The sequence below is a fragment of the Coregonus lavaretus genome (assembly GCF_964263955.1).
Source record: "Coregonus lavaretus genome assembly, chromosome: 4".
Taxonomy (NCBI): Eukaryota; Metazoa; Chordata; class Actinopteri; order Salmoniformes; family Salmonidae; genus Coregonus; species Coregonus lavaretus.
Window position 1 is genome coordinate 25,655,328 of NC_139991.1, and position 72,089 is coordinate 25,727,416.

The 72,089-nt window shown below is 41.3% G+C and overlaps 3 protein-coding genes and 1 long non-coding RNA gene across 4 annotated transcripts; all 4 read right to left on the reverse strand.

Moving 5' to 3' along the window:
* Nucleotides 1-16,030: 16,030 nt before the first annotated feature.
* On the reverse strand, nt 16,031-22,291 carry LOC311127807 (uncharacterized protein). Its single transcript, XM_084159688.1, has 6 exons — nt 21,133-22,291; nt 20,791-21,007; nt 20,319-20,563; nt 19,828-20,097; nt 17,706-17,812; nt 16,031-17,599 (listed from the first exon to the last, which is right to left on the reverse strand). Exons 1-6 carry the CDS (start codon nt 22,227-22,229, stop codon nt 17,367-17,369), a joined length of 2,169 nt encoding a protein of 722 aa, XP_084015814.1. The 5' UTR covers nt 22,230-22,291; the 3' UTR covers nt 16,031-17,366.
* A 113-nt stretch (nt 22,292-22,404) lies between these two features.
* On the reverse strand, nt 22,405-27,503 carry LOC311128601 (uncharacterized protein; the record flags this gene model as incomplete). Its single annotated transcript, XM_084160782.1, has 4 exons — nt 22,405-22,420; nt 22,486-26,531; nt 26,804-27,161; nt 27,490-27,503. 4 exons carry the CDS (start codon nt 27,501-27,503, stop codon nt 22,405-22,407), a joined length of 4,434 nt encoding a protein of 1,477 aa, XP_084016908.1.
* Nucleotides 27,504-27,517: 14 nt separating this feature from the next.
* LOC311127767 lies at nt 27,518-29,044 on the reverse strand. The gene is made up of 3 exons (XR_014613142.1): nt 28,974-29,044; nt 28,324-28,399; nt 27,518-27,730 (listed from the first exon to the last, which is right to left on the reverse strand). It is a non-coding gene; the product is annotated as an uncharacterized lncRNA (long non-coding RNA).
* A 15,390-nt stretch (nt 29,045-44,434) lies between these two features.
* LOC311128486 (uncharacterized protein) lies at nt 44,435-56,817 on the reverse strand. The gene is made up of 8 exons (XM_084160657.1): nt 56,583-56,817; nt 55,927-56,222; nt 48,698-54,096; nt 48,356-48,572; nt 47,884-48,128; nt 47,392-47,661; nt 45,397-45,497; nt 44,435-45,294 (listed from the first exon to the last, which is right to left on the reverse strand). The coding sequence occupies exons 2-8, from the start codon at nt 56,179-56,181 to the stop codon at nt 45,077-45,079; spliced, it is 6,705 nt and encodes a 2,234-aa protein (XP_084016783.1). The 5' UTR covers nt 56,182-56,222; nt 56,583-56,817; the 3' UTR covers nt 44,435-45,076.
* Between the last annotated feature and the right edge of the window lie 15,272 nt (nt 56,818-72,089).

Here is a 72,089-nt window from a genome sequence, read left to right on the forward strand (position 1 = left end):
GGGAATACCAGGTGCTGCAAGCTTTTTGTCCCAGTAGAGCGTGCTCTTGTGTCATGGAGCAACTGCCTTTTATTTATCACCATAATAATCTCATGTATTTTTATTGGACTAATTGCAGTTTGTATGTGCTGCCCTGCCCTGCCCTGATCAATTTAAATAATAGACAGTGCGTTTCTCTCAAAATATATGTGTCATGGAGCAACTGCCTTTTATTTATCACCCTAATAATATCCTGTATTTTTATTGGACTAAATGCAGTTTGCATGTGCTGCTGTAGTGTATTAAGATTATGACTTTGTTAATGTTTTCAGTGGAACCTGAGGGGATGTTTATTTAGTGTCAAAGGGAATGGTTTTGTGGGTGACGCCCCAGGGAAGACAGGGGATTGGACAGTAGAGGGAGCCACCCATATTTTGGGGAAGATTATATATACTGGGTAAAAACGAAGAAGAGGTTAGAGCGGCCATTGCAATCTGGGACGCCGCTCTCCGGGTGGTCATGACATCCGTAAACTTATGCTGGAATCTTGTGATATGAATAAAACGTATAATCAAAGGTTCAGTATGAGCGGACTCCTTTGTTTATCAGCAATAACTAGCGACATTGACTCGACACTACAAATGGCGTCACGAAAAGGGAGGGTCTGCATCTCTCCTTTGTTCCATTCAAGCGCCAAGCTGACTCGTTCCGAAGTCATGGCCAGATAAGGGTGAGTTTTTTTCTCACCGCTTTGGTGAGGTTGGAGGCTATTTGAGTGTGCGCTGGAGAGATGTACCGTTGGGGACCGATGTGTGCTTTGTATTGCTTTGTTGCTGAGAACTAAGGGTCTGGCCTAATCATTATAAATTTGTTTGCACTGGTAAACAGCGCAAAAGGGGGTAGAGCCTATATAGTGTCTTTAGAGATAGGAATTCTAGAACAATCGATGGAAGTGAATAAGGCCAAGATATGTATACAATTTAGAACATTGCGGATTTGGTAAGACCACGAAACAAGGCGACCCCTACGGTGGGCCATAAATCCTGATAACGCATTCGGTGTTTTAGGTGAGTTCTGGGAACTGGAGAGTGGAATATACATTCTATTGCATGTTACCGCTCAGTTGGTGTTTGACGAATCATTTGTCTGATGTGACCTCTCATAGAATATCCATAACTCACGGCAGCCTAAAGTTAGGAACAAAGAAAAATAAATTTAAGGCGCAATGTAGGGTACATGCTACATGTTACATGCCACATGTTACATACATGCTAATGCTAAATGCTAATGCTAAATGCTAATTATGCTGCATGCTACATGCTACCATGTGACCTTAGAGGGATGGAATAAAGCCTCTTAAATTATGTTTGTGTGTGTAGAATTTAGGTTCTATGCTTTGTGAGCTCTGTTAAATGTTGTTTGACTATGAGGAGAAAACGGAGTTACAGCGGGACTGTTAACTTTCTGTTTGGGTTGGGGAGAGAGCTGAGAAGCTCCCTTCCACGGTGAAATCGTATGGATGAATGTACTGCGCATGCGTGTGATTTTACGACACTAGAGTGACGTAGGGGTAGGTCAATCCTCTGCTACATGGTGCAAGGGGGGACACAGACGAAGGAACAAAGAGGAGAGATTTGAACACGAATGGAATATTCTAGTTGTTACATCGGCTGTTGTTTGACGATGAAACTGTTTTCTTGAGACATATTGAATTGATAAATGAGAGAGATATGTTGACGGATTAAAAATAAAAGTAATTAAATAAGTAAATAAAAATGTTATTGAGCTGTTTATGCGATTCCTGAGTTAATTCTTAGAGCGAATGTGAATGGAGGAATATTGAATGGTTGAAGTGACTCGGTGACTGCATAAACTGCTAAATTCTTGTATGTTTCTCTGTTCTTTTGTCATATGAGAGGCGATGGGACGAGAGGAGAAAGAGAGAAAGAGAGGAGGTGCTGACGTGTACATCACGTGACAAGGTGTGACGCAACAGAGGATCGAGTCAAATATCAGGCTAGTGCTGTTCTGTTTACAAAATCTTCCCCTACAGGATATTTGATGTTATGACAATTTCACAGAGACTTGGCAAAATACTGATTGAATAAAATTTGCATTTTTGGAGTTTCTGTGCATGAGTTGGTTTGATTACAGTTCTGTTGGAAATCGAGTACTGACATTATTCTGTAAAATTAAGATAATTGGATGCTTATTAAGCAATGGGGTTTATGGGTATTGTAGTGTTGTAGGATTAGAAGTCTTTATTTTTTGGATTGCTCTGAAGTTGACTACAAGGCTGTAACGCAACAAAATGTGGAAAAAGTCAAAGGGTCTGACTACTTTCTGAATGCACTGTATAATAATAGATAATTCACCTGCAGATGACAGATGCCTTACTGGCTCCAGTGGTTAGAGCATTCCTGTGATGCTGTTTGAGAACCCGCATTGTGGGCATTCATAAAGCATTGACATACAAATTGTATAAATAGATGTGCTTACTTGAATTGTACTTTCATAGTACAACCTTTTCTCTTCTATCCCCTCATCAGAGTCAAAAACACCAGACTTATCTCTGAATACATGGGGGAAAGAGGCGTTGTGGAGGCAGACCATATCCCACCAAAGAGTTCCCTGAAGCTGGCCAGAGACCAACAATCTCAGATGGAAGATCTTCAACAGAAGAATCCAAAGCTTTACGATTCTTCTGTGAGGATATAAATGTCCAGGGCCGAGGCTGGTCTATTAACATCACCAATCTTCTCTGCATAGTCCAGGAGTTCTTTTGTTTCAGTCTCTGACAGAGCTTTCCCAGTCTTCTGACTGGCTGACTTCATATCATGTTTATGCTGCCGGTCCTGGAAAAAGCCCTCCGTTTTGTGTCTGCCAAGTACATTGTCAACAACTTTTCCAGTGACTGCATTGACCTTCTTCTTGAATAGTCGCGTCACAAAGTCGGACATATGACCAGCACAAGCATCTACGAATGCTTGGGAGACACTTTCCGAAATGGAGCTTAGGAACTCATCCTTCAGGCGAATCACATCTGGTAAGTCATGTCTGCCATCTTGGTCATACTGCTCCAGATTTCTTTGCTGCTCTTCAATTTCTTTTTTTAATTTGTGGACAAATATGTCATTGATAACATGTTCTGTAGGAATGGATTGAATCATTTGGACCAAGGTTGTGGTGTGTTTAGCTATTTCTACACTTATTTTGACTCCTTTTGCAATGCAATGTGTCCCACTTTTTTCCACAAGGTCAGTTGCATTATTGCACACCTCAGAGAGTCTGCTGATAACATCACTGACTTGGGATGTGGTGGCATCAGTCATGAGGCCAGGAATAAGATTGTTTGTCATAACTTGAACTAAATCTTTCATTTGTTGTTCAAGCTTTGAGTCAATTTTATAATTGCTGCGGTTCTGCAAAGCTCCTTTAGGTACTGCAGAGCCAATGTACTTAGTGAGACTAAGACCTAGTTCGGCATTCTGTTTGACTGTTGAAGTGACCATGTCTTTGAAAGCTTTTTCTAAAATCATTTTAAAGATGGCCCCAATTCCAGCATCAATGCCGTAGTTAATTCCTGCGATTACACTCTGCTTCCCTACCTCCTGAAATGCATACTTGGTTGCGTGTTTTAGAGCCACCTTCATGTTTGTAGGGGATACCAGTTTCTTTGTTGCAGTCTTAATTGTTTCTTTGGAGCTAGATTTTACCGCTCCCTGTGCGGACTTGAAAACATATTTTCCTGTGCCAATGATTTCCTTTGCGACAGATGAGAGTTTCTTAGTACCATTGAGGACTTTATATGCTGTGATGGCAACTTTTTTAATGGCGCTGAACCCTGCGGAGAGCAGAGACATCCCAATGCTGATGCTTTTGGAGATGGCCCATTGCACCCAATTGAACGTGCCCGATATCATGCCAGTTATCCCTTCAATCATGTCGGAGACTCCTTCAGAGATGAGACTAAAGCCAATCTGGGTTCCAGCGCCAAACGACAGGGCACAAACCAGAACTCCAAGGATGACCTGACACACACCGATGAAGAAACAAATCAAAGCGTCAAAGCTGAACTCGGGCTTCTTTTTCACCTCAAACACAATGCACAGGCCATTGTCATACAAGGCCGTGAGTTAATTTGCTGTGATGTAGTCTTGATTTTCTGAGAGGCTGTACACTGAGGATACCTCTGTTATGGCCGTGCCTTCACCCTCAAGCTCTTTAAGTTTATTTACCACAAGGTCAATGTTAAGTATCCAAGCTTTGTGAATGCTCATCCTGGAATCTATTTGCTTTAGAAAGTTGCGTTCTCCTTCATGATGTGGTTCAAAGTTGCCTCTTGTGGCAATCTGAAAAGAAACCATGGTATTTGTTGTTTCTGACAAGTAAACATCCACAGATGTCTTTGCCCTTTCCAGTAATTCCCTTGCCTCTGTTTTGTAGCCATCTTTGCCCATGTTGATGGTGATGAAGGCTTGGTTGTACAGTGCCACGGCACTGTAAAAAGGGTCACACTCTTCAACATCTTTCCAATAGGACTTTGCTTCATAGTCACACTTACTTTTGTTGCAGAGGTGCAAGTCAGTTCTGCCGGTAGCCTGCTTTATGTGGTCATAGAAGTTTTGACTTTTTCCATTCAGCAGCATGTTGCCCCTATTTGTGATATGCTCAAGAAGGTCTGCTTTAAGAACACTGATATCTTCGTGCCGACAGATGTGCTCCTCGTGAAGGGTAAGCCACAATGCCCATGTTTCTTTCAAAGCATTGAGTGCCGGCTGGTAATCAAACTTAGGGCCTTTATCTTTAAAACACTCAGGGACATCTTTCGGCCCCATTCCCGACAGGTCATCTCTCTCCTGTTTTGTGAAGTTGCCGTCAAACTTGTCAAGAAATTCGCAAAACGTGCCAAAAAGGTCCTCTTTTATATTGATTTCGAGAAGCTCATGTGTCTCCATATCTTTGATGCGCTGGACTTCGTACTCCTCTCTCAGTTTTCTCATGATCTCCACAGGCTGGCCCTGGTATGCTGGGGCAAGGTTATCCCCACGGAGGATCATCTGGACCACGCCCGGGTTTCCCTTCCGACCAGTTCTTCCGAACACCTGTTTCTCCACTCTGCGACTGCCAGAGTAATGTGTCAGGAGGACGAAGAGGCCACCACATAGGTTGACATCCTGATCAACCTTGATATCTGTTCCACGACCTCCTAGATTTTTGGATATGATTATATGTCCCCCTCTGAATTTGGTACTCTCAATGTTGTGTTTCTCACTGATTGTGTATAATGTGATGGGGGGATGTGGATTCTCGCCCCCTATTTTCTTTAGGAAGCTCTTTTGCGGTCTTGACATCCTCACATATGACCTAGACAACCTGACCAATGTCTGCCACTCTCATTGCTGTCTTACAGAGGATCTCCATCCACTGGGCTTGCCCACTGACCTGAATTGCTGGAAGCTCAACAACCTTCTTATGGCGGTGAGCTGGTATTGTGTAGCTGTCTGTTTCGTAATGCCTTGCAAGGAAATCTTTGTCGGCATCGCCCCCTAATGTCCCAGACACACCAAATATCCCATTCCCTTTGAGGTACTTTTGAAAGTAATGGAAGTTTGACAGGTAATTTGTCACATTCGACAAAGGAGTGGTTGCCAGCTGGTGTTTCATCTCCAGAAACTGCTGCAGGCCATCCCCCCAGCGTTTGTTCTTCTCCAACACTCCACTGGCCTGGAAGTCCACTGGGATGATGGCATGGTAGAGATGCTCGTCTCCGACCGCTTCCAATGTCTGATCAATCATGTACTCTCTGCCTTGTGTCATCATGATGGCTTTCAGGGCGTTTTCCACAAAGACTGGTAACCGATTCTCAAGGTATTTCTCAAGGAGAGAGGGGATCACAAGAAACTCTGAGTTTGACTGAGAGTTGCCAGAATATTTGATTTTAGACTTCAGCTCAGAGACAGTTGCCTTAATGAGTTTGTCTTCTGGTATGATCTCACTGGCTCGTCCATTCTCGAGGAGAAGCATTTTGATTTCCAGGATATCAGGGTTGTTGGACCTCTCTACTGTCTGTGTCTACTGCCAGCACGACTTTGTTTGTCACAGAGTAACAGTCAATGGCCACATCATTCTCCAGTGCTTTCTCCATGATGGTGAGCAGATCACACTGTTGAGTAATTCCAACTTTGGCCATGAATGTATCAACAGTTTTCCTGTTCTCAGTTGTATCGTGTTTCTCTGCGTTCTCTAGAGCTTGCATGAACATGTCAAAATCTTCATCTGAATAGATACCCAACTCCACTCCGGCTTCCAAAATGTGAAATTTGGTGCTGTACAGCTGTTCAAGAAGACGGATGAGAAAGTCATACTTCTGGTCCCAGTCAGGTAGTTGGACCTCTCTACTGTCTGTGTCCGAGTCGTTGGTCAACGTTAGCTCTGCCACAGCCGTGAGGATGCTAAACCTCTCGGTGAGTGATTGCTCTCCTTGGCTGATAGCACGATCTATGGTCAACTGACACCAGATGGACAGTTGAGGCTCTCCAAAGTATTGAAGGCTTAGCTCATTCTGAAGATTTTTCATTCGGTTTTCAAGTTTGTCCTCTTGCATGCTTTTGTCTTCAGTGATCTTGTACTTCTTCAGAAGCTCTTCAAACTTATTTTTCAAGTGCCCTGGCTAGAATAAAATGGTTCCAACACAAAAAAGTGTAAAGAAAAGGAATGTTTTAGTACAGATGCAATAAAATATGTATGTGTCATACTAGAAACACTTTTTCTATTAGTGGTGGTCCCATGTAAATTGGCAACTCTATGTAAATATGAGAAACTGTATTTTCAGAAAAATATAATAATATGTTTATCATTAAGTTAACGCAACATTAATGCTAAACACAAAATCATTAATGCAAAATAAAACAAATTCTACAACCCTTTTAAATATCTCATACCTCATCCCTTACGATTGCTGCAGCATCATCTTCTATCATCTGGTGTAGTACTTGTGTACGCTGGTGATGGTGCTGTTGTCCTTTAAGACTCAGCTTCTGTCTCAGCTTTTCTCGTCCCTTTGACACCTTCTTACCCGAAAGTTCGCACTCTCTTTCGATTTCTTGCTGGATTCTCCTCTCCCTCTCCAGTTGCTCCTGGCGCCTCCTCTCCTCCTGCTGTCGTCTTCGTTGCTCCTCCATCTCCTCCTGCTGTTGTCTTCGTTGCTCCTGTCTTCGCCGCTCCTTCTCCTCCTGCTGCTGACGGATACGGTCTTCCTCTTGCTTCCCTGATGGATGAATACAAATGACATACTTTTATACAGGTAACAAGCTGAGATTAGGAGCACTCCCTTTAAGAGTGTGCTCCTAATCTCAGCTCGTTACCTGTATAAAAGACACCTGGGAGCCAGAAATCTTTCTGATTGATAGGGGTTCAAATACTTATTTCCCTCATTAAAATGCAAATCAATTTATAACATGCGTTTTTCTGGATTGTTTTGTTGTTATTCTGTCTCTCACTGTTCAAATAAACCTACCATTAAAATTATAGACTGATCGTTTCTTTGCCAGTGGGCAAACGTTCAAAATCAGCAGGGGATCATATACTTTTTGGTGAAATAGAAGCAATTATTGGTACCATGATTGTGTAAGTTGGGCGGTCGGCCTTCAACTTAAAATCATCAATGTGAGGGGGCAGTCATTCTCCCCTGACCTTAACCATAACCATAACCCTTACCTAACCTTACCTATTTTACATTTCAACTTCAATGTGGTATGGACGTCCCAAGGGACCACCTGGGCAGTGGGCAAGGTAGAGTTAGATGCTGACAGACCTGGTGCCAGAACGAATCAGTTGGATGGCATTTGATTTCCATGGACGGGCCCGTTTAAATTTTTTCAGGGAGGTGCAAACAGCCTTTATTATTGATGTGTAAAAATACAATTTATACAACGGGTGCGGTTGGAATTCGAATTGCCATTGTCTTTCATGCTTTCATGCTTTAGAACAGCCCACTGCGTTTCTCTGTCATGCTTTTGAATGCATCATGATCTCCTCTTAGAGGGAGTTGATTAACAGAAAAAAATGCAATCATGTCAACAAAAGAGCCCAGGTAATATCGATGACGAACAAGCTGATCCATGTTAACCAGTGTGGATATTTTCTGCATTAGGCATTTCTCTCTCCCTCCACATAGCCTTACATGTTGTGTTCTTTCGAGGTGGCATGTTTGTTCAGTCCTTTATCTGTCTTTAATGCATGCTTCCAATCACAGAACCCTTTAATGGTAAAGGTTGAATCTGATGACGCAGACGTGCTGGACCGGAATTTTCGGCAGGGGAAACAAAAGATCTGTTGGTGCTGTCATCTTCAGGACAGGAATACCGGCTTACTTAACGGAGGAATAAACACACATGTTCATCGTTGGTGTTTCAACCAGAACGCGGGAAAATGCCCTTTCTTTATTTTCGCACATGCGCAGTTGTACATCGCTCATAGGGCATAACTGTACCCGTGTAAGAACACAATTTATAACATATTAGTCTATACGTTAACACCCCCACTTGCTCTTATACTGTAAAAGTCGTATTCAACCTAACTATCAACACATTTAGCTTACAGTTATACATCTCACAAATGTCAGTTTACATTCCAAACATATAACCCAAGAATTTTTCATTTTTGAACTTCGTTACAGGTTTAGTCAAAACATCTGCAACCATGTCTGCCGTTGGACAATATTCAATACTTATTTTGTCATCACTGAGCGCAGATCGAATGAAATGATATCTGATGTCAACATGTTTACATCTCTGACGACATACTGGGTTCTTTGACAGAGCAATTGCACCTTGGTTATCCTCAAAGATTGTTACTGGTGCATATTGGCACTCACTATCCATCTGGCCCAATAACTGTACAAGGTACAAACTTTCTTGTGTAGTAGCAGCCATTGCCATGTACTCTGCTTCACATTTAGATAAAGCTACTGTTGGCTGCTTCTTAGACCTCCATGAAATAACAGGTCCACATTTAGTTAAACTAAAACAATACCCTGTTATGCTTCGTCTGTCACTTTGATCTGCTGCCCAATCAGCATCACTATATGCTACGAGGTTGAGTTTTTCCACCCCCTTTTTGTAACACAACTCCTGATTCATTGTCCCCTTCAAGTACCTCAACACATGTTTAGCTGTTATCCAGTGTTGCTCTTTTGGTTCTGATAGGTATTGTGACAGCTTGCTGACAATCCAGCTGATATCCGGTCTTGTACATGTCATAACATATATCAAGCTGCCTATCACTTCACGATACCTTTTTGAATCAATAGGTTCACCATCACCATCAAAGTTTGTTTTTAGTTCACATGGTGTTGACCTTGTTTTACAGTCGGACATACCAAACCTTTCCAGTATCTTGGTTATGTACCTTGTTTGGCTCATCTTTATTTTCCCTTCACTTTGTGTAAAATCAATGCCTAGGAAATGTCTAAGCCTCCCAAGATCTTTCATCTTAAATTTTTCACTTAACATTTCTTTTACACTTGTGAGTGAGTCACTATCACTAGCAGCGATAATTAGATCATCGACCCAAATTATCAAAATGATCCTTTCTGTTGCAGTTTGTTTGTTGTAAACACAGTGATCAGCTGGGTTCTGTGTAAAACCATTTTCACTAAGGTGATCATGCAACATTTTGTTCCAGTTCCTTCCTGACTGTTTCAGGCCGTACAGTGACTTGTTCAGTTTGCAGACTAGTTGCTCACCTGTATCTGACCTGACTTCAAAACCCTCTGGTTGCTCCATGTACACTTCACAGTCAATAGGAGCATGTAGATATGCTGTTTTGACATCCATCTGATGTAACTCTAAGTCATACTGAGCTGCTAGCTGCATCAAACAACGTACTGATGTCATATTTGCAGTTGGAGAAAAAGTCTCCTTATAGTCTATTCCTGCCACTTGACTAAATCCCTTTGCAACATATCTTGCCTTGTATGTCTCAGTCTCATCTGAATTGTTTTTGACCGCATAGACCCACCTGCCCCCCACTGCATTTTTACCCTCTGGCAGTGTGGTCAATGTGAATGTATCATTTTCCCTAAGGGAATCCATCTCCTCCTTCATAGCAGTAGCCCAAATCTCTGATTTTGGTGAAATCATTGCTTCTTTGAAGGTTTGTGGTGCATTGCACATTACTCTGTAGCAGTAGTCAACACTAGGTGGTATCTGGTCATCACACTTCACTTTACACTCATAGTCTTTTAAGTACTGGGGCTTCTTCCTCTCTCTGTCTGGATAGCGTGGACTCTGACTATCTGAAGTCTCCATTTGCACATCTTGTGTCTCTTCGGAATTTTGATCTGCCATCTTGGCTTTTGGCATGGGGGATTGAAATCTCTCCCCATGAAGATCATCACTCATTTCCAAATCTGTCTGAGTTTGGCGTTCGACTACACCTTTTGTAACGAACTTGACTAATCTGTTTTTAAGAACTTTTCCAGTGTCTGGGTAGTAGACTAGGTATGCTGGACTATTTTTATCATACCCGACAAAAATACCCTTTTCACATCTTGAGTCCAACTTTTTCTTGTTCTGTCTGTATGCATAGCAAACAGATCCAAATTCTTTCATCTTTGAAAGATCAAGCTTTCTCCCAGTAAACATGTAGTGTGGAGTCTGTCCTACACGCTTATTGTAACACCTATTGCGAATTACTGCAGCAGTCATTACAGCATATGTCCACAATTTCTTTGGTAGGTTGCTCTCAAGTAGCATGCATCTTGCCATTTCAAACAGTGTTCTCCAATTTCTCTCAGCGGTCCCATTTTGATGGGGTGAGTAAGGGGCTGAAGTTTCATGTCTTATGGCATTCTTACTGAGCAGTGACTGGAACTCTTTGGCTGTGTACTCTGTGCCATTATCTGACCTGACACACTTTATTTTTCCATAAGGGGCCACATCAGCAATAAACTTCTCAGTAGCTTTTACAGTATCACTTTTTGCTTTTAGGAAATACACAAAAACTGCCCCTGAATAATCATCCGTAAATGCTAGAGTATATCTGAACCCATCTTTCGCCTCTGGCTCAATAGGACCAGCCAAATCAGTGTGCACAAGCTCAAGAGCTGCTTTTGCCTTTTCATCAGGCTCTCTGTTTCTGCTCTGAACAAATTTTCCCTGTGTGCAGATTTCACAGTTGAGGGTAGATTTGTCAATCTTACCTGTGATTTTCATTCCCTCTGTCACATTTTCTAACTTTGACACATCCTCAAAATTACAGTGGCCAAGAATGTTGTGCCATGTGTGAATATCATAGCACCCATGACATCCATCATCATTTTCATCACTTACAGTGTTAAGATAGTAAAGTCTATCGTACTCCTCGATGTCAAAAGTGGTACCGTTCTTGTGGATGAGCTTGTTACACCCCTGTCGAAAGTTGACTGAAGCTCCGTTGGCTGTCGCTGCTTTAACAAAGAAAATGTCCTGTGGAAACGACGGCACGTACAGCGCCTTCGTCAGCGTTGTTTTCACCCGACGACCCGTGTTGTCTCTCAGGTAAACCTCCGCTGCACCTCTCCTCTCCGCGACACCATTCGTTCTTGTTCCGTCAGCCAGCTCCACGGAATGTTTTTCCGGTTTGAAAGTCTCGTCAAACTCCTTAAACTTCCCGATGTCCGTGACTATATGTGACGTTGCTCCCGTGTCAACCATCAGCCCTTTATGTTTCAGTCCACGAACCTGACAGTCACTTATTTTGAATGCAACTGTGTGGCCTTCAGCATCTGTTGCTTGTTTCACATTGTCTCTTCTTTTTCGTCTGCAATTTGCGTCAGTATGAGTGGAGCGCTTGCAAAAACTACACCACTGTCTCCGTTCTCTGTGCTCTCCAGTAACAGTACATTCCCGGGCCTTGTGCCCTTTCTGGCCACAGTTGAAGCAGGTTATCTCGGTCCCTTTATCTCTTCCTCTTGGCCAGCTAACTTTAATGTTACTTGCCTTCATCACGTTGTCGTCAGTGGAAATGGCGCTAAACTTCTCGGTGCTTTCATAGCTCCTCAACTTGGTTTTGAACTTGCCATAAGTTGTCGGCTCGTCACTCTGCGTTATGTGGATGGCAAACGGCTCAAATGATTCGGGCAAACCTGCATAATGTTCCCTCAATATCTTCAACGCTTTTCTCCCATCATCTGCTGCTTCTCTCATTATCAGGGAAAGACTTTTATCATCCAAAACCTGTATCAATTCGGCGTAGGCTTCTTCATTTTTCTCTCCGTCTTCTTCATCTTCATCCACGCTCAATATGGTGGCCTTTAGCCCTAGCAAACGCAAGTGTCCCAAAAACTTCGTCTCCCATAACTCGTAGTTTTTTTCATCTCCGTCGAAACATAATCTATTCCATCGGCTTCCATGTTCCCTCCTGGGCCCATAACCTGTTGGTGCTGTCATCTTCAGGACAGGAATACCGGCTTACTTAACGGAGGAATAAACACACATGTTCATCGTTGGTGTTTCAACCAGAACGCGGGAAAATGCCCTTTCTTTATTTTCGCACATGCGCAGTTGTACATCGCTCATAGGGCATAACTGTACCAGTGTAAGAACACAATTTATAACATATTAGTCTATATGTTAACAAGAACACATCACCTTGTACTGAATACTCTTGCCAATCTCCATTATGGTACCATGTATTAGCAAAAGGCCGCTTCCTCCCTGAATACAATCTTACTGGAAACGTATATAATGTCACGTGATTGGGCTTCTCAACCCCAAGGTTAACTGAGGCTGCTCCTCTGGATGCGGGTGGTTCTGGCCCTTGTGCTTTAGCATGGCTAGAAGCTGCTGCTGAGCTGGGTGGCGGCAAGGAGGCTGGTGGTGCGACTGGGAGGGGGACTCTGCTATCTTCACCGTTGACAGAGACTAGGCTAGCCGAACTCTGTGGGCTAGCCACATTGCAATGATCGCCAGCAACTGTAGCAGTGGTTTCAACGAGTAGAGTTTCAGCAGGCCTTGTTGCAGCAGATGATGCATTCTTTTAAAACCAATTTCTACTATCCATTTTGAAGGTAGCCAGGCCTACTGATCACTGAGGCACACTGTTGTGTTTAACAAACGCTCCACCCACTACTAATTCGAAATGGCAGTAAAGAGTGACATCATGATGCATGTGATAGGTGTCAGTCATAATTACTTGAGCCTTATTTAATTTTATTTAACAATACAATAATTTATTTAGGTAATTTAAACTTTAAATGGCAGTCGTGGAAATTACCACCAGGGACACCTGAAGTCAATATTAAATGAATCATTTTTTATTATCAGCAAGCTGGAGAGGTTCCAACAAACTTAATGCACCATAGTACACATTTACATTTACATTTTAGTCATTTAGCAGACGCTCTTATCCAGAGCGACTTACAGTTAGTGAATACATATTTATTTATTTTAGTTGTTTTTACTTTTTTTTTTTAGTATAATTTTGTATTCTTTTTTTTGTAAAATTTATTTATTGTATTTTTATTATTATTACTTTTTTTATACTGGCCACCCGTGGGAATCGAACCCACAACCCTGGCGTTGCAAACGCCATGCTCTATCAACTGAGCTACATCCCTGCCTGCCATTCCCTCCCCTACCCTGGACGACGCTGGGCCAATTGTGCGCCGCCCATCGGGAGCTCTACTGGGCCAATTGTACACGTCAGTCGGGAGCTCTACTGGGGCAGTCCCAATAGTTCTCTTATATACTGCTTACACAGACAAGTTATATTTTTCATTATTCATCATTAATTCATCATTAACGTTTGGTTCTTTCATGTGACCGACCAATACCTCACGAGGCATCTTCTCTCCAAACTGAGACCTTGAAACTGAGATACCCCTTTTGGTCCTCAAAGCAATGTCCTGGGCGTACTGCCAAATTGCTTATATTGATAGTGAGGATTCCTCCCAGGCACGATCAATCAGTCACTTCAGTCGAATTGGTTATTAGAAAAGCACAAACATAAAATGTTCCTTCACATAGCCTAAATATCATACAGTTTCATTCAACCATGTATTTTATTTGGAGGGGCCAGGAGGTATGGTAGGGCGGGCCAGGCCCCCTAAGGCCCGCCCATAATGCCGACCCTGGATGCTGATTGCAAGTATGTAGCCTACACATAATTAAACAACTATATAAACATGGTGACACAAAACATCCGAACAGCAATAGCCTGTCATTTTATCCATCACGTCACGTTTTGTATTACTTTAGGCTATCCTCCATATTTCCAACAATCACAAAACGTGTCAGGCCAAGTAAACAGTCTTGGGTTCAATCACAAATCACCCGCTTCCCCTCTGCCCTCCATTTGCACATTCATGTTCGCCTCTGCCATATGCACAAGTGTCCGGTAGCTGAGGGAGTGAAAATGATGGAGGGTGTAGGGGCTAATTTGAGCCTCCGATAGCCACTTCGACTGAGTCCGCAACGCTGCCGGCTTCAGAGAAAAGTGGTAGTTAGTTTTGAGTTTAAGAAATTTCACACAAAATAATGGAGAGGCATGCTAATTATGAGCCACCTGTATATGTTTGTGTCTGATTTTGAGCCTTGACACATGAAACATTTTAAATACCGCCGAAATAAAATGTTTAACTGTTACTGAGGTTTATATCTTGTAGAATGACAGGGGGAATTTTCTCATTTGAATTTTATGCTTGTTTTATTATTTCAGTGTGGAACTGGAACATGAACTGCATCATTCAAGTCACGAGTGTGTCCCGAAGTTGATGGGTTTATTTGATCCCCTCACCACTATTGAAGTTACACTCGAGTTTCGTCAGTAACACGTGACAATAGAGGGCCCTCCGAGCAGGTTGGTAGGGGCGGGGGGCTGGTTTGGGATTCACAAATGGGATTCATCAATTGGGTGTGTTCAATTGTGTGTGTTCGAGCAGTAAAGGCATCAGCATGCTTCAGTTCGGCTGGCGCCTAGCTGAACTCGGTTGCGCCTATGCGAACCTCCCTTAAAAAAACATTTTCTTGAAAAACAAGAAAGAAAACGGCAATAGTACGGCAATAGTACTATTTGTCCATTTTGATACGCCGTGGCCACATTACACTTCCTCAATATAGTCAGAATTAATCTAAGATAACTCAAGAAATCTGTCATTTTACATTTAGTCATTTAGCAGACGCTCTTATCCAGAGCGACTTAGTTATTTTGACGTTTTTGCCAAGGAGATTTCAATTTTACATCTAAGACGTTTGGTGAAGTATTTCTCATAGAAATTACAACAAATACCTTTCTGAAGAATCCCTACTGTTGACCAATCACTGACGAAGGGGCTTAGACTTCGGCTATCGACTTCGGCTTGCCTCAAGAAAATATGCTGTGTTCCTTGAACAGCCGAAAAAAACGTTACCAGTCCAAAACATCACAAAATCTCATCATATTATATGCACAAACTCTTCCGAACTGTTTAGTCTGGGAAGCATGTGGACGCCTTTAGTCTAACGAAGCTGACTGTAGTAGTAGTGCATCTGTGACAGACTAAAGTCGGACACTGTAGTGGTTTTCCAACAGCAAGGCTCAGATCAACATGGCAGTGTCAACATAGCAGCTATTGTTTATAAAAGTTTGTCTTTATAATGTATAAATAAACTTCTATACCCCCATATCACACACTCACAAACTGAAAACATAACGTGTGCACAATTAATTGGTTAGAGAGAGGTCTCATATCACTTTCATATCCCCTGTAGCTTTAGAATCGTGGTAAAGTTGGTTCCTGTTTCAGTCACATCTTTGGTTACGTTCGAGTGGGTCAAGCAAAATCACCCTAATGATTGGTTGACAACTAGTGCCTCCCACTAACCAGGCGATGGCTGCATGGTGCAGTTGGTGAGAAGCAACTGTAGCAACTTGAAGGCGACTTCATAAAAAATTGCATGACCTTTGATCACATGGTTTTTGTAAAGTTCATGAAATCGATATGTAGGCGCAAGTCGGACACTTTTTATCCCCATAATGCAACATACTTTGAAAGACAAAATGTATCCGCTCGAACGAGCCCATTGCTAATAGTCTTGCAAATTAAATCAGTTTATTGTCAAAAGTTTCAAATGCAGATAATATTTTTGAGAATGCACAAATGTATTAACATTTATTAAAACGCCATCTTGGATTGAGTAAATATAAAATCATCCATAATCCAATAGTAAAGAAATCAAGAACATGATAAACACTGCCAATGAGACCATGATTTGATTGTGAAAGCACTGATGACAAGAATAAAAGGTTACCATGATCATTACACAAAAATTGAGAGTAGGTTATATAATTCAATACTAAGACAATAAAAACATGAAATATTATGACATCAGTAAATATTATGACATTGAGAAATGAAATTTGACACCCAGTATAGTATACAGTACTGAATGAAACAAACTGAAAAGTCAATTTAATGCTTACTGTAAAGAACCTACTGTTCTTTTAGCAAGCTTATATCTCATGCAACTTGCACATAAGTTACTGTATCTATTTTAAAAAGCCATAGGCTACCTAATGAATAATCAATTGTAAGCAAAAACAACAAAGTAAAAATGTTGAATTGTCACTCACCTAAGGTTCAACAATAAATGATTAACAGAATGATTATACTGAATTCATGATATTCATATGCTGAATATAAAAGTATGATTTTAGCCCTTTACCAACATTTCCCCAGGGGAGGTTTTGTTACAATTTTGTTTCTGGTGTCCTTTGACAGCTCTTTGGTCTTGGCCATAGTGGAGTTTGGAGTGTGACGGTTTGAGGTTGTGGACAGGTGTCTTTTATACTGATAGCAAGTTCAAACAGGTGCCATTAATACAGGTAACGAGTGGAGGACAGATGAGTCTCTTAAAGAAGTTGTTACAGGTCTGTGAGAGCCAGAAGTCTTGCTTGTTTGAAGGTGACCAAATACTTATTTTCCACCATAATTTGCAAATAAATTCATAAAAAATCCTACAATGTGATTTTCTGGAAAGAAATTTCTCAATTTGTCTGTCATAGTTGACGTGTACCTATGATTAAAATTACAGGCCTCTCTCATCTTTTTAAGTGGGAGAACTTGCACAATTGGTGGCTGACTAAATACTTTTTTCCCCCACTGTATTGTTCTTTTAGCAAGCTTATATCTCATGCGATTGCACATAAGTTACTGTATCTATTTTGAAAAGCCATAGGCTACCTTATGAATAATCAATTGTAAGCAAAAATAACAAAGTAAAATAATTTTGAAGCAGTAGAAATGTTGAATTGTCACTCACCTAAGGTTCAACAATAAATGATTAACAGAATGATTATACTGAATTCATGATATTCATATGCTGAATATAAAAGTATGATTTTAGCCCTTTACCAACATTTCCTCAGGGGAGGTTTTGTTCTTGGATGGCTGTACAGATGTCTTTATACTCTGGGGTGTTCTGGTCCAGGTACTTTTCGTCGGCCACCCAGGACTTCAGCCTCTTCCGCTGATTCTGGTCGATGATCCCCTCTTTACTGTGGTGATTCAGCATCTGATTGAAGCCAGCTTTGTAGTATAACACTGTTCCTTCAGGAGAAATAACAGTGGGGCCCGGGGTAAGTCGATTGGGGTTTCCTAGAATAAAAACATAAACAAATTAAGGGGTTAATATTCAAACTGAAATGAGAAAAATCTAGTCAAGAATGTCCTATATAAGAAGGACAGACAGGACAATAATCACCTGCTTTGTCTCTGAGCTGGTCAGAAGCAATCGGATGAGCCATGATGAAAGAGAACTTCAGTGATTTCTCCACATCTCCGCTTGCAAGTGTGTCTGCCAGCAGCTTCCTATGAGTTGGAAGGGCATGTACAGTGTTGTTAAGAGATTGAGAACATTCCGAATAGGGAAGCAGCATAGATAGTAAGTATTCAATTCCTAATACACCACAAGAATGGAACTTTTCACACTGTAGCAAAATTAAAGGTATCTAAGAAGAGGACCAGGCAGGAACCCTGCTTGAATTAAATCAAAGTAGGTTTGTTTCTGTGTTTTTATTTCAGCCTCGGTTGTGTATCACAGGCGGAAGGGTAGGGATGGATTACACCTACAGTGCATTCGGAAAGTATTCAGACACCTTTACTTTTTCCATATTTTGTTACGTTACATTCTAAAAATGGATTAAATCTTTTTTCCCCATCAATCTACACACAATACCCCATGATGACAAAGCAAAAACAGGTTTTTAGAAATTGTAGCAAATTTATTATAAATAAAAAACGGAAATATCACATTTACATAAGTATTCAAACACTTTACTCAGTACTTTGTTGAAGCACCTTTGGCAATGATTACAGCCTCAAGTCTTCTTGGGTATGACACTATAAGCTTGGCACACCTGTATTTGGTGAGTTTCTCCCATTCTTCTCTGCAGATCCTCTCAAGCTCTGTCAGGTTGGATGGGAGCGTCGCTGCACAGCTATTTTCAGGTCTCTCCAGAGATGTTAGATCGGGATCAAGTCGGCCAGACATTCAGAGACTTGTCCCGAAGCCACTCCTGCATTGTCTTGGCTGTGTGCTTAGGGCTGTTGTCCTGTTGGAAGGTGAACCTTCGCCCCAGTCTGAGGTCCTGAGCGCTCTGGAGCAGGTTTTCATCAAGGATCTGTCTGTACATTGCTCCGTTCATCTTTCCCTCGATCCTGACTAGTCTCCCAGTCCCAGCCCCCGAAAAACATCCCCAGAGCATGATGCTGCCACCACCATGCTTCACCGTAGGGATGGTGCCAGGTTTCCTCCAAACGTGACGCTTGACATTCAGGCCAAAGAGTTCAATCTTGGTTTCATCAGACCAGAGAATCTTGTTTCTCATGGTCTGAGAGTCCTTTAGGTTTCTTTTGGCAAACTCCAAGTGGGCTGTCATGTGCCTTTTACTGGGGAGTGGCTTCCGTCTGGCCACTCTACCATAAAGGCGTAATTGTTGGAGTGCTGCAGAGATGGTTGTCCTTCTGGAAGTTTCTCCCTTCTCCACAGAGGAACTCGGGAGCTCTGTCAGAGTGACCATCGGGTTCTTGGTGCTCCTCTGTAGCTCAATTGGTACAACATGGCGCATGTAACGCCAGGGTAGTGGGTTCGATCCCCCGGGACCACCCATACGTAAAAATGTATGCGCACATGACTGTAAGTCGCTTTGGATGAAAGCGTCTGCTAAATGGCATATTATTATTGGTCACCTCCCTGACCAAGGCCTACCCGATTGCTCAGTTTGGCCGGGCGGCCAGCTCTAGGAAGAGTCTTGGTGTTTCCAAACGTCTTCCATTTAAGAATGATGGAGGCCATTGTGTTCTTGGGGACCTTCAATGCTGCAGAAATTTTTTGGTACCCTTCCCCAGATCTGTGCCTCGACACAATCCTGTCTCGGAGCTCTAAAGACAATTCCTTCGACCTCATGACTTGGTTTTTGCTCTGACATGCACTGTCAACTGTGGGACCTTATAGACAGGTGTGTGCCTTTCCAAATCATGTCCAATCAATTGAATTTACCACAGGTGGACTCCAATCAAGTTGTAGAAACATCTCAAGGATGATCAATGGAAACAGGATGCACCTGAGCTCAATTTCGAGTCTCATAGCAAAGGCTCTGAATACTTATGTAAATAGGGTATTTCCGTTTTTTATATGTAATACATTTGCAAATATTTCTAAAAACCTGTTTTCACTTTGTCGTTATGGGGTATTGTGTGTAGATTGATGAGGGAAAACAATTATTCAATCAATTTTAGAACAAGGCTGTAACGTAACAAAATGTGGAAAAAGTCAAAGGGTCTGACTACTTTCCGAATGCACTGTATAATAATAGATAATTCACCTGCAGATGAAAGATGCGTTACTGGCTCCAGTGGTTAGAGCATTCCTGTGATGCTGTTTGAGAACCCGCATTGTGGGCAGGTTCTCTCCATTTGAATCTGATCCAATGCTGTTTATCATATCGTAAAGCTTTGGATTCTTCTGTTGAAGATCTTTCATCTGATATTGTTGGTCTCTGGCCTGCTTCAGGGAACTCTTTGGTGGGATATGGTCTGCCTCCACAACGCCTCTTTCCCCCATGCATTCAGAGATAAGTCTGGTGTTTTTGACTCTGATGAGGGGATAGACGAGAAAAGGTTGTACTATGAAAGTACAATTCATGTAAACACATCTATTTATACAATTTGTATGTCAATGCTTTATTAATTATTATATACATTTCTGGTCTTAATAATGTATTCAAGTGTAAAAACAATGCAGGGTCATTATAATTACATTGGTAGATTTGAACAATGCCCATATAAAAATAAAACAAATATTATGCTAAATTACCTTTTGTAAGGACCAACTAATCCAAGTTGGTACACATAGGCTATGTCCTCCTCATTTATCCCTGAGGAACTATAAGGAATATACTTCATGGGACTGATATCGTGACCATATTCCTCATCATCACTTGTCGTTGCTGTCAGCCCTACCCCTCCAACTATAGCATATTTTCCAGGATTTTTCTTGAGTGCATCATAGGCCTTCTGGGTTTTTACCATTTCACTATGAGCATGAAGGTTCCCTTTGATCTTTGGGAAGACATAACAGGTATCAATAACTCCAATTACTCCACAACAAAGGTTAAAGGTGCAATCTGTTATATTCATTTATTTTATTTAGGGACAGTTGGTATCTACCAATCATCTTAATTTCCTAGAGTTCCTTCGTTGGATTTGATTATAATTACATATTTCAGGAAGTTACTTAGTTTAAGAATTATTTAAACTATACGTAGACATGCGTAGGCCTACAGTACCTGGTCTTTAACGTTGTTTCGTAGATTCACAGCTTGACTCTTGATCTTATCCTCTGACCTGTTAGATATTGCCTGTGCTAGGGCATGGTACAGGCAGTTCTGGTTCTCTGAGCGCACAGGGATTACTTTGCCATCTTGGATGATGTCAAAGTGACCACTGTATGGATTTTCCACTCCTTCGATTCTGTCTTTTGCTTTAGAGAGGATTCCTTTCTCACTGAAAGAGCAGAAATAAAGAGCACCATTGGTTCTCATTAATGTAGTTCTAATTGGAGAGATCCTAATTTGGGGAGATTTGCAGTATTGTTGATGAAGGTCTACCAAACAGTTTAGGACAAATACCTGTGTGTTTCCTCAGGCTCTTTGGTCAGCCGTAGAGTGATTTGGCCGGCTGAGCTGTTCGTTCCCGGGTAGGACTCCTCTGAGAGTGTTTTCCCATGTTGATCCACCACTTTGAACTGGATGCCTTTACCATGGAGCAGGTCACTGTTTGTGAGGATATAAATGTCCAGGGCCGAGGCTGGTCTATTAACATCACCAATCTTCTCTGCATAGTCCAGGAGTTCTTTTGTTTCAGTCTCTGACAGAGCTTTCCCAGTCTTCTGACTGGCTGACTTCATATCATGTTTATGCTGCCGGTCCTGGAAAAAGCCCTCAGTTTTGTGTCTGCCAAGTACATTGTCAACAACTTTTCCAGTGACTGCATTGACCTTCTTCTTGAATTGTCGCGTCACAAAGTCGGACATATTACCAGCACAAGCATCTACGAATGCTTGGGAGACACTTTCCGAAATGGAGCTTAGGAACTCATCCTTCAGGCGAATCACATCTGGTAAGTCATGTCTGCCATCTTGGTCATACTGCTCCAGATTTCTTTGCTGCTCTTCAATTTCTTTTTTTAATTTGAGGACAAATATGTCATTGATAACATGTTCTGTAGGAATGGATTGAATCATTTGGACCAAGGTTGTGGTGTGTTTAGCTATTTCTACACTTATTTTGACTCCTTTTGCAATGCAATGTGTCCCACTTTTTTCCACAAGGTCAGTTGCATTATTGCACACCTCAGAGAGTCTGCTGATAACATCACTGACTTGGGATGTGGTGGCATCAGTCATGAGGCCAGGAATAAGATCTTTTGTCATAACTTGAACTAAATCTTTCATTTGTTGTTCAAGCTTTGAGTCAATTTTATAATTGCTGCGGTTCTGCAAAGCTCCTTTAGGTACTGCAGAGCCAATGTACTTAGTGAGACTAAGACCTAGTTCGGCATTCTGTTTGACTGTTGAAGTGACCATGTCTTTGAAAGCTTTTTCTAAAATAATTTTAAAGATGGCCCCAATTCCAGCATCAATGCCGTAGTTAATTCCTGCGATTACACTCTGCTTCCCTACCTCCTGAAATGCATACATGGTTGTGTGTTTTAGAGCCACCTTCATGTTTGTAGGGGATACCACTTTCTTTATTGCATTCTTAATTGTTTCTTTGGAGATAGATTTTACCGCTCCCTGTGCGGACTTGAAAACATATTTTCCTGTGCCAATGATTTCCTTTGCGACAGATGAGAGTTTCTTAGTACCATTGAGGACTTTATATGCTGTGATGGCAACTTTTTTAATGGCGCTGAACCCTGCGGAGACCAGAGACATCCCAATTCTGATGCTTTTGGAGATGGCCCATTGCACCCAATTGAACGTGCCCGATATCATGCCAGTTATCCCTTCAATCATGTCGGAGACTCCTTCAGAGATGAGACTAAAGCCAATCTGGGTTCCAGCGCCAAACGACAGGGCACAAACCAGAACTCCAAGGATGACCTGACTCACACCGATGAAGAAACAAATCAAAGCGTCAAAGCTGAACTCGGGCTTCCTTTTCACCTCAAACACAATACACAGGCCATTGTCATACAAGGCCGTGAGTTCATTTGCTGTGATGTAGTCTTGATTTTCTGAGAGGCTGTACACTGAGGATACCTCTGTTATGGCCGTGCCTTCCCCCTCAAGCTCTTTAAGTTTATTTACCACAAGGTCAATGTTAAGTATCCAAGCTTTGTGAATGCTCATCCTGGAATCTATTTGCTTTAGAAAGTTGCGTTCTCCTTCATGATGTGGTTCAAAGTTGCCTCTTGTGGCAATCTGAAAAGAAACCATGGTATTTGTTGTTTCTGACAAGTAAACATCCACAGATGTCTTTGCCCTTTCCAGTAATTCCCTTGCCTCTGTTTTGTAGCCATCTTTGCCCATGTTGATGGTGATGAAGGCTTGGTTGTACAGTGCCATGGCACTGTAAAAAGGGTCACACTCTTCAACATCTTTCCAGTAGGACTTTGCTTCATAGTCACACTTACTTTTGTTGCGGAGGTGCAAGTCAGTTCTGCCGGTAGCCTGCTTTATGTGGTCATAGAAGTTTTGACTTTTTCCATTCAGCAGCATGTTGCCCCTATTTGTGATATGCTCAAGAAGGTCTGCTTTAAGAACACTGATATCTTCGTGCCGACGGATGTGCTCCTCGTGAAGGGTAAGCCACAATGCCCATGTTTCTTTCAAAGCATTGAGTGCCGGCTGGTAATCAAACTTAGGGCCTTTATCTTTAAAACACTCAGGGACATCTTTCGGCCCCATTCCCGACAGGTCATCTCTCTCCTGTTTTGTGAAGTTGCCGTCAAACTTGTCAAGAAATTCGCAAAACGTGCCAAACAGGTCCTCTTTTATTTTGATTTCGAGAAGCTCATCTGTCTCCATATCTTTGATGCGTTGGACTTCGTACTCCTCTCTCAGTTGTCTCATGATCTCCACAGGCTGGCCCTGGTATGCTGGGGCAAGGTTATCCCCACGGAGGATCATCTGGACCACGCCCGGGTTTCCCTTCCGACCAGTTCTTCCGAACACCTGTTTCTCCACTCTGCGACTGCCAGGGTAATGTGTCAGGAGGACGAAGAGGCCACCACATAGGTTGACATCCTGATCAACCTTGATATCTGTTCCACGACCTCCTAGATTTGTGGATATGATTATATGTCCCCCTCTGAATGTGGTACTCTCAATGTTGTGTTTCTCACTGATTGTGTATAATGTGATGGGGGGATGTGGATTCTCGCCCCCTATTTTCTTCAGAAGCTCTTTTGCGGTCTTGACATCCTCACATATGACCAAGACAACCTGACCAATGTCTGCCACTCTCATTGCTGTCTTACAGAGGATCTCCATCCACTGGGCTTGCCCACTGACCTGAATTGCTGGAAGCTCAACAACCTTCTTATGGCGGTGAGCTGGTATTGTGTAGCTGTCTGTTTCGTAATGCCTTGCAAGGAAATCTTTGTCGGCATCGCCCCCTAATGTCCCAGACACACCAAATATCCCATTCCCTTTTAGGTACTTTTGAAAGTAATGGAAGTTTGACAGGTAATTTGTCACATTGGACAAAGGAGTGGTTGCCAGCTGGTGTTTCATCTCCAGAAACTGCTGCAGGCCATCCCCCCAGCGTTTGTTCTTCTCCAACACTCCACTGGCCTGGAAGTCCACTGGGATGATGGCATGGTAGAGATGCTCGTCTCTGACCGCTTCCAATGTCTGATCAATCATGTACTCTCTGCCTTGTGTCATCATGATGGCTTTCAGGGCGTTTTCCACAAAGACTGGTAACCGATTCTCAAGGTATTTCTCAAGGAAAGAGGGGATCACAAGAAACTCTGAGTTTGACTGAGAGTTGCCAGAATATTTGATTTTAGACTTCAGCTCAGAGACAGTTGCCTTAATGAGTTTGTCTTCTGGTATGATCTCACTGGCTCGTCCATTCTCGAGGAGAAGCATTTTGATTTCCAGGATATCAGGGTTGTTGTGCAACTTTTTCTCCTCAACCAGCACGGCTTTATTGTTTGTCACAGAGTAACAGTCAATGGCCACATCATTCTCCAGTGCTTTCTCCATGATGGTGAGCAGATCACACTGTTGAGTAATTCCAACTTTGGCCATGAATGTATCAACAGTTTTCCTGTTCTCAGTTGTATCGTGTTTCTCTGCGTTCTCTAGAGCTTGCATGAACATGTCAAAATCTTCATCTGAATAGATACCCAACTCCACTCCTGCTTCCAAAATGTGAAATTCAGAGAATTCTTGAGATGTCGCTGGACCGATAACAGCTAACTTTGCAGCCTTGTGGAAATGTTGGATTCCAGTTGCCCACTCAATCTCTCCAGTATCTTCCATCTCAATTGGCTGACACATAGATACCATGGCCCATATGCTAGCAAGGACTTGGTCGAGGTGCCTCAGGCCACTTGCCTCGTGGGATAGAAACGTCACCTGAACTCCATTGTCCAAAGTCATGTAGTCCACTTCATCCACAATCACCATGTCGAACCTCCTCTCCCCACGTGTGGTGTCCTTCTCGAATTCCTGCCTCAATGCGTCTGCTGCAAAGCTGCCAACGGTTCCGTAAACTAATTGTTTCCTGTAAGCCTCCTGTAGCCTACTATCCCTGCTTTCAGGGGAGCTTCCCTGTATCTGTGGTGGTGGCACAACAGAGGATGTGACACCAAACATGTCATACAGTTTCTTCCACTCCTCTTGGTCTCGGCGAGCAAGGACTGGAGAACTGGTCACAATGTCAACCTTAGTGCCGCGGATGGCCTGGATGGTGGCAAACATAGCCAAGATGCAAGATTTTCCTTCACCTGTGCCGATTTCCAGAAGGATACCTTTTTTCCCTGTTAACTTTGGTAGAAGGAGCATGAGCAGTGATGCCAACTGAGTGAGTCGGGGAAAGTAGCCTTCTATTTTCTCAGCAGTGAGCAGTGACTCCAGCGGAGTGATGCGAGGAAAGTAGCCTTCTATGTTCTTACCGTTTTGAGTGTAAATGGTTGAGCAGTCTTGCACAGCCATAGACATCCTTATTAGGACCTCCTTGAGAACAGCAAGGTCAGGGTTAGTAAAATCCAGAGACTTGATCATCTGCTTTGCTTCCTCTATCTTTACCTGATCCAAGTCCTCCTTTGCATGTTTTGGAAGCTCCTCTGTCATATATCCTAGAATTTCCTCCATTATGGACAGTATTTTCTCTGGGTACTTTTCATTTCGCATTTCATTCACAATGGTGTTGGCATCCTTGTCCCCTTTTGCCTCAGCATACCATTGTAGAGAGTTGACAGGCTCTTTTTCTTTCAGGGCAGAGAGAGTAGAGAGAAGATCCAGCTTGTTCGTCCGCACTGTATGAAGGATTGAGGTTGCTAACTCTTGGTTTATGCCTGAAACACCTCGCAAAAAGAGCAGAATTTCTGAAGGTGTCCAGATCATGTTGAAGAGAATTTGACTAAGGAGCCCCTTGTTTTTCTCTGACACCTCTGTGAACATGTCAAGAATGCTCAGAACAAGTTGCTGAACCACTGTGGGATTGGTGCTGTACAGCTGTTCAAGAAGACGGATGAGAAAGTCATACTTCTGGTCCCAGTCAGGTAGTTGGACCTCTCTACTGTCTGTGTCCGAGTCGTTGGTCAACGTTAGCTCTGCCACAGCCGTGAGGATGCTAAACCTCTCGGTGAGTGATTGCTCTCCTTGGCTGATAGCACGATCTATGGTCAACTGACACCAGATGGACAGTTGAGGCTCTCCAAAGTATTGAAGGCTTAGCTCATTCTGAAGATTTTTCATTCGGTTTTCAAGTTTGTCCTCTTGCATGCTTTTGTCTTCAGTGATCTTGTACTTCTTCAGAAGCTCTTCAAACTTATTTTTCAAGTGCCCTGGCTAGAATAAAATGGTTCCAACACAAAAAAAGTGTAAAGAAAAGGAATGTTTTAGTACAGATGCAATAAAAAATGTATGTGTCATACTAGAAACACTTTTTCTATTAGTGGTGGTCCCATGTAAATTGGCAACTCTATGTAAATATGAGAAACTGTATTTTCAGAAAAATATAATAATATGTTTATCATTAAGTTAACGCAACATTAATGCTAAACACAAAATCATTAATGCAAAATAAAACAAATTCTACAACCCTTTTAAATATCTCATACCTCATCCCTTACGATTGCTGCAGCATCATCTTCTATCATCTGGTGTAGTACTTGTGTACGCTGGTGATGGCGCTGTTGTCCTTTAAGACTCAGCTTCTGTCTCAGCTTTTCTATTCCCTTTGACACCTTCTTACCCGAAAGTTCGCACTCTCTTTCGATTTCTTGCTGGATTCTCCTCTCCCTCTCCAGTTGCTCCTGGCGCCTCCTCTCCTCCTGCTGTCGTCTTCGTTGCTCCTCCATCTCCTCCTGCTGTTGTCTTCGTTGCTCCTGTCTTCGCCGCTCCTTCTCCTCCTGCTGCTGACGGATACGGTCTTCCTCTTGCTTCCCTGATTGATGAATACAAATGACACCATATTCCCTATGTAGTGCACAACTTTTGGCCAGAGCCCATGTTTACAAATAAGGTGCCATTTGAGACGTAGTAGCCAACAGCCAATGTTGTTCCAACAAAATACTAGTCAATAAGAAAAATAGCAGCCCTGAGCCAATATTGCTATTTCATGAACATATGAACCAATACTATATTATTTATATACTGTAAGGAAAAACCTTTACATTAATTGGCTCAGTTGCAAATACTAGTTGCTGATAAATGATGTATTGAGGATATATGGTTTATTTCCAAACTGAACATTTTGAACAAGATAATGTAGCTCAGCAGATTTGTATGAATTTGAGGTACTTACCATAGTTTGGACATGTTGGACTATTAGACTCTGCGTCACACAGTAGTTGAATAAGTGAACGGCCACTGGTTTCTATAATAGTGAATGTTTGACTCCCGCCCTGCTTGTGACTGTTGAATTCATATGAGAAGGAGTTATAACTGTGATTGTCATATCTTAACTTTAGGTAGCAATGGATCCACCTAGAGTTGAGGTTTTTTGTTACACTACCCCAGCCATGCAACGTGCCACTGCCACCTCCCTGGAAAACAGAAAAGCAATACCACATCTAATTTTCAATCTTGAAATGTGTTAAGATTAATCTTCAGCGATCCAATTTATTGCTCAATATATTTCGAGATTGATCTCAAAATAAATGTTCCAGGTCTGATATTACACTTGTTTTAGTTTTGTCACAGGGACAATATCGTTAAGCACTTTTACTACCAACAGCCCCTTTCAGGTAGTCCACAGTACTTAAAGGTAGGCTACACTCAGTGAAATGTAATTATCATACACAATGGGCCGACTTTATACATTTACCAACATCAACAGAATTCAACTCTATCAACACTGCCATTATTAGTTCAGCTCTTCATAATGTTTGCCTTCCTTAGTGGCATGCCAGCATTGGGAAGAGCCAATAATCTAGGTTTATAAATATCATGATCAGGTATTTCACAGAGCACCTTACACTCAGCAAAATTACATTATTACCATTATCAATTAGCTTGGCATATTTAAATTCTGTTGATTTTGTTCTCTGTAAGAAAGTGTCCCTGTTAGTAGCAGAAGTGTCACAACATTACACTACGTTTATAACTATAATGATTTTACATTGACTCAGATACTTACGTCGCCGACAAGTTCGTAGTGCCAAGTGTAAGGCGTTTGGTTCCGTACAGACACCGAGGCCCCCATTATTCAGAATCTGTTGGGAAAAAACAGCCTTACACCAGTCTTACGTCGTATAATTTGAAATGTAATGTGTTAATTTATCTACTGGACCTTTTTCTCAAGTTATCATACTAGCGTAGAATATGAGGTAACACTTTAAACTACACTTTAAAAATACACTAAATGCTTATAATATGTCATCCTTACAAATATGTACATATTCTGTAAACGTATTACTATTCCTACTTATTAATTGTTTATTCATTCTTAATTTCTTATTAATAAAAGTGTATTTATTAAAGTTCTTAATTTACAGTGTTTATCGATGGGATAATTTTGAACTTGCAAAGTACAACAATTATCTTATAGGAAACATGAACTATCTAAAGTTGTGTAGCTCACCGCAGTCTCCAGAAGTATAATTTCTGGGGCATAAACATGCAGGTCAAGCATAAAGTAGCAATAAATGTTTTCTTGTCAATTCTGTTTTTAGAGAAGTATGATGTATAATATTGATATACAGTATATCTAATAGCATGACATTTAATATTGTTAATCATTGTTAGCATTTTAACAAACATGACATGTATGTGTATATATAGGCCTACCTGATAACTTGCGGTGAAGTCAGCATTAGTGGGACATCATGTGTAGTGGGACATTTGTGTTTGAGGGTGCTATGATTATTTTGCGAACCAATCACAACAAATGTTATTGGGTTGTTGCTGCATGTGTTCTGTGCATGAAAAAATGGTTTTGTTTAGTGTGACATCACTTTAGTGTCTGTGGTCAGGTTTCTTAGATCGGGAGACCCGTTGAAAATCATTTTTAAAAACGCCATACCTTGCGCTAGAATGATAAGGCAGCCATTCTGTCAATTATAATTTAACAATCTAGCTTTTGGTGTTAAAATGAATAGTTATTGATAGTGTTTTGAAATATAATAACCATTAATGTAAACAGCTTATATATTTTATGAAAATTAGATTTATATTACTGCACATAAACCGCATAGGATGACAGTGGAAGGAATCAAAGGGAATTAACAAGGGGAGCGAAGGAAAGAAAGGAAGGACAATTTAAAAAATTGACATTCATTTTAATAATTCGATATTAGGCTAAACTGATTATGGCAGTAGGCAGATTATGCAATAGTCATGTAGGCCTAAACACCTTACTCTGTTTATCTTAATCAGTGTAAAGGTCAAAATCAAGTAAGCATAAAACACCTGGTTTTCTGAGTAATTTCTTTCGAATTATTAGGACATGTAAACTAGTGATGCGTGGGTTGACTCATAACCCGTGGTTGGGTTTAGGTTACTTAAATATTGTGTTTGAAGGGCGGGCGGGTTGAATAAAGACAAAACAATAGGCTAGCTTAAAAATCCATAAATGTATAATTGTTGTGCAATTCATATCTAGGCTATCTATAGGCTGCATTTAGGTTTTTCTTATTAAAATAATTTTTGTCTCTCTGGCATTAGTGTTTAATCCTAAACTTTAAGGTCTAACTACGCACGCCAAGTAGCCTACAACCCACTCGCCAAATACTTTTGGGAACGGGCAGAAAAAGTATCCACCAAGGCAAAAACAACAATGTCGGAGTTGATTTCAATAAGAGAAAAGCTGCGAAATGGAGAGTTGAAAATAAAGAGAGAAGGCAGGGCCCCCAAACAAGTAATGTTTGGGAAAGTGGTTAAAGAGGATGATATGTGTAATTATTGTGAGGCGCTATACAAATCGAAAGTCAGGGATTTCAGGTAGGCCTATGGCATGTCAAGGGAACTGTAGCCTACTGTTCAGATGGGTTGAATGGAAACTGAAATCTGGACACTGACTGTAGGTCTATAACCTCTCACATAGCCTTAATATGAGTTGCAGAATTTAGCATTTCTTGCAGTAAAATTATACACCAAAATAAATGGGAACAGGAGTGGAGAAATATGATTTCTTTATTTCAGCATCTTGGGAGAATGGGAATGCAGTTAGATACCACCTGTCAACCTGGTCTCAGAGCATTTCATATTCTTCTGTATGTAAATCCGAGACTCTCCATTTAGTATGTATTAATTTGTGAATGTCCATCACCCATTTCATATATGTTACGAATTACAATTCATAGTATATTTTACGAAATTGAATTATGTACAATACGTTACGAATTTGCTCAAATGTATCGTATGTTACAAATTCTAGCTAGGTGGCTAGGTGGCTAACATTAGCTTGCTGGCTAACATTAGCTCGGCTAGAGGTTAGGGTTAAGTTTAGGAGTTAGGTTGAAGGGTTAGGGTTAGGGGAAAGGTTAGCTAAAAGGGTTAGGGCTAGCTAACATACAGTGGGGAGAACAAGTATTTGATACACTGCCGATTTTGCAGGTTTTCCTACTTACAAAGCATGTAGAGGTCTGTCATTTTTATCATGGGTACACTTTAACTGTGAGAGACGGAATCTAAAACAAAAATCCAGAAAATCACATTGTATGATTTTTAAGTAATTAATTTGCTTTGTATTGCATGACATTTGACACCTACCAACCAGTAAGAATTCCGGCTTTCACAGATCTGTTAGTTTTTCTTTAAGAAGCCCTCCTGTTCTCCACCCATTACCTGTATTAACTGCACCTGTTTGAACTCTTTACCTGTATAAAAGACACCTGTCCACTCTCAATAAAACACACTCCAACCTCTCCACAATGGCCAAGACCAGAGAGCTGTGTAAGTACATCAGGGATAAAATTGTAGACCTGCACAAGGCTGGGATGGGCTACAGGACAATAGGCAAGCAGCTTGGTGAGAAGGCAACAACTGTTGGCGCAATTATTAGAAAATGGAAGAAGTTCAAGATGACGGTCAATCACCCTCGGTCTGGGGCTCCATGCAAGATCTCACCTCGTGGGGCATCAATGATCATATGAAGGTGAGGGATCACCCCAGAACTACACAGCAGGACCTGAGCAATGACCTGAAGAGAGCTGGGACCACAGTCTCAAAGAAAACCATTAGTAACACACTACGCCGTCATGGATTAAAATCCTGCAGCGCATGCAAGGTCCCCCTGCTCAAGCCAGCGCATGTCCAGGCCCATCTGAAGTTTGCCAATGACCATCTGGATGATCCAGAGGAGGAATGGGAGAAGGTCATGTGGTCTGATGAGACAAAAATATAGCTTTTTGGTCTAAACTCCACTCACCGTGTTTGGAGGAAGAAGAAGGATGAGTACAACCCCAAGAACACCATCCCAACCGTGAAGCATTGATGTGGAAACATCATTCTTTGGGGATGCTTTTCTGAAAAGGGGACAGGACGACTGCACCGTATTGAGGGGAGGATGGATGGGGCCATGAATCGCGAGATCTTGGCCAACAACCTCCTTCCCTCAGTAAGAGCATTGAAGATGGGTCGTGGCTGGGTCTTCCAGCATGACAACGTCCCGAAACACACAGCCAGGGCAACTAAGGAGTGGCTCCGTAAGAAGCATCTCAAGGTCCTGGAGTGGCCTAGCCAGTCTCCAGACCTGAACCCAATAGAAAATCTTTGGAGGGAGCTGAAAGTCCGTATTGCCCAGCGACAGCCCCGAAACCTGAAGGATCTGGAGAAGGTCTGTATGGAGGAATGGGCCAAAATCCCTGCTGCAGTATGTGCAAACCTGGTTAAGACCTACAGGAAATGTATGATCTCTGTAATTGCAAACAAAGGTTTCTGTACCAAATATTAAGTTCTGCTTTTCTGATGTATCAAATACTTATGTCATGCAATAAAATGCAAATTAATTACTTAAAAATCATACAATGTGATTTTCTGGATTTTTGTTTTAGATTCCGTCTCTCACAGTTGAAGTGTACCTATGATAAAAATTACAGACCTCTACATGCTTTTTAAGTAGGAAAACCTGCAAAATCGGCAGTGTATCAAATACTTGTTCTCCCCACTGTACTAAGTAGTTGAAAAGTAGTAAGGAGGCTAGTTGAAAAGCTTCTAATTAGCTAAAATGCTAAAGTTGACCGTGATGAAATTCGAAATCGCAACCTTTGGGTTGTAAGACTACTTTCGTTTTTGCCTTAAGTAACCATTTGTATTATGTAACCATACCAAATATAACAAACCATACTAATTTCAGTGTCCCGGTTTACTTGGAACCCCGTATTATCGGCATATTCAACAGCGTTTAAGAAATATATATTACCTTCACCAGTGTTATCTTGTGATCAAGCCATCAATATTTTGTGATTATTGGAGTCATAAAAATGTTAGCTACCGGGTTAGCAATTAGCATGTTTGACATTTCAGTGGAAATACTACTATTATCAGCTTTTTGATAAGCAGTTTAGCAAAAAATAAGTCCCTATTATCGGCATACGGTCCCCAGTTATTGGCCACCTTACTATTTTGATCAATTACAAGATATATCCGTTTAATTTTGTTGAAAAAAGAGACACCAACCTCATATCCGAAGTGTTTACTAGATAGTTGACTAGTTGGCTTGCCTTCCGGTAAAAAATAATGACTTACCTGTCAACTTTTCATTGCGCAGCCCGGTGCGCCCTCCTGTGGACTCTTAAAAAATGGTTCTTCACCAACATATTCAGTGTCGTAACCAAATAATGTCTCATAATTTGTTTTACAGACTAATCTTATGTTTTGAGAAAGTAGATAACAGTTGAATACTAAAATATAAATGAGTATGAATAATTTACATCAAATAAAACTTTCATTTCAGTAATGTGCATTGACATAAACAATGAAAACACTGTTGGAGTTTGTGTTGCAGAAATGCACTTGAAAAGTAAAGGAAGAAATACACAAGATGGGTTGAATAAATATATATATTATATTTTAGAAATTACTTTTTTTGTACAAATAAATAATTTCATATGAACACAAACAAAACAAATAATTAAATCTCGACTTCCATCAATATATTGTCACAAAAGTCACAATAAAAATCCAGCTCCACCGCTACCTCTGGATCCCAGTGGAACCAGTGCTGGCAGAAGTCACAGCACACCCATGGCACCTTGGATCTACACTCCTGAGGGGAGCTTGCAGGCAGATCATGCTCCCCACAGCGAGGTGGTGTCTTCTTTTATAAAAAATAAAATAATAATCAAATTGATTAATATGGTTTTGCAAAATGTAGAAGTTCTTCAACAACAATAGTAATTGATACAACTGAGAGAGAGAAAAACAGATTATGAAGTACCTGAGAGTGGTGCCATGGGTTGCGTGACAGAGGTGTCCGGTGGAGCTTTTCTCTTCCTTTTCTGTGCTGCAGTTTGAGACAAAGTAGTGTTAGACAGAGCATGTTTCATGAAAACCCTTTTCAACTTTTTTACATCAATACTTCTGGAGGAAGCTGCAGAAGTTTTGGAGGAGGTGGAGATGACTTGAGGGCTGGTGCTATGGAGATTTTTTTTTTTACATTGCTGTTTAATAAAACAGGTAACCGTCATTTTTTCGTAATGTAACATGTGTTTACCTGTGGAGGTGGCTGTATTCAAATTACAGGGGGCAGGGACACCAGCCGAGGCTTCTATGGTGGTGTGACCAGGGGAGATGGAGGAGGCAGTTGGTCCAGAGGAGGCCATGTTGGTGGTGACAGACATGGGGGGGGCGGGGGTGGTGTGCATCGTGGTGGTGGTGGTGGACAAAACCGCTGCCGATGGCTTGGAGGAGCTGGTGTTTGTAATGGTGGGGTTGAGGGGCCAGCGATGGTGTGGCCGGGAGAGTAGGCACGTGGCCTTCTTCTGCAGCTGTGGACTCCGGTGGCTCCTACAGGTGTTGCACACTGGGAGGCACTGGCAGTGGTGATGCAGCTGTCAGGAGTGCTTCTCATAAGAAGTGAAGAAGGTGTCCATCGTCGGACGTGTGGCACACTCAGCTCTCCCCCTGTCCAGGGTGTCCGGCCTCCTCATGCTCAGGTTCTTGTGCCTCTTCCTGAACATTTCCCACCACCTCTTCCCCAGTGGTGGGATTGTTTCCCCTGGGTGCCGAAACCTACAATAGAATGGAATATATAATTGTCCATCCAGGATGAAAATGTTTGTTTTGACATCACCATACACATCCACATTTACATCACACACATTGAGAACAGTCAGTCCAGCAATCTACATACGTAAACACATAGAACACCAAATACCTGCTTATTTTGTCTGCGTATTTCATCAGCCTCTGTCTGGTGAAGGGGAACCCATGGCTGGAACAGAATATGCAGTACTACACCAGATAATTTTCAAGCAATGTGGGTGGTCCACTGCGACAACCATTGGTCACCCGGCCGCTCAGCCTGTCCGCCAGGGTCTGCCGAGGTACACCATGCACCTTGGGAGATAAGAAAATACAACTGTTACTAGCAGATAAAATTCACATACACGTGGTCATCTTCTAAAAACAAAAGATGCCTAACCTTGGCAGCCTGGCGGATAGCCATCCCTGCCCCGCAGTCCTCCATGGCATGGAACATGTCCACCTCACTCCACTGCTTCCTCTTGACTTTCTCCATGCTGTGTTGGTAAATACATATAGCTAAATAACTTGGCATACTATACACATTTTAGAAAGATAACTCAATCTGAATATATATTTTACATTTTTGTCATTTAGCAGACACTCTTATCCAGAGCGACTTACAGTTAGCGAGTGCATACATTTTTTCATACTGGCCCCCCGTGGGAATCGAACCCACAACCCTGGCGTTGCAAGCGCCATGCTCTACCAACTGAGCTACACGGGACCAAACACACACTCACGTCTCTGTTCACCCCTCGACTGCTGTCTGATGAGCCACTTGCATAATTAGGCACAAGAAAAACTTGGACCAAATTATTTGTTCCGATTTTGGGGGTTAATCCAGTCCTTTAAAAAGCCAGAGGCTGAATATAACTGTGGCGGTCATCAGGAAAACCTTTTTTTTTTTCTTTTTTTTTATACCAGCAGCATTTATAAAAATGTTGTTTTTGGTGTGATCTTACATAAAATATGCAAGAATTACAAAATAAACCTCTAACAGTTAATATCACCCATGTGTGTAAGAATAACATAGGCTAATAATAATAATAATAATAATAATCTCATAATACCAGCCTTTGTCTTTTAATCACATGAGAGTGGTTGTCTTAAATGAGTAAAGCTTGGGGGCATTTCAGTGGCTGTTATTTCTCAGCATCATTGACCGCAAAAGGCTCCTCAAAAGGAAAAGGCTGTCAGGGGTTGTTACGATGACACATCACAGCCAAGTCTCCTGATGCTCAATTATCTACCGGGACTGATACAACATCAAGTGTGCTTTACTTCATATGATTCATAACTGACTCGTGGCTCTATATTAGAACATCATGGGTTAGGAATTTTAAAGGAACAGGTACAGTTCAGCATTCATCACTTTGACCTAGTAAAGGTGTCATATGTTGACAGGTCTTTGGGCTTATAGTTCCTTATTAGTTAATGGAGAAAGACAACCTCCATGTTGTCTGCCTGCGTCTGTCATGAGACACACCAACAAATGGCCATGAGTCAGTCAGGCCAGCAGCTTGGCCAGCCAGTAAACCTAAGTACCAACCTACACCTATTGAACAAACCCACCAGGCACATCTAATAGCCTCCCTATTGGTACTCATGTTTGTTGTCTAATGAACAAAAATAGAAAATAGAAAACAAGCAAGTTGTTAACATAGAATACTACTTCCATTTCACCCACCATTTACTATTTCCAATAAGTAATGTGATCACTGATCACCAATCAGCAAGGTGGATAAAAATTATTTGAGAATTCCAGCAGTGCTTTAGTTCCTTGGAGCAGCCAGAGCCATTGTTAGATGAGGCTTAGTCTATTGGATAGATGCCAGCAGCTGATCGCTTCCGAATAGAAACTTTGTTGGACATATAGCTTCACTAGAAGTCACTGTGTGAATTTACATACATTTTGGCATCATGTTGCACCCTTCAATGTTTTTTAATCAAGACTTTGATCAATTACTCACCTCATGATGATTCTGTCACAGGCCTAAAAAAAGTATATTCGTCGAGGGCTTAAAATGTTATTTGACTGATGACTTATCTCGCAATAGTTTTCAGAAAGTTCGCACTTGAATATGTCACAAAATAAGAATATCAATGAAACGCCGCGGGACGAATTTGGTTCACAGTTACATCCAGTAAAGTAAAAAAAAATGTACATGTAAAAAATTTTATCTAGTGCATCGTGCCACCTTTCATGAAATTATAATGAAAGAAAAGAGGAGAAAACAATGTTTTTGCTGCTGAGACTCCAGTCGTTTCATGTAGGGCAGCGTGCCGCTGGGATCCCGGTCACTCTCCTTCAACACATAAGGATTGGCTCTAAGGGCTGGGTCGGTCGGGCTGGGGTGCAAAGCGGGGCTGGCCTCAAGCGCAGAATCAGTGGAAAAAGCGAAAATTTGAGCCAATACAAGAAAGGGAACACATATGCCATCCTAGGAAATGGGCGCAGGTCGCGTATAAACATGTACATTTCAAAGCTAAGGCATTGAAAGGTGATGATGAAAGTTCACACAATAACTGAAAGTGTACCCACGTTTTTTTTTTAAATGTTATCTGCAATAAAAATTATTGTCCCAATTAGTTTAATATTGATGCATACATTGTAACATTTGACTAAATACTGCCTATATGTAGCTGTTGTAAGATTAAACATAGCCAACAGTGATAGGTGTCAAAAAGTTAATGGTTCAAAGTTCAAAATTATTTTTTGCAGATTGTGTAAAACGCCCGGGTCAAAGGACTCCAATTCTGAAAAGGTAAAAATTGACAACATTCAGCTGTTTTCGTGATATGTATTATCTAATGCTTACAATTTATTTATTTCCTTTTTGCTTACTTAGCAGTTCTATCAACATTTAGCAACTAAGCTAGCAACATTAGAAAATCTGTTTGCTATATTTCAGAGCGCAGTCGAATTTTACAATATACAGCGTGTCCCACAAAATGTGTATGTATATCACTTTTTTGAAAACTCTCAAAACCTAACTTAACTTACAAAAATTGCAATGCAAATCGGTGGTCAGCTATCTAGAAGGGTGTCTTTAGTCGCAAAATGTACCGTTATTTTCCAGTCCATTTAAATGTTGAACTCGAGGTGATTTAGTCCTCCAACAGCTAGTGTCCGAAGTTAGGGGAAAATTAGCTATGTCAGCTAGATTGAAGCATTCATTCTATTGATTTATGACATTATTCTGGTGAGCAAGGGTATATTTAGTCTTGTAGGGCAACATATAATGCAAGCATGTAATTATAGACAAGCTGACTAACAAATAGCCTACCAAAAAGTCGGAAATTATAAACAGAAACATATCAAAATTAGGCAAAAAAAGACCTGCACCCCTGTCAAAAAATCGTTTCGCCATCTCTGACTATAGCCTACAGGCGTTTTGTATTTTAGCGGGTTAGGGTCGGTTGAGGGCCTCAGATTGTCACTTTATCACATATAGCCAGGCGGGTACGGATATCTTATTAGCAATTGGGTGCAGGTGAGTAAAAAGCTCAACCGCGCACCACTAATGTAAACACATTAATAAGCGTTCCAGCAACGTATTTAATCTGCGCATGGGCTAGCACCAGCCAAGCGAGCCTCCCTCTTTAGTGCAAGTGCAGTGAGTTCGGAACAACTGAAGTAGTTTTCATATACAAAATGTATATGTCCGAACTCAGAATCAAATATGCTTCCCATAAATAACATGTTTTCTGTGGTAGAGAACATTTATTTTGATTGATGATTTTCTGCATTTATCTGAGTGCCATCAGTTAGCCTGATTTCAGATGTATCCATGTAAACAGGATTATTAGGAAAATAGTTATTCTTGTAAAGCATGTAAACGTTGTAATCGAACTGTTATATTAATCTGACTATCCACAATAATCGCATTATTGTGTGCATGTAACATTACGCTACTCACTGACATTTACACTGAACAAAAATATAAATGCAACATGCAACCATTTCAAAGATTTTTCCGAGTTACAGTTCATATAAGGAAATCAGTCAATTGAAATAAATTCATTAGGCCCTAATCTATGGATTTCACAAGACTGGGAATGTATATATGCATCTGTTGGTCACAGATATCTTTTTAAAAAGTAGGGGCCTGAATAAAAAAAACAGGCAGTATCTGGTTTGACCACCATTTGCCTCATGCAGTTAGACACATCTCCTTCGCATAGAGTTGATCAGGCTGTTGATAGTGGCCTGTGAAATGTTGTCCCACTCTTCAGTGGCACTGGAACACGCTGTTGTACACGTCTATCCAGAGCATCCCAAACATACTCAATGGGTGACATGTCTGGTGAGTATGCAGCCCATGGAAGAACTGGGACATTTTCAGCTTCCAGGAATTTTGTACAGATCCTTGTGACATGGGGCCGTACATTATCATGCTGAAACATGAGGTGATGGCGGCGGATGAATGGCACGACAATGGGCCTCAGGATCTCGTCACAGTATCTCTGTACATTCAAATTACCATAGATAAAATGCAATTGTGTTTGTTGTCCGTAGCTTATGCCTGCCCATACCATAACCCTACCGCCACCATGGGGCACTCTGTTCACAACGTTGACATCAGCAAACCGCTTGCCCACATGACACCATACATGTGGTCTGTGGTTGTGAGACGTAATGCCAAATTCTCTAAAACGACGGTTGGAGGCTGCTTATGGTAGAGAAATTAACATTAAATTCTCTGCCAACAGCTCTGGTGGACATTCCTGCAGTGTGGTCCTCTGTAGCTCAGCTGGTAGAGCACGGCGCTTGTAACGCCAAGGTAGTGGGTTTGATCCCCGGGACCACCCATACACAAAAATGTATGCACGCATGACTGTAAGTTGCTTTGGATAAAAGCGTCTGCTAAATGGCATATTATTATTATTATGTAAGCATGCCAATTGCACAGGTCCTTACTGTGGAATTGTGTTGTGTGACAAAACTGCACATTTTAGAGTGGCCTTTTATTGTACCCAGCACAAGCTGTGTAATGATCATGCTGTTTAATCAACTTCTTGATATGCCACACCTGTCAGGTGGATGGGTTATCTTGGCAAAGGAGAAATGCTAACTAACAGGGTTGTAAACAAATTTGAGAGAAATAAGCTTTTTGTGCATATGGAACATTTTTGTGATTTTTTACTTCAGCTCATGAAACATCGGACCAACACTTTACATGTTGCGTTTATATTTTTGTTCAGTAAAAGAAAAGGAGGAAAGAAAGGATGCTCAATTTATGAAAGGGGCATTTGGAGAATAATATAGTTGTTTCAGGGTCAAGTAAAAGCTGTGCAGACTCCTTTAGTTAGATTTTCACCCAGACCTTGGAATGTCCCCAAATACATTTCCCAATAGCATGGAGATGGTTTTGTAGAAGGTCATTGACACAAAATGGTACAAACAGAGAGTGTGTTATCTACAAGCTTCTACAAAGTTACAAGTGCCAGGTGAAGTGGGACGCTAATGTATTTCTAATGAGAAAATAGTGTCCCACTTCATCAACTTAAGTGTCCCACTACAACTTAAAGCCACGCTTTAACAAAAGTATGGGTCTGATGTTGTTTTAGGGGTAGTACATAATACATTATCAACTTGTTTCATCATAAAAATGTTGATATTAATTAATTAAATAAACATCACTTGAGTAGGGGTAGATTTTGATTGTGTACATAACCATCTACCAAAAAGTGTCCCACTCATGCATATACAGTGAGGGGGAAAAAGTATTTGATCCCCTGCTGATTTTGTACGTTTGCCCACTGACAAAGACATGATCAGTCTATAATTTTAATGGTAGGTTTATTTGAACAGTGAGAGACAGAATAACAACAACAAAAATCCAGAAAAACGCATGTCAAAAATGTTATAAATTGATTTGCATTTTAATGAGGGAAATAAGTATTTGACCCCTCTGCAAAACATGACTTAGTACTTGGTGGCAAAACCCTTGTTGGCAATCACAGTGGTCAGACGTTTCTTGTAGTTGGCCACCAGGTTTGCACACATCTCAGGAGGGATTTTGTCCCACTCCTCTTTGCAGATCTTCTCCAAGTCATTAAGGTTTCGAGGCTGTTTGGCAACTCGAACCTTCAGCTCCCTCCACAGATATTCTATGGGATTAAGGTCTGGAGACTGGCTAGGCCACTCCAGGACCTTAATATGCTTCTTCTTGAGCCACTCCTTTGTTGCCTTGGCCGTGTGTTTTGGGTCATTGTCATGCTGGAATACCCATCCACGACCCATTTCCAATGCCCTGGCTGAGGGAAGGAGGTTCTCACCCAAGATTTGACAGTACATGGCCCCGTCCATCGTCCCTTTGATGCGGTGAAGTTGTCCTGTCCCCTTAGCAGAAAAACACCCCCAAAGCATAATGTTTCCACCTCCATGTTTGACGGTGGGGATGGTGTTCTTGGGGTCATAGGCAGCATTCCTCCTCCTCCAAACACGGCGAGTTGAGTTGATGCCAAAGAGCTCTATTTTGGTCTCATCTGACCACAACAATTTCACCCAGTTCTCCTCTGAATCATTCAGATGTTCATTGGCAAACTTCAGACGGGCCTGTATATGTGCTTTCTTGAGCAGGGGGACCTTGCGGGCGCTGCAAGATTTCAGTCCTTCACGGCGTAGTGTTACCAATTGTTTTCTTGGTGACTATGGTCCCAGCTGCCTTGAGATCATTGACAAGATCCTCCCGTGTAGTTCTGGGCTGATTCCTCACCGTTCTCATGATCATTGCAACTCCAAGAGGTGAGCTCTTGCATGGAGCCCCAGGCCGAGGGAGATTGACAGTTATTTTGTGTTTCTTCCATTTGCGAATAATCGCACCAACTGTTGTCATCTTCTCACCAAGCTGCTTGGCGATGGTCTTGTAGCCCATTCTAGCCTTGTGTAGGTCTACAATCTTGTCCCTGACATCCTTGGAGAGCTCTTTGGTCTTGGCCATGGTGGAGAGTTTGGAATCTGATTGATTGATTGCTTCTGTGGACAGCTGTCTTTTATACAGGTAACAAACTGAGATTAGGAGCACTCCCTTTAAGAGTGTGCTCCTAATCTCAGCTCGTTACCTGTATAAAAGACACCTGGGAGCCAGAAATCTTTCTGATTGAGAGGGGGTCAAATACTTATTTCCCTCATTAAAATGCAAATCAATTTATAACAGTTTTGACATGCGTTTTTCTGGATTGTTTTGTTGTTATTCTGTCTCTCACTGTTCAAATAAACCTACCATTAAAATTATAGACTGATCGTTTCTTTGTCAGTGGGAAAACGTTCAAAATCAGCAGGGGATCAAATACTTTTTGGTGAAATAGAAGCAATTATTGGTACCATGATTGTGTAAGTTGGGCGGTCGGCCTTCAACTTAAAATCATCAATGTGAGGGGGCAGTCATTCTCCCCTGACCTTAACCATAACCATAACCCTTACCTAACCTTACCTATTTTACATTTCAACTTCAATGTGGTATGGACGTCCCAAGGGACCACCTGGGCAGTGGGCAAGGTAGAGTTAGATGCTGACAGACCTGGTGCCAGAACGAATCAGTTGGATGGCATTTGATTTCCATGGACGGGTCCGTTTTAATTTTTTCAGGGAGGTGCCAACAGCCTTTATTATTGATATGTAAAAATACAATTTATACAACGGGTGCGGTTGGAATTCGAATTGCCATTGTCTTTCATGCTTTCATGCTTTAGAACAGCCCACTGCGTTTCTCTGTCATACTTTTGAATGCATCATGATCTCCTCTTAGAGGGAGTTGATTAACAGAAAAAAATGCAATCATGTCAACAAAAGAGCCCAGGTAATATCGATGACGAACAAGCGGATCCATGTTAACCAGTGTGGATATTTTCTGCATTAGGCATTTCTCTCTCCCTCCACATAGCCTTACATGTTGTGTTCTTTCGAGGTGGCATGTTTGTTCAGTCCTTTATCTGTCTTTAATGCATGCTTCCAATCACAGAACCCTTTAATAGTAAAGGTTGAATCTGATGACGCAGACGTGCTGGACCAGAATTTTCGGCAGGGGAAACAAAAGAACACGTCACCTTGTACTGAATACTCTTGCCAATCTCCATTATGGTACCATGTATTAGCAAAAGGCTGCTTCTTCCCTGAATACAATCTTACTGGAAACGTATCTAATGTCACCTGATTGGGCTTCTCAACCCCAAGGTTAACTGAGGCTGCTCCTCTGGATGTGGGTGGTTCTGGCCCTTGTGCTTTAGCATGGCTAGAAGCTGCTGCTGAGCTGGGTGGCGGCAAGGAGGCTGGTGGTGTGACTGGGAGGGGGACTCTGCTATCTTCACCGTTGACAGAGACTAGGCTAGCCGAACTCTGTGGGCTAGCCACATTGCAATGATCGCCAGCAACTGTAGCAGTGCTTTCAACAAGTGGAGTTTCAGCAGCACTTGTTGCAGCAGATGATGCATTCTTTTAAAACCAATTTCTAATATCTGGCTATCCTCCATATTTCCAACAATCACAAAATGTGTCAGGTCAAGTTAACAGTCATGGGTTCTATCCCAAATCACCCCCTCTGCCCTCTATTTGCACATTCATGCTATCCTCTGCCATATGCACAAGTGTCCGGTAGCTGAGGGAGTGAAAATGATGTGTGTAGGGGCTAATTTGAGCCTTAGATAGCCACTTTGACCGAGTCCGCAACGCTGCCGGCTTTAGAGAAAAGTGGTAGTTAGTTTTGAGTTTAAGAAATGTCACACAAAATAATGGAGAGGCATGCTAATTATGAGCCACCTGTATTTGTTTGTGTCTGATTCTGAATACCTCCCAAATGAAATGTTTTTACTGTTACTGAGGTTTATATCTTGTAGAATGACAGGGGGAATTTTCTCATTTGAATTTGGAACTGGAACATGAACTGCATCATTCAAGTCACGAGCGTGTCCCGAAGTTGATGGGTTTATTTGATCCCCTCACCACTATTGAAGTTACACTCGAGTTTCGTCAGTAACACGTGACAACAGAGGGCCCTCCGAGCAGGTTGGTAGGGGCGGGGGGCTGGTTTGGGATTCACAAATGGGATTCATCAATTGGGTGTGTTCAATTGAGTGTGTTCGAGCAGTAAAGGCATTAGCATGCTTCAGTTGGCTGGCGCCTAGCCAAACTCGGTTGCGGCTATGCGAACCTCCCTTAAAAGACCTTCGCTTGAAAAAAAAAAAAGAAAACGTCAATAGTACGGCAATAGTTCTGTTTGTCCATTTTGAGACGCCTTAGCCACATTACACTTCCTCAATATAGTCAGAATTAATCTAAGATAACTCAAGAAATCTGTCATTAAGTTTGATGTTTTTGCCAAGGAGATTTCAATTTTACATCTAACTAAGACGTTTGGTGCAGTATTTCTCAAAGAAATTACAACAAATACTTTTCTGAAGAATCCCTAAAAAAACCTTCCAGTCCAAAACAAACAAAAACGTCACAAAATCTCATCATAATATATGCACAAACTCTTCCGAACTGTTTAGTCTGGGAAGCATGTGGACGCCTTTAGTCTAACGAAGCTGACTGTAGTAGTAGTGCATCTGTGACAGACTAAAGTCGGACACTAGTGGTTTTCCAACAGCAAGGCTCAGATCAACATAGCAGTGTCAACATAGCAGCTATTGTTTATAAAAGTTTGTCTTTATAATGTATAAATAAACTTCTATACCCCCATATCACACAATTAATTGGTTAGAGAGAGGTCTCATATAATTTTCGTATCCCCTGTAGCTTTAGAATCGTGGTAAAGTTGGTTCCTGTTTCAGTCACATCTTTGGTTGCGTTCGAGTGGGTCAAGCAAAATCACCCTAATGATTGGTTGACAACTAGTGCCTCCCACTAGCCAGGCGATGGCTGCATGATGCAGTTGGTGAGAAGCAGCTGTAGCAACTTGAAGGTGACTTCATCAAAAATGGCATGACCTTTGATCACATGGTTTTTGTAAAGTTCATGCAATCGATATGTTGGCGCAAGTTGAACAATTTTTATCCCCATAATGCAACATACTTTGAAAGACAAAATGTATCCGCTCGAACGCGCCCATTGCTAATAGTCTTGCAAATTAAAATGAGTTTATTGTCAATAGTTTCAAATGCAGATAATATTTTTGAGAATGCACAAATGTATTAACATTTGGATTGAGTAAATATAAAATCATCCATAATCCAATAGTAAAGAAATCAAGAACATGATAAACACTGCCAATGAGACCATGATTTGAATGTGAAAGCACTGATTATAAGAATAAAAGGTTACCATGATCATTACACAAAAATTGAGAGTAGGTTATATATTTCAATACTAAGACACTAAAAACGTGAAATATTATGACATCAGTAAATATTATGACATTGAGAAATGAAATTTGACACCCAGTATAGTATACAGTACTGAATGAAACAAAATGAAAAGTCAATTTACAACTTACTGTAAAGAACCTACTGTTCTTTTAGCAAGCTTATATCTCATGCAACTTGCACATAAGTTACTGTATCTATTTTAAAAAGCCATAGGCTACCTAATGAATAATCAATTTTAAGCAAAAACAACAAAGTAAAAATGTTGAATTGTCACTCACCTAAGGTTCAACAATAAATGATTCACAGTATGATTATACTGAATTCATGATATTCATATGCTGAATATAAAAGTATGATTTTAGCCCTTTACCAACATTTACCCAGGGGAGGTTTTGTTATTGGATGGCTGTACGGATGTCGTTATACTCTGGGGTGTTCTGGTCCAGGTACTTTTCGTCGGCCACCCAGGACTTCAGCCTCTTCCGCTGATCCTGGTCGATGATCCCCTCTTTACAGTAGTGATTCAGCATCTGATTGAAGCCAGCTTTGTAGTATAACACTGTTCCTTCAGGAGACATAATAATGGATCCCGGGGTAAGTTGATTGGTGTTTCCTAGAATAGAAACATAAACAAATTAAGGGTTAATATTCAAACTGAAATGAGAAAAATCTAGTCAAGAATTTCCTATATAAGGACAGACAGGACAATAATCACCTGCTCTGAGCTGGTCAGAAGCAATCGGATGAGCCATGATGAAAGAGAACTTCAGTGATTTCTCCACATCTCCGCTTACAAGTGTATCCGCCTGCAGCTTCCTATGAGTTGGAAGGGCATGTACAGTGTTGTTAAGAGATTGAGAACATTCCGAATAGGGAAGCAGCATAGATGGTAAGTATTCAATTCCTAATACACCACAAGAATGGAACTTTTCAAATTGTAGCAAAATTAAAGGTATTTTTTACAAGTGAAAACTCAAAGAAGAGGACCAGGCAGGAACCCTGCTTGAATTAAATCAAAGTAGGTTTGTTTCTGTGTTTTTATTTCAGCCTCGATTGTGTATCACAGGTGGAAAGAAAGGGATGGATTGCACCTACAGTGCATTCGGAAAGTATTCAGACCCCTTGACTTTTTCCACATTTTGTTACGTTACAGCCTTATTCTAAAATGGATTAAATAGTTTTTTCCCCTCATCAATCTACACACAATACTCCATAATGACAAAGCAAAAACAGTTTTTTAGAAATTGTAGCAAATGTATTAAAAATAAAAAATTTAACTATCACATTTACATAAGTATTCAGACCCTTTACTCAGTACTTTGTTGAAGCACCTTTGGCAGTGATTACAGCCTCAAGTCTTCTTGGGTATGACGCTACAAGCTTGGCGCACCTGTATTTGGCGAGTTTCTCCCATTCTTCTCTCCAGATTCTCTCAAGCTCTGTCAGGTTGGATGGGGAGCGTCGCTGCATAGCTATTTTCAGGTCTCTCCAGAGATGTTCGATGGGGTTCGGCCAGACATTCAGAGACTTGTCCCGAAGCCACTCACTCCTGCATTGTCTTGGCTGTGTGCTTAGGGCCGTTGTCCTGTTGGAAGGTGAACCTTCGCCCCAGTCTGAGGTCCTGAGCGGTCTGGAGCAGGTTTTCATCAAGGATCTCTCTGTACTTTGCTCCGTTAATCTTTCCCTCGATCCTGACTAGTCTCCCAGTCCCTACCCCTAAAAAACATCCCCACAGCATGATGCTGCCACCACCATGCTTCACCATAGAGAAGGTGCCAGGTTTCCTCCAGACGTGTCGCTTGACATTCAGGCCAAAGAGTTCAATCTTGGTTTCATCAGACCAGATAATCTTGTTTCTCATGGTCTGAGAGTCCTTTAGGTGCCTTTTGGCAAACTCCAAGTGGGCTGTCATGTGCCTTTTACTGGGGTGTGGCTTCCGTCTGGCCACTCTACCATAAAGGCCTGATTGGTGGAGTGCTGCAGAGATGGTTGTCCTTCTAGAAGGTTCTCCCATCTCCACAGAGGAACTCTGGAGCTCTTTCAGAGTGACCATCAGGTTCTTGGTCACCTCCCTGACCAAGGCCCTTCTCCCCCGATTGCTCAGTTTGGCCGGATGGCCAGCTCTAGGAAGAGTCTTGGTGGTTCTAAACTTCTTTCATTTAAAATGATGGAGGCCACTGTGTTCTTGGGGACCTTCAATGCTGCAGACATTTTTTGGTACCCTTCCCCAGATCTCTACCTCCACACAATCCAGTCTCGGAACTCTAAAGACAATTCCTTCGACCTCATGACTTGGGTTTTGCTCTGACATGCACTGTCAACTGTGGGACCTTATATTGACAGGTGTGTGCCTTTCCAAATCAGGTCCAATCGATTGAATTTACCACAAGTGGACTCCAATCAAGTTGTAGAAACATCTCAAGGATGATCAATGGAAACCGGATGCACCTGAGCTCAATTTCGAGTCTCATAGCAAAGGGTCTGAATACTTATGTAAATAGGGTATTTCAGTTTTTTTTTTTGTATACATTTGCAAACATTTCTAAAAACCTGTTTTCACTTTGTCATTATCGGGTATTGTGTGTAGATTGATGAGGGGAAAACAATTATTTAATCAATTTTAGAACAAGGCTGTAACGTAACAAAATGTGGAAAAAGTCAAAGGGTCTGACTACTTTCCGAATGCACTGTATAATAATAGATAATTCACCTGCAGATGACAGATGCCTTACTGGCTCCAGTGGTTAGAGCATTCCTGTGATGCTGTTTGAGAACCCGCATTGTGGGCAGGTTCTCTCCATTTGAATCTGATCCAATTCTGTTTATCATATCGTAAAGCTTTGGATTCTTCTGTTGAAGATCTTTCATCTGAGATTGTTGGTCTCTGGCCAGCTTCAGGGAACTCTTTGGTGGGATATGGTCTGCCTCCACAACGCCTCTTTCCCCCATGTATTCAGAGATAAGTCTGGTGTTTTTGACTCTGATGAGGGGATAGAAGAGAAAAGGTTGTACTATGAAAGTACAATTCAAGTAAACACATCTATTTATACAATTTGTATGTCAATGCTTTATGAATTATTATATACATTTCTGGTCTTAATAATATATTCAAATGTAAAAACAATGCAGGGTCATTAATAATTACATTGGTAGATTTTAACAATGCCCATATAAAAATAAAACAAATATTATGCAAAATTACCTTTTGTAAGGACCAACTGATCCAAGTTGGTACGCATAGGCTATGTCCTCCTCATTTACCCCTGAGGAACTATAAGGAATATACTTCATGGGACTGATATCGTGACCATATTCCTCATCATCACTCGTCTGTGCTGTCGGCCCTACCCCTCCAACTATAGCATATTTTCCATGATTTTTCTTGAGTGCATCATAGGCCTTCTGTGTTTTTACCATTTCACTATGAGCATGAAGGTTCCCTTTGATCTATGGGAAGACATAACAGGTATTAATAACTCCAATTACTCCACAACCAAGGTTAAAGGTGCAATCTGTTATATTCATTTATTTTATTTAGGGACAGTTGGTATCTACCAATCATCTTAATTTCCTAGAGTTCCTTCGTTGGATTTGATTAAAATTACTTATTTCAGAAAGTTATTTAGTTTAAGAATGATTTAAACTATACGTAGACATGCGTAGGCCTACAGTACCTGGTCTTTAACATTGTTTCGTAGATTCACAGCTTGACTCTTGATCTCATCCTCTGACCCGTTAGATATTGACTGTACTAGGGCATGGTACAGGCAGTTCTGGTTCTCTGAGCGCACAGGGATTACTTTGCCATCTTGGATGATGTCGAAGTGACCACTGTATGGATTTTCCACTCCTTGGATTCTGTCTTTTGCTTTAGAGAGGATTCCTTTCTCACTGAAAGAGCAGAAATAAAGAGCACCATTGGTTCTCATTAATGTAGTTCTAATTGGAGAGATCCTAATTTGGGGAGATTTGCAGTATTGTTGATGAAGGTCTACCAAACAGTTTAGGACAAATACCTGTGTGTTTCCTCAGGCTCTTTGGTCAGCTGTAGAGTGATTTGGCCGGCTGAGCTGTTCGTTCCCGGGTAGGACTCCTCTGAGAGTGTTTTCCCATGTTGATCCACCACTTTGAACTGGATGCCTTTACCATGGAGCAGGTCACTGTTTGTGAGGACATAAATGTCCAGGGCCGAGGCTGGTCTATTAACATCACCAATCTTCTCTGCATAGTCCAGGAGTTCTTTTGTTTCAGTCTCTGACAGAGCTTTCCCAGTCTTCTGACTGGCTGACTTCATATCATGTTTATGCTGCCGGTCCTGGAAAAAGACCTCAGTTTTGTGTCTGCCAAATACTTTGTCAACAACTTTTCCAGTGACTGCATTGACCTTCTTCTTGAATGGTCGCGTCACAAAGTCGGACATATGACCAGCACAAGCATCTATGAATGCTTGGGAGACACTTTCCGAAATGGAGCTTAGGAACTCATCCTTCAGTCGAATCACATCTGGTAAGTCATGTCTGCCATCTTGGTCATACTGCTCCAGATTTCTTTGCTGCTCTTCAATTTCTTTTTTTAATTCGAGGACAAATATGTCATTGATAACATGTTCTGTAGGAATGGATTGAATCATTTGGACCAAGGTTGTGGTGTGTTTAGCTATTTCTACACTTATTTTGACTCCTTTTGCAATCAAATGTGTCCCACTTTTTTCCACAAGGTCAGTTGCATTATTGCACACCTCAGAGAGTCTGCTGATAACATCACTGACTTGGGATGTGGTGGCATCAGTCATGAGGCCAGGAATAAGATCTTTTGTCATAACTTGAACTAAATCTTTCATTTGTTGTTCAAGCTTTGAGTCAATTTTATAATTGCTGCGGTTCTGCAAAGCTCCTTTAGGTACTGCAGAGCCAATGTACTTAGTGAGACTAAGACCTAGTTCGGCATTCTGTTTGACTGTTGAAGTGACCATGTCTTTCAAAGCTTTTTCTAAAATCATTTTAAAGATGGCCCCAATTCCAGCATCAATAACGTAGTTAATTCCTGCGATTAAACTCTGCTTCCCTACCTCCTGAAATGCATACTTGGTTGCGTGTTTTAGAGCCACCTTTATGTTTGTAGGGGATGCCAGTTTCTTTGTTGCAGTCTTAATTGTTTCTTTGGAGATAGATTTTGCTGCTCCCTGTGCGGACTTGAAAACATATTTTCCTGTGCCAATGATATCCTTTGCGACAGATGAGAGTTTCTTAGTACCATTGAGGACTTTATATGCTGTGATGGCAACTTTTTTAATGGCGCTGAACCCTGCGGAGAGCAGAGACATCCCAATGCTGATGCTTTTGGAGATGGCCCATTGCGCCCAATCGAACGTGCCCGATATCATGCCAGTTATCCCTTCAATCATGTCGGAGACTCCTTCAGAGATGAGACTGAAGCCAATCTGGGTTGCAGCGCCAAACGACAGGGCACAAACCAGAACTCCAAGGGTGACCTGACACATACCGATGAAGAAACAGATCAAAGCGTCAAAGCTGAACTCTGGCTTCTTTTTCACCTCAAACACAATGCACAGGCCATTGTCATACAAGGCCGTAAGTTCATTTGCTGTGATGTAGTCTTGATTTTCTGAGAGGCTGTACACTGAGGATACCTCTGTTATGGCCGTGCCTTCACCCTCAAGCTCTTTAAGTTTATTTACCGCAAGTTCAATGTTAAGTTTCCAAGCTTTGTGAATGCTCATCCTGGAATCTATTTGCTTTAGAAAGTTGCGTTCTCCTTCATGATGTGGTTCAAAGTTGCCTCTTGTGGCAGTCTGTAAAAAAACCATGGTATTTGTTGTTTCTGACAAGTAAACATCCACAGATGTCTTTGCCCTTTCCAGTAATTCCCTTGCCTCTGTTTTGTAGCCATGTTTGCCCATGTTGATGGTGATGAAGGCTTGGTTGTACAGTGCCACGGCACTGTAAAAAGGGTCACACTCTTCAACATCTTTCCAGTAGGACTTTGCTTCATAGTCACACTTAGTTTTGCTGCGGAGGTGCAAGTCAGTTCTGCCGGTAGCCTGCTTTATGTGGTCATAGAAGTTTTGACTTTTTCCATTCAGCAGCATGTTGCCCCTATTTGTGATATGCTCAAGAAGGTCTGCTTTAAGAACACTGATATCTTCGTGCCGACGGATGTGCTCCTCGTGAAGGGTAAGCCACAATGCCCATGTTTCTTTCAAAGCATTGAGTGCCGGCTGGTAATCAAACTTAGGGCCTTTATCTTTAAAACACTCAGGGACATCTTTCGGTCCCATTCCCGACAGGTCATCTCTCTCCTGTTTTGTGAAGTTGCCGTCAAACTTGTCAAGAAATTCGCAAAACGTGCCAAACAGGTCCTCTTTTATTTTTATTTCGAGAAGCTCATCTGTCTCCATATCTTTGATGCGTTGGACTTCGTACTCCTCTCTCAGTTGTCTCATGATCTCCACAGGCTGGCCCTGGTATGCTGGGGCAAGGTTATCCCCACGGAGGATCATCTGGACCACGCCCGGGTTTCCCTTCCGACCAGTTCTTCCGAACACCTGTTTCTCCACTCTGCGACTGCCAGGGTAATGTGTCAGGAGGACGAAGAGGCCACCACATAGGTTGACATCCTGATCAACCTTGATATCTGTTCCACGACCTCCTAGATTTGTGGCTATGATTATATGTCCCCCTCTGAATTTGGTACTCTCAATGTTGTGTTTCTCACTGATTGTGTATAATGTGATGGGGGGATGTGGATTCTCGCCCCCTATTTTCTTCAGAAGCTTGTTTGCGGTCTTGACATCCTCACATACGACCAAGACAACCTGACCACTGTCTGCCACTCTCATTGCTGTCTTACAGAGGATCTCCATCCACTGGGCTTGCCCACTGACCTGAATTGCTGGAAGCTCAACAACCTTCTTATGGCGGTGAGCTGGTATTGTGTAGCTGTCTGTTTCGTAATGCCTTGCAAGGAAATCTTTGTCGGCATCGCCCCCTAATGTCCCAGACACACCAAATATCCCATTCCCTTTGAGGTACTTTTGAAAGTAATGGAAGTTTGACAGGTAATTTGTCACATTGGACAAAGGAGTGGTTGCCAGCTGGTGTTTCATCTCCAGAAACTGCTGCAGGCCGTCCCCCCAGCGTTTGTTCTTCTCCAACACTCCACTGGCCTGGAAGTCCACTGGGATGATGGCATGGTAGAGATGCTCGTCTCCGACAGCTTCCAATGTCTGATCAATCATGTACTCTCTGCCTTGTGTCATCATGATGGCTTTCAGGGCGTTTTCCACAAAGACTGGTAACCGATTCTCAAGGTATTTCTCAAGGAAAGAGGGGATCACAAGACACTCTGAGTTTGACTGAGAGTTGCCAGAATATTTGATTTGAGACTTCAGCTCAGAGACAGTTGCCTTAATGAGTTTGTCTTCTGGTATGATCTCACTGGCTTGTCCATTCTCGAGGAGAAGCATTTTGATTTCCAGGATATCAGGGTTGTTGTGCAACTTTTTCTCCTCAACCAGCACGGCTTTATTGTTTGTCACAGAGTAACAGTCAATGGCCACATCATTCTCCAGTGCTTTCTCCATGATGGTGAGCAGATCACACTGTTGAGTAATTCCAACTTTGGCCATGAATGTATCAACAGTTTTCCTGTTCTCAGTTGTATCGTGTTTCTCTGCGTTCTCTAGAGCTTGCATGAACATGTCAAAATCTTCATCTGAATAGATACCCAACTCCACTCCGGCTTCCAAAATGTGAAATTCAGAGAATTCTTGAGATGTCTCTGGACCGATAACAGCTAACTTTGCAGCCTTGTGAAAATGTTGGATTCCAGTTGCCCACTCAATCTCTCCAGTATCTTCCATCTCAATTGGCTGACACATAGATACCTTGGCCCATATGCTAGCAAGTACTTGGTTGAGGTGCCTCAGGCCACTTGCCTCGTGGGATAGAAACGTCACCTGAACTCCATTGTCCAAAGTCATGTAGTCCACTTCATCCACAATCACCATGTCGAACCTCCTCTCCCCACGTGTGGTGTCCTTCTCGAATTCCTGCCTCAATGCGTCTGCTGCAAAGCTGCCAACGGTTCCGTAAACTAATTGTTTCCTGTAAGCCTCCTGTAGCCTACTATCCCTGCTTTCAGGGGAGCTTCCCTGTATCTGTGGTGGTGGCACAACAGAGGATGTGACACCAAACATGTCATACAGTTTCTTCCACTCCTCTTGGTCTCGGCGAGCAAGGACTGGAGAACTGGTCACAATGTCAACCTTAGTGCCGCGGATGGCCTGGATGGTGGCAAACATAGCCAAGATGCAAGATTTTCCTTCACCTGTGCCGATTTCCAGAAGGATACCTTTTTTCCCTGTTAACTTTGGTAGAAGGAGCATGAGCAGTGATGCCAACTGAGTGAGTCGGGGAAAGTAGCCTTCTATTTTCTCAGCAGTGAGCAGTGACGCCAGCGGAGTGATGCGAGGAAAGTAGCCTTCTATGTTCTTACCGTTTTGAGTGTAAATGGTTGAGCAGTCTTGCACAGCAATAGACATCCTTATTAGGACCTCCTTGAGAACAGCAAGGTCAGGGTTAGTAAAATCCAGAGACTTGATCATCTGCTTTGCTTCCTCTATCTTTACCTGATCCAAGTCCTCCTTTGCATGTTTTGGAAGCTCCTCTGTCATATATCCTAGAATTTCCTCCATTATGGACAGTATTTTCTCTGGGTACTTTTCATTTCGCATTTCATTCACAATGGTGTTGGCATCCTTGTCCCCTTCTGCCTCAGCATACCATTGTAGAGAGTTGACAGGCTCTTTTTCTTTCAGGGCAGAGAGAGTAGAGAGAAGATCCAGCTTGTTCGTCCGCACTGTATGAAGGATTGAGGTTGCTAACTCTTGGTTTATGCCTGAAACACCTCGCAAAAAGAGCAGAATTTCTGAAGGTGTCCAGATCATGTTGAAGAGAATTTGACTAAGGAGCCCCTTGTTTTTCTCTGACACCTCTGTGAACATGTCAAGAATGCTCAGAACAAGTTGCTGAACCACTGTGGGATTGGTGCTGTACAGCTGTTCAAGAAGACGGATGAGAAAGTCATACTTCTGGTCCCAGTCAGGTAGTTGGACCTCTCTACTGTCTGTGTCCGAGTCGTTGGTCAACGTTAGCTCTGCCACAGCCGTGAGGATGCTAAACCTCTCTGTGAGTGATTGCTCTCCTTGGCTGATAGCACGATCTATGGTCAACTGACACCAGATGGACAGTTGAGGCTCTCCAAAGTATTGAAGGCTTAGCTCATTCTGAAGATTTTTCATTCGGTTTTCAAGTTTGTCCTCTTGCATGCTTTTGTCTTCAGTGATCTTGTATTTCTTCAGAAGCTCTTCAAACTTATTTTTCAAGGCCCCTGGCTAGAATAAAATGGTTCCAACACAAAAAAGTGTAAAGAAAATGAATGTTTTAGTACAGATGCAATAAAAAATGTATGTGTCATACTAGAAACACGTTTTCTATTAGTGGTGGTGCCATGTAAATTGGCAACTGTATGTAAATATGAAGAAACTATATTTTCAGAAAAATACACTGCTCAAAAAAATAAAGGGAACACTAAAATAACACATCCTCGATCTGAATGAATGAATGAAATCATCTTATTAAATACTTTTTTCTTTACATAGTTGAATGTGCTGACAACAAAATCACACAAAAAGTATCAATGGAAATCAAATTTATCAACCCATGGAGGTCTGGATTTGGAGTCACCCTCAAATTAAAGTTGAAAACCACACTACAGGCTGATCCAACTTTGATGTAATGTCCTTAAAACAAGTCAAAATGAGTCTCAGTAGTGTGTGTGGCCTCCACGTGCCTGTATGACCTCCCTACAACGCCTGGGCATGCTCCTGATGAGGTGGCGGATGGTCTCCTGAGGGATCTCCTCCCAGACCTGGACTAAAGCATCCGCCAACTCCTGGACAATCTGTGGTGCAACGTGGCGTTGGTGGATGGAGCGAGACATGATGTCCCAGATGTGCTCAATTGGATTCAGGTCTGGGGAACGGGCGGGCCAGTCCATAGCATCAATGCCTTCTTCTTGCAGGAACTGCTGACACACTCCAGCCACATGAGGTCTAGCATTGTCTTGCATTAGGAGGAACCCAGGGCCAACCGCACCAGCATATGGTCTCACAAGGGGTCTGAGGATCTCATCTCGGTACCTAATGGCAGTCAGGCTACCTCTGGCGAGCACATGGAGGGCTGTGCGGCCCCCCAAAGAAATGCCACCCCACACCATGACTGACCCACCGCCAAACCGGTCATGCTGGAGGATGTTGCAGGCAGCAGAACGTTCTCCACGGCGTCTCCAGACTCTGTCACATGTGCTCAGTGTGAACCTGCTTTCATCTGTGAAGAGCACAGGGTGCCAGTGGCGAAATTGCCAATCTTGGTGTTCTCTGGCAAATGCCAAACATCCTGCATGGTGTTGGGCTGTAAGCATAACCCCCACCTGTGGACGTCGGGCCCTCATACCACCCTCATGGAGTCTGTTTTTGACCGTTTGAGCAGACATGCACATTTGTGGCCTGCTGGAGGTCATTTTGCAAGGCTCTGGCAGTGCTCCTCCTTGCACAAAGGCGGAGGTAGCAGTCCTGCTGCTGGGTTGTTGCCCTCCTACGGCCTCCTCCACGTCTCCTGATGTACTGGCCTGTCTCCTGGTAGCGCCTCCATGCTCTGGACACTACACTGACAGACACAGCAAACCTTCTTGCCACAGCTCGCATTGATGTGCCATCCTGGATGAGCTGCACTACCTGAGCCACTTGTGTGGGTTGTAGACTCCGTCTCATGCTACCACTAGAGTGAAAGCACCGCCAGCATTCAAAAGTGACCAAAACATCAGCCAGGAAGCATAGGAACTGAGAAGTGGTCTGTGGTCACCACCTGCAAAACCAGTCCTTTATTGGGGGTGTCTTGCTAATTGCCTATAATTTCCACCTGTTGTCTATTCCATTTGCACAACAGCATGTGAAATGTATTGTGAATCAGTGTTGCTTCCTAAGTGGACAGTTTGATTTCACAGAAGTGTGATTGACTTGGAGTTACATTGTGTTGTTTAAGTGTTCCCTTTATTTTTTTGAGCAGTGTATAATAATATGTTTATCATTAAGTTAACGCAACATTAATGCTAAACACAAATGCAAAATAAAACCAATTCTACAACCCTTTGAAATATCTCATACCTCATCCCTTTCGATTGCAGCAGCATCATCTTCTATCATCTGGTGTAGTTCTTGTCTACGCTGGTGATGGCGCTGTTGTCCTTTAAGACTCAGCTTCTGTCTCAGCTGTTCTCGTCCCTTTGACACCTTCTTACACGAAAGCTCGCACTCCCTTTCGATTTCTTGCTGGATTCTCCTCTCCCTCTCCAGTTGCTCCTGGCGCCTCCTCTCCTCCTGCTGTCGTCTTCGTTGCTCCTCCTGTCTTCGCCGCTCCATCTCCTCCTGCTGCTGACGGATACGGTCTTCCTCTTGCTTCCCTGATTGATGAATACAAATGACACCATATTCCCTATGTAGTGCACAACTTTTGGCCAGAGCCCATGTTTACAAATAAGGTGCCATTTCAGACGTAGTAGCCAACAGCCAATGTTGTTCCAACAAAATACTAGTCAATAAGAAAAATAGCAGCCCTGAGCCAATACTGCTATTTCATGAACATATGAACCAATACTATATTATTTATATACTGTAAGGAATAACCTTTACATTAATTGGCTCAGTTGCAAATACTAGTTGCTGATAAATGATGTATTGAGGATATATGGTTTATTTCCAAACTGAACATTTTGAACAAGATAATGTAGCTCAGCAGATTTGTATGAATTTGATGGACTTACCATAGTTTGGACATGTTGGACTATTAGACTCAGCGTCGCACAGTAGTTGAATAAGTGAACGGCCACTGGTTTCTATAATAGTGAATGTTTGACTCCCGCCCTGCTTGTGACTGTTGAATTCATATGAGAAGGAGTTATAACTGTGATTGTCATATCTTAACTTTAGGTAGCAATGGATACACCTAGATTTGAGGTCAATTTTTTCACTACCCCAGCCATGCAACGTGCCCCTGCCACCTCCCTGGAAAACAGAAAAATAATACCAGATCTAATTTTCAATCTCGAAATGTGTTAAGATGAATCTTCAGCGATCCAATTTATTGCTCAATATTACACTTGTTTTAATTTTGTCACAGGGACAATATCGTTAAGCACTTTTACTACCAACAGCCCCTTTCAGGTAGTCCACAGTACTTAAAGGTAGGCTACACTCAGTAAAATGTAATTATCTTACACAATGGGCCGACTTTATTCATTTACCAACATCAACAGAATTCAACTCTATCAACACTGCCATTATTAGTTCAGCTCTTCATAATGTTTGCCTTCCTTAGTGGCATGCCAGCATTGGGAAGAGCCAATAATCTAGGTTTATAAATATCATGATCAGGTATTTCACAGAGCACCTTACACTCAGCAAAATTACATTATTACCATTATCAATTACCTTGGCATATTTAAATTCTGTTGATTTTGTTCTCTGTAAGTGTCCCTGTTAGCAGCAGAAGTGTCACAACATTACACTACGTTTATAACTATCATGATTTTACATTGACTCAGATACTTACGTCGCCGACAAGTTCGTAGTGCCAAGTGTAAGGTGTTTGGTTCCGTACAGACACCGAGGCCCCCATTATTCAGAATCTGTTGGGAAAAAACAGCCTTACACCAGTCTTACGCCGTATAATTTTAAATGTAATGTGTTAATTTATCTACTGGACCTTTTCTCAAGTTATCATACTAGCGTAGAATATGAGGTAACACTTTAAACTACACTTTAACATACACTAAATGCTTATAATATGTCATCCTTACAAATATGTACATATTCTGTAAACGTATTACTATTCCTACTTATTATTTGTTTATTCATTCTTAATTTCTTATTAATAAAAGTGTATTTATTAAAGTTCTTAATTTACAGTGTTTATCGATGGGATAATTTTGAACTTGCAAAGTACAACAATTATCTTATAGGAAACATTAACTATCTAAAGTTGTGTAGCTCACCGCAGTCTCCAGAAGCATAATTTCTGGGGCATAAACATGCAGGTCAAGCATAAAGTAGCAATAAATGTTTTCGTGTCAATTCTGTTTTTAGAGAAGTATGATGTATAATATTGATATACAGTATATCTAATAGCATGACATTTAATATTGTTAATAATTGTTAGCATTTTAACAAACATGACAAATGTTATTGGGTTGTTGCTGCATGTGTTCTGTGCATGAACAAATGGTTTTGGTTAGTGTGACATCACTTTAGTGTATGTGGTCAGGTTTCTTAGATCGGGAGACCCGTTGAAAATCATTTTTAAAAACGCCATACTATGATACCTTGCGCTAGAATGATAAGGCAGCCATTCTGTCAGTTATAATTTAACAATATAGCTTTTGGTGTTAAAATGAATAGTTATTGATAGTGCTTTGAAATATAATAACCATTCATGTAAACAGCTTATATATATTATGAACATTAGAGTTATATTACTGTCCCACTTCCCCTGAATGGTGTTTGAATAGTGAGACAGGGACCTTTTTTTTTTTTTGCGATAATAATGCACAAAATAATGTAATTTCCTTAATTAGATATTATAAAGTACATTGGAATATGTTGTTGTAGTTGTTCATAACATCTCAAAATCGAGTCTAGAAGCTATATAGGCCTAGCACATAAACCGCATAGGATGACAGTGGAATGAATCAAAGGGAATTAACAAATCCATAAATGTATAATTGTTGTGCAATTTATATCTAGGCTATCTATAGGTTGCATTTAGGTTTTTCTTATTAATTATTTTTGTCTCTCTGGCATTAGTGCTTAAGCCTAAACTTTAAGGTCTAACTACGCGCGCCAAGTAGCCTACAACCCAATCCCCAAATACTTTTGGGAACGGGCAGAAAAAGTATCCACCAAGGCAAAAATAACAATGTCGGAGTTGAATTCAATAAGAGCTGCGAAATGGAGAGTTGAAAATAAAGAGAGAAGGCAGGGCCCCCAAACAAGTAATGTTTGGGAAAGTGGTTAAAGAGGATGATATGTGTAATTATTGTGAGGCGCTATACAAATCGAAAGTCAGGGACTTCAGGTAGGCCTATGGCATGTCAAGGGAACTGTAGCCTACTGTTCAGATGGGTTAAATGGAAACTGAAATCTGGACACTGACTGTAGGTCTATAACCTCTCACATAGCCTTAATATGAGCTGCAGAATTTAGCATTTCTTGCAGTAAAATTATACACCAAAATAAATGGGAACAGGAGTGGAGAAGTATGATTTCTTTATTTCAGCATCTTGAGAGAACGCAAATGCGCATGTTGGGAGAAAGGGAATGCACAGTAAGATACCGCCTGTCAACCTGGTCTCAGAGCATTTCATATTATTCTGTTTGTAAATCCGAGAATCTCCATTTAGTATGTATTAATTTGTGAATGTCCATCACCCATTGCATATGATATGTTACGAATTACAATTAATATTATATGTTACGAATTTGAAAAAAGGAAGGCTACAATATGTTAAGAATTTGAAAAATGTACAATATGTTACGAATTTGCTCAAATGTATCATATGTTACGCATTCTAGCTAGGTGGCTAGGTGGCGAACAGTAGCTAGCTGGGTAACATTAGCTCGGCTAGGGGTTAGGGTTAGGGTTAAGTTTAGGAGTTAGGTTGAAGGGTTAAGGTTAGCGGAAAGGTTAGCTAAGAGGGTTAGGGTTAGCTAACATACTAAGTAGCTGCAAAGTTGCTAAAAAGTAGTAAGGAGGATAGTTGAAAATATGCTAATTTGCTAAAATGCTAAAGTTGACCGTGATGAAATTCGAACTCGCAACCTTTGGGTTGCAAGACAACTTTCGTTTTTGCCTTAAGCAACCATCTGTCTTATGTAAACAATTCCAAACATAACAATTTCAGTGTCTATATTACGTATAGTCTGTGAGACCAGGCTGCCTGTAGAGGTGCTACCTTTATCAGCTTCGTAAAAGCTGATAGTATTTCAACCACATATAATATGCCTCCAAGCCGAAATCTTATCAGAGCCATGTAGGGTGGTTTTCACAGCTTTCTGTTTCCTTACAACCGGTCAAACTGATGTCATTTGGACATTTTTGGGGGGGGGGAGTTACTGCATTTTCTCCCAGGTCCTTAAACGTCATTTGCTCTGCGAAAGAAGCAGCGATGATAGATAACTTTACCTATGTCAGCTAGATTGAAGCATTCATTCTATTGATTTATGACATTATTCTGGGGCAACATATAATGACAGAAGAGAAGCTGCATGCATGTAATTATAGACAAGCTGACTAACAAATAGCCTACCAAAAAGTCGGCAATTATAAATAGAAACATATCAAAATTAGGCAAAAAAAGACCTGCACCACTGTCAAAAATCGTTTCGCCATCTCTGACTATAGCCTACAGGCGTTTTGTATTTTAGCGGGTTAGGGTCGGTTGAGGGCCTCAGATTGTCACTTTATCACATATAGCCAGGCGGGTACGGATATCTTATTAGCAATTGCGGACAGGGGTGCAGGTGAGTAAACAGCTCAACCGCGCACCACTAATGTAAACACATTAATCGGCGTTCCAGCAGTGTATTTAATCTGCGCATTACATTTACATTTTAGTCATTTAGCAGACGCTCTTATCCAGAGCGACTTACAGGAGCAATTAGGGTTAAGTGCCTTGCTCAAGGGCACATCGACAGATTTTTCACCTAGTCGGCTCGGGGATTAGAACCAGCGACCTTTCGGTTACTGGCACAACGCTCTTAACCACTAAGCTACCTGCCGCCCCGCATGGGCTAGCACCAGCCGAGCGAGCCTCCCTCTTTAGTGCAGGTGCAGTGAGTTCGGAACAACTGAAGTAGTTTTCACATACAAAATGTATATGTCCGAACTCAGAATCAAATATGCTTCACATAAATAACATGTTTTCTGTGGTAGAGAACGTTTATTTTGATTGGCGATTTTCTGCATTTATCTGAGTGCCATCAGTTAGCCTGATTTCAGATGTATCCATGTAAACAGGATTATTAGGAAAATAGTTATTATTGTAAAGCATGTAAACGTTGTAATCGAAATATATTAATCTGACTATCCACAATAATCGCATTGTTGTATGCATGTAACCTTACACTACTAACTGACATTTACACTGAACAAAAATATAAATGCAACATGCAACAATTTCAAAGATTTTTCTGAGTTACAGTTCATATAAGGAAATCAGTCAATTGAAATAAATTCATTAGGCCCTAATTTATATATGCATCTGTTGGTCACAGATACCTTTAAAAAAAAGTAGGGGCCTGAATCAAAGAACCAGTCAGTATCTGGTGTGACACTTCGGATATGAGGTTGGTGTCTCTTTTTTCAACAAAATTAAACGGATATATCTTGTAATTGAACAAAATAGTAAAGTGGCCGATAACTGGGGACCGTATGCCGATAATATGGGACGTATTGTTTTTGCTAAACCGCTTATCAAAAAGCTGATAATAGTATTTCCACTGAAATGTCAAACATGCTAATTGCTAACCCGTTGGCTAACATTTTTACGACACCAATAATCACAAAACTTTGATGGCTTTATCACAAGATAACACTGTTGAAGGTAATATATTTCTTAAACGCTGTTGAATATGCCGCTAATACAGGGTTCCACGTAAATCAAAGCCTCAAAAATAAGTTGTACTAGAATAGCCTACACAGTGAACAAGATTTGAACTGACCTTTTCCTCTGCCTTCCCTCTTCTCTGGTCGGTGTTCAGTCAGCACTCTGAGAAGGTGAACATAAGAAGGACGGAAAAACCTCTAACACAGTGAACTTTGAGACACTGCACAGCTTCTTATGTACTTTTCTCAGAAGCTGACCTTGACCTGACACATCCAATAGCCACAACTTCCTTTCGCATTTCAAAGACCAGCATCCTTGTTAATTCCACCTCCTAAAAAGGACATGTTTTACTTTACACATATCTTTGGAGAGGAGGGATTACTGTCTTTTTTACAGCTGTTTATGCCCTCTTGCTCTCATAGTATGTACGTTTTAAGGAGAACGTTTTATTAGAGGTAGTAAAAGGACGTAAACCATAAATCTTGGTCAACTGAAACATTCAAACCTGGCATGTGTTGGTGATTAAAGAAAGAGTTAGACAAAGTGTGATAAGAGAGTCTGGTGTAATCAATATGATGTTTAAACAATTAGAGAACCTGTTTTTTTATTCCTAAAGATACTAAATACAAGTCTGTATTTCACTTCTGTGAAAGGGTCACTTAACCAAACGACGTGCTGAAAATAAAACAGAAGTAAACCTTCCAGAAAGACACTTTCGCACTGTGGTGTACCTTTGTGGTATAAAAATGAACATGTGATGTGATGAGGCCTCAAATGAAAAACTGTTTTAAATAACCCACTCTTTTAAAATATGAGTTGTCAGCAGTTGAAACAATAAGAAAGTTCCCACCCCGCCACTGTTTCGGTAAAAGGTTGAGGGATAGGGATTGAGAAATGTAACCACTCTCAACTTCATAGACACTATGGATGCAAGCTTTTTGGGGGACCTAAGCAAGATTTGGTTGCCCACATCTCGTGGGCATAACATTTTAGTGGCCCCCTCTTGGCGGCGGAGAGAATAATGTGCAGCATTCAAGTTTATGTCCTGCAATTCTACACATTTTTCCATGGGGCGTAGAGAAAACGTTGCAGTTTTAAAGCACATTTTCTGCAATTCAATTTTTTTTTCATGGGGTAGAGAGAACATGTCGCAGTTTTAAAACTAATTTCATGCAATTGTTCTCATTATGCCATGGGGTGAAGAAAACGTTGCAGTTTTAAAGCTAATTTCCTGCAATTCTACATATTTTGCCATGTTCATATGATATCTGAGTGACTAACAAGATCAATGTGGGCCCCATAGAGGTCAGGGCTCGTGCCTTATGTGCCCGGTCAGTAATTTGGCCATGATTACTACAAGGTTTAGATAACCGGCTAGACTAACTTACCTAGCAAATAGCAATCTGTAAAATGTTAGCTGACAAGGGCTAATTGAGTGACTGTCAGTGACTGACATAACAAGAGAATAACTGCTGATGCACTACCAAATGTCGAAATTGCACGTTGTGTATTCTACTATCCCCAAAACAGTAAGCTGACACCCTGACTGACTACCTAAACATTTTAAATAATAATAATTATAATTATAATAATTATAATGTTTGGGTTGGCACTGGATGCAAGGACTGACCATCCATGATATCAACGTTTTAACCCTTTAAAGGCCAATGTTACATACTGTATATGTAATATTGCGTTTAAACATTTACATTACATTTACATTTACGTCATTTAGCAGACTCTCTTATCCAGAGCGACTTACAAATTGGTGCATTCACCCTATAACCAGTGGGATAACCACTTTACAATATTTTATTTATTTTTATTTATTTATTTATTTTTAAGAGGGAGGGGGGGGGGGGGGGTAGAAGGATTACTTTATCCTATCCCAGGTATTAAACACCTGGTAAAGTGTCTGTACATGATCAATACATAAAAGGAAACCACCATCTTCAAGAAGAGATCCTAATAAACCATCTGGTGGCCGATCTTTGTAATTACGTTAACGGAGATTGACGCTGAAAATATAAAAAAATACCAATTTAAAATCTACTCCTCCGAATGGATTCCTACATTGTCAAAAAGGTGAGTTTCTAACATTCAATGCATGCAAAATGCTCATACGTGATGCGCACCACACATTTGCATTGATTTGTTTGTGTACCAAAATGTTTAATATTCAGACCCCTTGACTTTGTCTACATTTTATTACAGCATTATTCTAAAATGGATTAAATAGTTGTTTCCCCCCCTCATCTACCTACACATAATACCCCATAATGACCAAAGCAAAAACTGGTTTTTATAAATTTTTGCAAATGTTTAAAAAAATTGAACACTGAACTATGCTGGTAGAGCACGGCGCTTGTAACGCCAAGGTAGTGGGTTCGATCCCCGGGACCACCCATACACAAAAAAAAAAAAAATGTATGCACGCATGACTGTAAGTCGCTTTGGATATAAGCGTCTGCTAAATGGCATATTATGTTATATATATAACTATCACATTTACGACCATACCACATAACACAACTGTATACAGTATACAGGGCATTCGGAAAGTATTCAGACCCCTTGACTTTTTCCACATTTTTTTACGTTACAGCCTTATTCTAAAATTGATTAAATTGTTTTTTTTTTCCCTCATCAATTTACACACAATAACCCATAATGAAAAAGCAAAAACAGGTTTTTATAAATGTATGCAAATGTATTAAAAATAAAAAACTGATTTCACATTTACATAAGTATTCAGACCCTTTACTCCGTACTATGTTGAAGCACCTTTGGCAGCGATTACAGCTTCGAGTCTTCTTGGGTATGAAGCTACAAGCTTGGCACAGCTGTATTTGGGGATTTTCTCCCATTCTTCTCTGCAGATCCTCTCAAGCTCTGTCAGGTTGGATGGGAGCATCACTGCACAGCTATTTTCAGGTCTCTCCAGAGATGTTCGATCGGGTTCAAGTCCGGACTCTAGCTGAGCCACTCAAGAACATTCTGGGACTTGTCCCAAACCCACTCCTGCGTTGTCTTGGCTGTGTGCTTAGGGGTGTTGTCCTGTTGGAAGGTGAACATTCGTACCAGTCGAGCACTCTGGAGCAGGTTTTCATCAAGGACCTCTCTGTACTTTGCTTCATTCATCTTTCCCTCGATCCTGACTAGTCTCCCAGTCCCTGCCACTGAAAAGCATCCCCACAGCATGATGCTGCCACCACCATGCTTCACCGTAGGGATGGTGCCAGGTTTCCTCCAGACGTGACGCTTGGCATTCAGGTCACAGAGTTCAATCTTAGTTTAATCAGACCAGAGAATCTTGTTTCTCATGGTCTGAGAGTCCTTTAGGTGCCTTTTGGCAAACTCCAAGCGGGCTGTCATGTGCCTTTTACTGATGAGTGGCTTCTGTCTGGCCACTCTACCATAAAGGCCTGATTGGTGGAGTGCTGTAGAGATGGTTGTCCTTCTGGAAGGTTCTCCCATCTCTACAGAGGAACTCTGGAGCTCTGTCCAAGTGGCCATCGGGTTCTTGGTTAACTCCCTGACCAAAGCCCTTCTCCTCCAATTGCTCAGTTTGGCCGGGCAGCCAGCTCTAGGAAGAGTCTTGGTGGTTCCAAACGTATTCCATTTAAGAATGATGGCGGCCACTGTGTTCTTGGGAACCTTCAATGCTGCAGAAATGTTTTGGGACCCTTCCCCAGATCTGTGCGTCGACACAATCCTGTCTTGGAGCGCTACAGACAATTCCTTTGACCTCATGGCTTGGTTTTTGCTCTGACATGCACCGACAACTGTGGGACCTTATATAGACAGGTGTGTGCCTTTCCAAATCATGTCCAATCAATTGAATTTACCACAGGTGGACTCCAATCAAGTTATAGAAACATCTCAAGGATGATCAATGGAAACGGGATGCAGCTGAGTTCAATTTCTAGTCTCATAGCAAAGGGTCTGAATACTTATGTATAATAAGGTATTTCTGTTTTTTATTTTTAACACATTTGCAAAGATTTCTAAAAACCAGTTTTCACTTTGTCATTAGTACACAGACAACCACAGCTGTCAACTTCAGAATATAACGTACACAGTGCCTTCAGAAAGTATTCACACTTATTCCATATTTTGTTGTGTTACAAAGTGGGATTCAAATGGATTGAATTGTAGATTGATGAGAAAACAAATGTTTAATCAATTTTAGAATAAGGCTGAAACGTAACATTGGGGAAATGGAAGGGGTCTGAATACTTCCCGAATGCGCTGTATGTGTTTTATTTTCCATTTTTAAAAATCGTACACTTTGACATTAAAGTATTTTTTGTAGATCGTTTACAAGCATGTTGTGTAAATCAAATGATACAAACTCCCAAAAATCCATTTTAATTCCAGGTTGTAAGGCAACAAAATTGGAACAATTCCAAGGGGGGTGAATACATTCACAAGCCACTGTACAAATGTGGTCTTAGAAGCAAACATGAAGGTCCTACACTTCTTCATTTTCATAACCTCCATGATAACACAGACAACACACACGTTCTCATAACACAACACACACCCCAAAGCTTTAGTGTTCCTTTTTTTACTCTCAGTTCCCCTCAGGGTCATTAGCACACAGACTACCACAGCTGTCAACCTCAGCAGGTTCTCACTGTTTAAAGGGGCAATCTGCAGTTGCTACATCCATTTTTGGACTTATAAATTAATGATATGTACCCATTGATTCTAGAAGAAAATAACGTATACAGTGCTTTCAGAAAGTATTCACACTTATTACATATTTTGTTCGGTTACAAAGTGGGATTAAAATGGATTGAATTGTCACTTTTTGTAAATTATCTACAAAAAATACTTTAATGTCAAAGTGTAAGATTTTTAAAAATGGAAAATAAAACACATACAGTGCATTCGGAAAGTATTCAGACCCCTTCCATTTTCAACATTTTTTTACGTTACAGACTTATTCTAAAATTGATTAAATATTTGTTTTCTCGTCAATCTACAATTCAATCAATTTTAATCCCACTTTGTAACACAACAAAATATGGAATAAGTGTGAATACTTTCTGAAGGTACTGTATACGTTATATTCTTCTAGAATCAATGGGTACATATCATAAATTTATTAGTCCAAAAATGGATATAGCAACTTCAGATTTCCCCTTTTAAACAGTGAGAACCTGCTGAAGTTGACAGCTGTGGTTGTCTGGGTGCTAATGACCCCGAGGGGAACTGAGAGGTAAAAAATAAACACTAAAGCTTTGGGATGTGTGTTGTGTTATGAGAACGTGTTTGTTGTCTGTGTTATCATGGAGGTTATGAAAATGAAGAAGTGTAGGACCTTCATGTTTGCTTCTAAGACCACATTTGTACAGTGGCTTGTGAATGTATTCACCCCCCTTGGAATTTTTCCTATTTTGTTGCCTTACAACCTGGAATTAAAATGGATTTTTGGGGGGGGGTTGTATCATTTGATTTACACAACATGCCTACGACTTTGAAGATGCAAAATAAATTGCGAAATTGTGAAACAAACAAGAAATAAGACAAAAAAACTGAACTTGAGCGTGCATAACTATTCACCCCCCCAAAGTCAATACTTTGTACAGCCACCTTTTGCAGCAATTACAGCTGCACGTCTCTTGGGTATGTCTCTATAAGCTTGGCACATCTAGCCACTGGGATTTTTGCCCATTCTTCAAGGCAAACTGCTGCAGCTCCTTCAAGTTGGATGGGTTCCGCTGGTGTACAGAAATCTTTGAGTCATACCACAGATTCTCAATTGGATTGAGGTCTGGGCTTTGACCAGGCCATTCCAAGACATTTAAATGTTTCCCCTTAAACCACTCGAGTGTTGCTTTAGCAGTATGCTTAGGGTCATTGTCCTGCTGGAAGGTGAACCTCTGTCCCAGTCTCAAATCTCTGGAAGACTGAAACAGGTTTCCCTCAAGAATTTCCCTGTATTTAGCACCATCCATCATTACTTCAATTCTGACCAGTTTCCCAGTCCCTGCCAATGAAAAACATACCCACCGCATGATGCTGCCACCACCATGCTTCACTGTGGGGATGGTTTTCTCGGGGTGATGAGAGGTGTTAGGTTTGCACCAGACATAGCGTTTTCCTTGATGGCCAAGAAGCTCAATTTTAGTTTAATCTGACCAGAGTACCTTCTTCCATATGTTTGGGGAGTCTCCCACATGCCTTTTGGCGAACACCAAACATGTTAGCTTATTTTTTTCTTTAAGCAATGGCTTTTTTCTGGCCACTCTTCCGTAAAGCCCAGCTCTGTGGAGTGTACGGCTTAAAGTGGTCCTATGGACAGATACTCCAATCTCTGCTGTGGAGCTTTGCAGCTCCTTCAGGGTTATCTTTGGTCTCTTTGTTGCCTATCTGATTAATGCCCTCCTTGCCTGGTCCGTGAGTTTTGGTGGGCAGCCCGCTCTTGGCAGGTTTGTTGTGGTGCCATATTCTTTCCATTTTTTGATAATGGATTTAATGGTGCTCCGTGGGATGTTAAAAGTTTCTGATATTTTTTTATAACCCAACCCAGATCTGTACTTCTCCACAACATTGTCCCTGACCTGTTTGGAGAGCTCCTTGGTCTTCATGGTGCCACTTGCTTGGTGGTGCCCCTTGCTTAGTGGTGTTGCACCCTGGGGCTTTTCAGAACAGGTGTATATATACTGAGATCATGTGACAGATCATGTGACACTTAGATTGCACACAGGTGGACTTTATTTAACTAATTATGTGACTTCTGAAGGTAATTGGTTCCACCAGATCTTATTTAGGGGCTTCATAGCAAAGGGTGTGAATACATACAGTTGAAGTCGGAAGTTTACATACACCTTAGCCAAATACATTTAAACTCTGTTTTTCACAATTCCTGACATTTAATCCTAGTAAAAATTCCCTGTTTTAGGTCAGTTAGGATCACCACTTTATTTTAAGAATGTGAAATGTCAGAATAATAGTAGAGAGTGATTTATTTCAGCTTTTATTTATTTCATCACATTCCCAGTGGGTCAGAAATGTACATACACTCAATTAGTATTTGGTAGCATTGCATTTAAATTGTTTAAGTTGGGTCAAACGTTTCGGGTAGCGTTCCATAATCTTCCCACAATAAGTTGGGTGAATTTTGGCCCATTCCTCCTGACAGAGCTGGTGTAACTGAGTCAGGTTTGTAGGCCTCCTTGCTCGCACACGCTTTTTCAGTTCTGCCCACACATTTTCTATAGGACTGAGGTCAGGGCAGTGTGATGGCCACTCCAATACCTTGGCTATGTTGTCCTTAAGCCATTTTGCCACAACTTTGGAAGTATGCTTGGGGTCATTGTCCATTTGGAAGACCCATTTGCGACCAAGCTTTAACTTCCTGACTGATGTCTTGAGATGTTGCGTCAATATATCCACATCATTTTCCTTCCTCATGATGCCATCTATTTTGTGAAGTGCCCCAGCCCTCCTGCAGCAATGCACCCCCACAGCATGATGCTGCCACCCCCGTGCTTCACGGTTGGGATGGTGTTCTTCAGCTTGCAAGCAGCCACCTTTTTCCTCCAAACATAACGATGGTCATTGTGGCCAAACAGTTCTATTTTTGTTTCATTAGATCAGAGGACATTTCTCCAAAAAGTACGATCTTTGTCCCCATGTGCAGTTTCAAATCTTATTCTGGCTTTTTTATGGCGGTTTTGGAGCAGTGGCTTCTTCCTTGCTGAGCGGCCTTTCAGGTTATGTCGATATAGGACTCATTTTACTGTGGATATAGATACTTTTGTACCTGTTTCCTCCAGCATCTTCACAAGGTCCTTTTGCTGTTGTTCTGGGATTGATTTGCACTTTTCGCACCAAAGTAAGTTAATCTCTAGGAGACAGAATGCGTCTCCTTCCTGAGCGGTATGATGGCTGCGTGGTCCCATGGTGTTTATACTTGCGTACTATTGTTTGTACAGATGAACGTGGTACCTTCAGGCATTTGGAAATTGCTCCCAAGGATCAGTGGCGGCTCCTGAAAAAATTCTCAGGAGGGGCAATTTTTCTGATGATTTAGGTGACCTACACACGTGCACGAGTCCGTGCACGCGATTCCAGATATCTTTACCTCTGAATAAACTGCCTTTATTATACCATATCCACCCTGTCCAAAGTCTCTACTTGGTCTCAGTTCTCCAGTAAACTTGTGATTATCAACAGTACACAACGGTAACAAACAATTGGGGGAACTCACGGGGCAGATAGTAACCACTTAAAAGGAAGCGATTCCCAAACCTTCCATAACAAAGCCATCACCTACAGAGAGATGAACTTGGAGAAGAGTCCCCTAAGTAAGCTTGTCCTGGGCCTCTGTTCACAAACACAAACAGACCCCACACAGCCCCAGGACAACAACAACAACAACAACAACAACACAATTAGACCCAACCAAATCATGAGAAAACAAAAAGAGAATTACTTGACACATTGGAAAGAACAAACAAAAAAACAGAGCAAACTAGAATGCTATTTGGCCCTAAACAGAGAGTACACAGTGGCAGAATACCTGACCACTGTGACTGACCCAAACTTAATGAAAGCTTTGACTATGTACAGACTCAGTGACCATAGCCTTGCTATTGAGAAAGGCCGCCGTAGGCAGACCTGGCTCTCAAGAGAAGACAGGCTATGTGCACACTGCCCACAAAATGAGGTGGAAACTGAGCTGCACTTCCTAACCTCCTGCCAAATGTATGACCATATTAGAGACACATATTTCCCTCAGATTACAGCGATCCACAAAGAATTCGAAAACAAACCCAATTTTGATAAACTCCCTTATCTACTGGGTGAAAAACCACAGTGTGCCATCACAGCTGCAAGATTTGTGACCTGTTGCCACAAGAAAAGGGCAACCAGTGAAGAACAAACACCATTGTAAATACAACCCATATTTATGTTTATTTATTTTCCCATTTGTACTTTAACTATTTGCACATTGTAACAACACTGTATATATACATAATATGACATTTGAAATGTCTTTATTCTTTTGAAACTTCTGAGTGTAATGTTTACTGTTAATATTTATTGTTTATTTCACTTTTGTTTACTATCTACTTCCCTTGCTTTGGCAATGTTAACACACGTTTCCCATGCCAATAAAGCCCTTAAATTGAATTGAATTGATAGTAAGGTCGCAATGACACAGAAAGCAGTTCAATGTCGGGGTACAGAGTCGCTCTCTTACCAGGATCGCGGTCCGCTCTGACCAGGGTGAAGGTGGCCGGCTCCACTTCTCTGTCCGGGACTCATCCAGCCAAGTCTCCCAGCTGTATTGGGATTCAGCTGCCAGCAGCGTTTTCATTATTTAGTCCGTTCGTAGCGGGTATGTACACGATCAACAAGATCAGTCCAAAACCAACCACTGGAAATCCATGGTTGGCAGAATGTTTGTAAACTAAGTCTACAAATTAAAAACATAAAATAACGCCGCACTGCAGGTCGCAACAGAGACGCTTCTAGCCGCCATTGTCTTAGTTACGTTCAACGTTACGTCACGTATGACGAAAGCGCGTAAGTGCAAGCCCACAGACACCCATAGAGAATGTATTGAAAGCTTTGAAATGTGAAAAAAATAGATTTTACATGACAGGCTATGAGAGACTTCTGGGCGATTTTCAACTTGACTGAAATCGCCCCAAAAACGGGCGGGGCCATTTGAAGCACGACTTTAGCCTGATTTGACATTTAGTGGCTGGCAGATCAGACGTGAACACTGATAACTGCTGTTGCCGTGATATAATTGATTAGAAAAAAAATCCCTTCCTTTTCCCGTTTGGCAGTGCGTCGCCCATATCGCCCTATTGAACAAGCCGTCCCTGCCAAGGATGTATCAGACTGTTTTTCTGAGGTCTTGGCTGATTTCTTTTGATTTTCCCATGATGTCAAGCAAAGAGGCACTGAGTTTGAAGGTAGGCCTTGAAATACATCCACAGGTACACCTCCAATTGTCACAAATTATGTCAATTAGCCTATCAGAAGCTTCTAAAGCCATGACATCATTTTATGGAATTTTCCAAGCTGTTTAAAGGCACAGTCAACTTAGTGTATGTAAACTTCTGACCCAGTGAACTATAAGTGAAATAATCTGTCTGTAAACAATTGTTGGAAAAATTACTTGTGTCATGCACAAAGTAGATGTCCTAACCGACTTGCCAAAACTATAGTTTAACAAGAAATGTGTGGAGTGGTTGAAAAACGACTTTTATTGACTCCAACCTAAGTGTATGTAAACGTCCGACTTCAACTGTATATACAAAGAATATACAAAGGTCATTTGGGCTAGGGGGTACAATATCACATTACACAAGGACCTTAAGGGACATACACACATTTCTAATTCTAACAGTTTTTTTGTTTGCAGAGTATTTAAATGTCTTAAAATATAGTTCCATTTATTTTTGTAAGGTAAGAAAATGTGGTGTTTTGTTTGTAAATGTACCTTTGTGACTATGAAATTTGGACAAAAGAATAATGAAATGTATTATATAAAATTGTTCAACTTATTTCTATCATAGGTAAAGAATCCAAGCAGTACATCTCTCCATAATATATTTAAATAAATCTTAATATAGTGGGGTTGGCAGGATAATATTTATGAATAATAAAAATAAATACAACAATCCTTGATTTGAA

Coding starts and splice junctions, on each gene's coding strand:
- LOC311127807 (XM_084159688.1), bottom strand. CDS start 22,229: ATGAAGGTGGCTCTAAAACACACAACCATGTATGCATTTCAGGAGGTA. Junction 20,564..20,790: donor GAAACAACGTTAAAGACCAG/GTACTGTAGGCC, acceptor GTCTTCCCAAAG/ATCAAAGGGAACCTTCATGC. Junction 20,098..20,318: donor TTAGTTGGTCCTTACAAAAG/GTAATTTAGCAT, acceptor TCCCCTCATCAG/AGTCAAAAACACCAGACTTA.
- LOC311128486 (XM_084160657.1), bottom strand. CDS start 56,181: ATGGAGCGGCGAAGACAGGAGGAGCAACGAAGACGACAGCAGGAGGAG. Junction 54,097..55,926: donor CTGCAATCGAAAGGGATGAG/GTATGAGATATT, acceptor ATTTTATTCTAG/CCAGGGGCCTTGAAAAATAA. Junction 45,498..47,391: donor AAGGCATCTGTCATCTGCAG/GTGAATTATCTA, acceptor TCCAACTCATAG/GAAGCTGCAGGCGGATACAC.